Consider the following 70,887-nt stretch of genomic DNA (forward strand, 5'->3'; position numbering starts at 1 on the left):
AATTTCTATTTTTATGTTCATGGTATTATAACGAGATTTTGCTTTGTTACCAAATTAATGTTAAACGAAGCTCAACATCAAAGGAGATGAAAAACAGTGAAAATTCATGTAATATATAATCGATAGCTCAGGCATACAAAAGGTTGGGCAAACTAATTATTATACTATGGTGTTTTCCTTCTTTTACGTGACACAAGCAATTTTCCTACACAAACGTAAAAGTGAGCCCATCAATTCTTTTTTTTTTTTTTTTAAAAAATAATGGACCTCACAATTGATTGTCTCTATGACATAACCTAAGAATTTTCCTACAACATAATATATATTAGTTTTTTCCTTATACTATTAATGACGAGAACTCTCCCTTTTACCACACTAACATCAAATGAAGTTTAATATTAAAGAAAATTAGAGGTGTACACAGTTTAGTCTGATTTTCTTTGTGGAACTGAACTGGAAAAAACAATTCAAGTAGGAGAATTGAATTAGTTTATTTTTTTCAAATCAGTTCAGTTCATAACCAGTTCAATTCAGTTAAGAACTGATTATAAAATAGTTTTGAATTAGTTCAGATTGGTTTTTAAAATCAGTTCTGAACACAAATGAATAGTATGAAAAAACTGAACGAAAAAAGGATAAAAAAAATTAAAAATTATACTAGAAATTAAAAAAAAAAAGCAATTAATAATTAAAAAATAAAGATAAATAAGAGAAAAAAGTGAAAAGTGAAAATAAAAACTAAATGAATAAAGAAATAAAATCAAAGAAAAAAGAAGACAATTAATAAGAGAAGAGAAACAGAGAGAAAAAAGAAAAAATAATTAAAAAAAGAAAAAGAAAATAAAACTAATTCGTTCATGAACTGATTTTTAAAAACAAATTCTTTTAAGTACAGTGCAATTTAGTTCACAGTATAATTCAGTTCTTTTCGTGTTTTTTTCACACCGTGTTTTTTTCACACCCTTACACCCGTTGTTAGCATTATGTCTTGAACACGCAGACCAGCACAGGACCAACACATGTTGTTAGGGACGTGCACAGTTCTATTCGATTCAGTTTTCTTTGAATACAATCCAGTTCTTTCTTTCTTTTTTTCGAACCAATTCTGAACTAGTTTTTAAAACTAGAAAAAATCAATTATGAATCCAAACGAAAAGTATGAAAAGATTGATAAAACAAATGATAAAAGCAATAAAAAATATAAATATAAATGATACTATAAATTTATTTTCAAAAAAGCAATAAACAATTAAAAAGAAAAAGGAAATAAAATAAAGTAAATACAAAGATAAATAAGAGAAAAAATAAAAAGTAAAAAAAATCTAAAGAAATAAAGTAATAAAAAAAGACACTAAATAAATACATAAGAGAAAAAGAAAAAAATTAATTCGATTCATGAACAAGTTTTTAAAACCAGTTCGATTCATGAATTGCTTTTTGAAAAAACAATTCAATTCATGAACTAATTTTAAAAAAGTAATTATTTTTGTAACAAAAAAAAAAATAGTTCTTTTAAGTTTAGTTAAATTCTTTTGGTTCTTTTGCACACCCTAAAAAAAATAGAAAAACAATCGAAATTCAAGTAACATATATAATCCATTGCTCAAACTTGCTAAAGGCATTAATTAGTTTCAACGTTTAAAAAGCTGATTTTAGTTTAATATACTCATTTACATATTTCAACATGTACTATTTGTGTAACAACCCTAAATTTCTAACAATTTTTTTTTAAAAAAAAACAATATTCTTATAATAGAGAAATTGCCAAAAAAAAATTACATTTAATTATTTATTAGGATCTCATAAATATTGCGGAAGCTAAACTAAAGTCAATTTGGAAAAAAGTTACCTCTGCACCTGTATCAAGGACAAGTGTAAGGCTAACTTTATCATACTAAAATATATTCAATGTAAATATTTAAAACTTCAAAGTGTGAAACCAGAGTATAAGGTTTAACTTAAATGTTTTTTATATAATTATCAAATCTTTTAAGCCTATATTGAAATGTACGATACTTACCATCATTACCCACTGCTAGCCCCAACCTTCGAAACCTGATTTAATGGGGGTCTCTGCTCCCCCGAAGGATCACCACAACACACAAACACAAACATAAATAGTCAGCAAAAAGCTAGTAATCCCATTCCAAAACATAATAAGGATAATCATAACTAAATCAATCATAATAAACAACTCAAGCATCAATCAAGATATTCCATTAAGAATAGTCATAACTCAATTAATCATTATAATCAACTCAAGTGTCAATCAAGATATTTCATGAAGGATAGTCATAACTCAATTAATCATCATAATCAACTCAATCACCAATCAAGGTATTTCATTTTCATTAATTAATTTTATTTAGTTTCATTTAGTGGGAAGAGAACCATGATAGACCCAGAAAACTTTATTGGTGTAACATCTCGAGCGCTGACGAGGGCGGGGAGTGATCACCAGTGCGAAAGGGCATGGACAAGGAGCGGCTTCTGGCAGGCTTCCAGCGACGGGGGTACATGAATGAATCGAATCAACACCCAAAAGAGAGAGATTCCAGAGACTGTGCTGGTATAGGATGGTGCAGTTGGGATAGCTTATAAGAATTAATTGGTACTACCTATACTAACAAGATACATCTACTTTTCGGTAGCCCGGAACGGATGAACTCCATAGTTAAGCGTGCTTGACTTGGGACAATTCTGGGATGGGTGACCTCCTGGAAAGTTTTCCCGGGAAGTGTGCGAGTGAGGACAAAGCACGCTGAAAAGTCTCGAGTTAGTGTGTGGGGACAGTCGATGATCCTTGCAAGTTGCCAGGCGTTACAAGTGGTATCGGAGCAGGGCCTCTCTTCCAGTACGGTGTGGTTCGAGGATGAACCAGGCGGAAGCTGGTGGGCATGTAACATCCCGGACGCTGACGAGGGCGGGGAGTGATCGCCGGTGTGAAAGGGCATGGACAAGGAGCGGCTCCTGGCAGGCTTCCAGCGACAGGGGTACATGAATGAATCGAATCAACACCCAAAAGAGAGAAATTCCAGAGACTGTGCTGGTATGGGACGGTACAGTTGGGAATAACTTATAAGAATTAATTGGTACTACCTATACTAACAAGATGCATTTACTTTTTGGTAACCCGGAACAGAAGAACTCCATAGTTAAGCGTGCTTAACTTGGGGCAATTCTGGGATGGGTGACCTCCTGGGAAGTTTTCCCGGGAAGTGTGCGAGTGAGGATAAAGCACGCTGAAAAGTCTCGTGTTAGTGTGTGGGGACAATCGTTGATCCTTGCAAGTTGTCAGGCGTTACAATTGGCAACCTACCCACGTGACTCGAAAAACCGTGTTCCTAGCCACGTATAATCAAATTTGGCCATAATCAAAACATCAAATCCTAGTGCGCACACATCTCCACCAAAGTTGTTATTATTACCCCGAAAAATCCTGTTTCAAGGTACCACTTTTGGGAAGAACAGATAACATCATTTTCACGTCATATAACATCAAAGACATAAAGCTCAAAGGTTGTGTTCATCACATTTAGGAGTTACCATCCTAAAAGCTATTTTTTCACTATTATTTTATCACAAACAAATTAGGAAAATCTAATCTTTTCACTATTAGAATAAAAGCTTGCTGGAAACTGAATATTCATATTGTATTGATTCAAGTGAAAATGAAATACAAGAGGCCATCTATATATCAGCCATAGCAAGAAGAAAACGTAACAGAAAAAGGGTGTGACCACGTGCTCACCCGAGGTGCAAAACAGAAGCAGCTCAAATAAAGCGTACACCTCAGCAGCATGTTAGTTACAACCAAAAATAGCAAATAATAAAGAAAATAATATCTAATAGGCCCGCTCAAGGTGGAGAGTATATATTTCAGACTCCCAGCTTGGACAACAAAGCAGAAAACTGAGAAGGCAGTAATGCTATGGTAAGAAGATCAGCCAGTTGCTTAGAAGAGGGAATTGGAAAAGTCTTTAGATGCCCTTTGAGAATATGCTCATGTACAATATGACAGTCAATCTCAATGTGTTTAGTGCGTTCATGGAACACAAGATGGGATGCTAAGTGTAATGCAGACTGATTATCACAGAAAAGATGAGCAGGTCCATGATGAAAAAAACATAGGTCTTTAAACAGAGAAAAGAGCCACAACAGTTCACATGTAACATAAGCCATAGCACGGTATTCAGCTTCAGTGGATGATCTTGATACTGTTTGTTGCTTCTTAGATTTCCATGAAATTAGAGAATCACCAATGAAAACACAAAATCCAGAAATGGAACGACGACTATCCGGACATGCAGCCCAGTCAGCATCACAGAATGCATTCAATTGAAGAGAAGTAATGGAGGAATAAAACAACCTTTGTCCAATTGTGCTTTTGACATAACCAAGGAGACGGTGGACAGCTTGAAGATGGGGTTCACGAGGAGCAGCCATAAATTGACTAAGAAGATTAACAGTGTAAGAGAGATTGGGCCGAGTAATAGTGAGGTAGATGAGACGACTAATAAGACGTCTGTACACAGAGGGGTCAGGAAGAAAATCACCAGAATCAGATGAGAGTTTGAGACCAACCTCAAGAGAAGTAGAACGAGATTTACATCCCATATGACCAAAATAGTTGAGTATTTGTAAAGCATACTGTCGTTGGCAAATAAAAATACATCTTCTGCTACGCGCAACCTCGAGGCCCAAAAAATACTTTAAATCAGCAAGATTTTTCAACTTAAATTTGTTGTGTAAAAGATCAGTAAGGTGCTGCACTTCCGAAGAATTATTAGAAGCAATGATGATATCATCCACATAAACTAAAATTGCAATGAAGGCATTAGATGAGGAACAAACAAATAAAGAATAATCAGAGTAAGATTGAGAAAAACCCAGATTCAATAGTAGTAGAAAATTTAGCAAACCACTGCCTTGAAGCTTGACGAAGGCCATATAAAGATTTGTGTAGCTTGCAAACATCATTCGGAGGCAAAACAGAATGTGGAGGAGAATATCCAATAGGCAAAGTCATATAAACCTCCTCAAATAAGTCCCCATGGAGGAATGCATTATTGACATCTAATCGGGTAAGAGACCAATTATTGACAGTAGCCAAAGCAAGAAGAACACGAACAATTGTAATTTTAGCCACCGGTGAAAAAGTTTCCAGAAAATCAATCCCTTCCTGTTGACTGAAACCCTTAGCAACTAAACGGGCCTTTTAGCGCTCAAGGGAGCCATACGAATTGTATTTGACCTTGTAAATCCACCGACAACCAACTGCCTTCTTCCCTGGAGGAAGAGAAACAACAGACCATGTAGATTTGGTTTCAAGTACTGAAATCTCAGCAGACATAGCAGCCTGCCATTCCGGTAATTGGGATGCTTGAGAAAAGGTAGTAGGCTCAAAATGGAAAGATATCGAAATTATAAAGGCAGCATGAGAGGAGGATAAACGATCATAACAAAGAAAATTAGATAAGGGATGATGGGTGGAAGATGAACAAACAAAGTCAGAGAGATGAGCTGGAGGTTGCCTAACTCGTGAGGATCTGGAAACTGAAGGAGATGGGGAATCGGGTAAAGGAGTGGGATTTGTAAAAGTGGATGGTAGGTGAGAAAATTTAGTGGGAAATGAGGAAGGTGTGTGAGTCTAAAATAAATGGGAGGCACTTTTATTTCGCCAAAGGACAAATAGAACAATGGTGATCATCATGCAAGCAATCAGTAAAACCCAAAATAGTTTTCATTGAATTTAAAACGAAATGGGAAAGGTGACCCAATCTGGAATGCCAGAGAACATTATTTTTAACAGAAATCGAAAAACATAAGGGATGGGGAACACAATCAGTGGGAAAAAGATTGTTGGTGTCCAAAATATAAAGGTCACCAAGGCGTTTAGCAATCCCAATCATCCTTCCCGAAGCATGGTCCCGAATAAAACAAAGAGAAGAAGAAAAGTTAGCTAGGATAGGAGAATCACGAGTCAAAGCACTGATGGAGAGAAGGTTGAAAAAGAAAGAGGGAACGTATAAAACGTTAGAAAGAATAAGGGAGTCAGAAATCAAAATGGGTCCTACAGAAGAAACAACAGCTGAGGAACCATTAGGAAAGGAGACGGAAGAAGCAGAAGAGGAAGAAGAAAGAAATAGATCAAGTTTGACACAAACATGGTGCGTAGCACCAGTGTCTAAAACCCAGTAAGAAGGTGGAAAAGAGAGGGGATGTTTACCATTGAGACTAGCCACCGAAGGAGATGAATCGGTGACAGAATAGGTGGTAGACGGAAGAGACAATGACGGAGTAGACGATGCAGAACTCTGGTGGAGGAGCAAAATCAGTTGGTTGTATTGGGATGGGGTGAAGGCAAGGGGAAAATCTGAGGTAGGAAGATTAGGGTTCAGATTAGTGATAGATTTGGGGAAAGGGGGAAGATGGTGAAGGGAGGGGAGGCTGATACAATAGAATGGGCTTGGGCCGTGGGTTGGACTGGCTTAGTAAATGGGTTGGACTTCTGGACTCTAGGTGTGTAGCCTGGTGGATACCCATTAAGTTTGAAACACTTTTCACGAGTGTGGCTTGAAAGATGGCAATAGGTGCAAATTGGACGGCGGCGTTGGGTGGCAGCCACCGTAGGCGGTGAAGATGAAACAACCGGAGAGGAGATGTGTACAAAACCAAGGAGAGGTGAGTCCGGAATAGCAGGTGACGGCAAGGAAAGTGACAATTGGCGCTGACGTTTCTCTTGAAGAATCATTGAGAAGACCTTAGCAAGCGGCGATATGGGATCTATCATCAAGGTCTCAGCACGCGAAGCAGAGAAAGAGTCATGAGGCCAATTAGAAATTGGAGAACATGATCCTGCTCACGATGAGAATGAATGTGACGAAGAGCTCCACATGTACAGGAAGGCAGGGGAGGATAATCGAGTAATTCATCCCAAAGTGATTTTAGTTTAGTGTAATAACCATTGACGTCCAGAGAACCTTGACACAGAGATGAAATCTGCTGCTTAAGTTGGAAGATGTGAGGACCATTTGCTTGAGAGAATCATGTTTTCATATCTGCCCAAGCTTCATAGCGTTTGTGAAATAGTGGAGGCTATCAGCAATCTCCTTGGTGACAGAATTCAGAAGCCAGGAAAAAACCATGGAATTACAACGATTCCAAGCAGAGAATAAAAGTTCAGTGGAAGGAGGACGGAGGAGAGTACCATCGATAAACACTAACTTGTTTTTGGCTGTCAAGGCAAGCAACATTGCACGATTCCATGAATTGAAGTTAGAATCGAAAAGGGGTGTGGAAACCAAAACAAGATCATGATGGTCACTGTTATGCAAGTAATATGGACTAGAGGAATCATCCATGGAGATGGATGAACCTGAATGCGCAGAGGTTGCATCAACTTGAGGCGGGTGATTATTGCCGCGAGCTATTAAATCAAGAACAAGGACACTTCTGATACCATATTAGAATAAAAGCTTGTTGGAAACTTAATATTCATAATGTATTGATTCAAGTGAAAATGAAATACAAGAGGCCATCTATATATCAGCCATAGCAAGAAGAAAACGTAACAAAAAAAAGGTGTGACCACGTGCTCACCCAAGGTGCAAAACAGAAGCAGCTCAAATAAAGTGTACACCTCAGCAGCAAGTTAGTTACAACCAAAAATAGCAAATAATAAAGAAAATAATATCTAAAAGTGTTCATCACATTTAGGAGTTACCATCCTAAAAGCTATTTTTTCACTATTATTTTATCACAAACAAATTAGGAAAATCCAATCTTTTCACAAATCAAATACTTGAAAATTTTGTTAAAGAATATTATAATTTGCACATCAGTTATCCAACATATATCAAAGGTAAGATTTATATCACACATCATCAATTACCCAACACCTATCATAGGTAAGATTCATACCGCACATAATCAATTGTCCAAAGGTAAGATTTATATCATACATAATCAATTAACACCTCAACTAATGATCATTAAGGAATTAGGATTATACTTAAGAAAATAATTATACCTGAACTTGTGATTTCCCAGAGATTAAGATTAAACCCAAAAAAATTTCCAACAATATTCCTATATAATTAACCTATGATTAACTAAGGGTTAGGCTTACGTATAACAAATTCCTATAAAAGTAACATATAATACCCTAAGGATCAAGATTACATATAACAAATTTAATATAAAATTATCCTATGATGCCCTAAGGATCAGGATTCCATATAACAAATTTCAAATAAAACTAACCTATAATTCCCTAAGGATCGGGATCACATATAACAAATTTATATATAGCTAACCTACAATTACCTAAAGATTGAGATTACATATAACAAATTTCAAAAAATACTAACCTATGACATGCTAAGGATTAGGATTGTGCTATCAAAATTAATATAAAACTAACCTATGACTCTCTAAGGATTAGGATTATCTGAATTCCGTGTTTAAAGGCTTCATTAGGAGAACAATGATTCATAAGAAAAAGCATAATTGGTAGCTAAGGGAAAAAATAGTTGCAACAAAATTTGAAAGGGTTGGGAGGATAGTTGTAAAACTCGGCCCGACCCGGTCGGGTCAACCCGGAACCTGGCGAACCGGTCATTGGACCGATTCGGGTCAAACATTGGACCGATCATGCATCGACCCGGTCAAACCTAGTCAAAACCGGTGACCCGGTTGGGTCATGTATTTTTTTTAAAATAAAACAAAAACAAAAAACCAAAATTGTTTCATCTTGTCAAAAAAAATGTAGAACTCATTTTAATTTTTTTTTGTAATTTTATTTGCTAGTATACTCTTCTACAATGACCTCAAATTTCAGCTTCCAATACTGAAGCAATAATAAATTAAGAGAATGTGATATATGTCATTTTTTATGTAGTTGAATTTAAAAAATATGAATTCAATATCATTGAGTGGTATATTTATGGAGATTCTAAGTTGCAACTTAAATTAACATAATAATAGCATGCAATTTTATTTATTTATGCTTCTTGTTTTTGAGCTTATTTAATGAACCTTGTTTAATTTATTTTAGATATGAAGAATATACCTGAATTTATACGTTCATATTTATATATATTTATATATATCCGGGTCAACCGATCCGACCAGTGATCCAGTACTCCGACCGGGTCGATGCTCAGGTCGGGTTTAATAACACTGGTTGGGAGAAGGGAAGAAAAGGAGAAGAAGATAAGGGAAATGGAGAGATGCAAGGGAATCAGAAAGAATATAAAACGATTTTATTTGTTAGATTAAATTCCTATTTATAATTGAGGTTTTGTAGCAGACAATAAATGTTGAACGTTAAAACTAAAGTCACCACCTATTAATGTTACAATTTTATAATCAAACACTCAAACATTAGTAACAATTAATGGTAACCAATCTCAGCATATAAATATATCAATATCTATTCCAACAACACCACATACATATTACAATATACACCATCATTATTATTATTATTATTATTATTATTAAAAAAAATCCGGGTTATTACAATTTGACTCATAATAGTTGTTGCTTCTCAATTAAGATTTAACATTTCAACTAGTGTATGGTGTATGAAAGGAAAAGTGGTTTTATACCTGCTGCTGCTACTTATTAGCAGTGATCAAACAGAAATTTTCATCTGCGAATTTCAGTATTCGTTCTAAATCACTGTAGATAATCAAAATTAACTAGCACATAAATAATATATTCTTTGAGAACAAGCTTATTTTCCAAGTAGTTCATTAAACTTTCAATTGAACTACAATATAGTATCTAAATAAATTTTATTAATGCAAAGCACATTTATTAAATCAGTGCTGCCAAGTGCCAACGTTAGGTATTTGTAACAAAATGGTACGTTAGTCCTCTAAATCAAACATCCATAGTTAGCCATTACTTTTACTCTATTATATTGGTTTAAGTTTGTTCAAACAAAGCATCTCAAGGTGACAAGCCCTAAAATTGCTTTGCAGCTAGGCTGGGCATTCACATTAACGATGTGAGGCAAACGTTTTTCAGAAACGATGTTATTTGAATATTACAAAAATTAAGTACCTTTTACCCCCTTACAGGCTACAGCAGTTGATAACTAGTGTTTCGCCCACTATTGTTTATTGATAACTAACACACATAAAAAAGAACACCAAAAAAAAAAAACAAAATTCGGAAGTTACCAACACAAGTAACACTACTTGTATTGTAAACAAAACATTAGTCACTGCCAAACATGTACGTTCCAAAACAACATTTATTTATTTTTGTTTTGCAATTTTTTGCGGAAGTCACACTGCATATTAGCAGTAATCCAACATAACCAAGACAATGGTTAAGAAACCCAATTTAACAAAACAATCAGTGCACCATTGAGATTAAGTATCAAAGGAGAAACAATACATTGGTTCACACAAAAACAAAGAAAAAAAAGGGTCTCAAACAGAAAAAATAGAGTCCGCTGGAAAAGCAGCCCCAGTACAAATTGCAATAAAAATTTAGAGACAAGATAGTCACTATAACTTCGATTGCTCCAGGTAACATACGAAGTAGTTCATAATTACATTATAAATGCTTACACCCATGAACTTGGATGATCTATAGAAAATAGTTATTTACATTTTATTCTTGGATTCTCACCTGAATTACACAATACAACATTTGACCACCAGCCCCTTTTGATCAATCCTGGCTTCTTCGCTTCCTAGAGTCATATATGATCATCATTCAGTATCCTCAAACCATAAAAGATTCATTAGAAAAATATAAACATTATATCATGAACCAACTATTCCAAAAATTTAAGCTATTTGGTAGAAGTACATGAATCATTTTATATTTAACACACCCCCTCGTCCAGGAACCTTTTGAATTTAAAGCATGAATAAAGCAACCCTACCTTGCGGTTAAATTTATCTTATATTCAGAAGAATGAGAGCAATAAGAATTGAATTCTAGAATATATGATCATAGAGGCTCTAATACTATATCATGAACCAACTATTGCAAAAGCTTAAGCTATTAGGTGAAAGCACACGAATACTTTTATATACACCTTCAAACAACCAATCTACAAAGATAAGCTAGTTCTGACATGTTTATCAAAGTTGCTTACAATCTAGAAAGACTAGGCTAAAAGAAAAAGAAAAATAAAGGAAGAAAAAAAAGGGCAAACCCCGATGCACAAGGCTCCCCGACTTGTGAGGGTAGAGGCGAGGGTCGATTGTATATAATCTTACCTTTGCATTTTTGCAAAGAGGCTATTTCCCATATTCGAACTCGTGAATCGTGACCTTCTACCTATAAGAAGCAATCTTACCGCTGCTCGAAGACTCGCCCTCAAACGGAAGGAAAGAGAAATTTAAGGGGAAAATGGTGAAAAAATAGATCCAAGGGAGAGTAAGTTGCTCCATTTCAAGGTTAGGGCATGCTTCAAGCATCAACAAGGGCTTATAGTGGTACTTACAAAAGCACTACCAGTGTAACGAAATTAAAAAAAAATTAGCCCCCAACGTTGACACTCTTTTCAATTAAACCCTCAGCTTTGAAATTAGTAAATTTGATCCAAGGTTTTGAATTCTATTTAATTTGACTACAATTGCAGAAGAAAATGTTATAATTCTTCGTCACTTTTTCTGTTAATACACTTAAGATTGAATAATTGTATATTACAACTGTACAAGAGTTCTCTATTTAAAAAAACTAAATAACCTAATGGGCTAAACCCACAAGATGTGGGACTATTCTATATATATACACTGAACTATTCTAACATTCTCTCTCAAGTTGGTGCGTATATATTGTAAGCATTAGCTTGTTACAAATGTATTCAACCTGAGGACCTCTAAGAGCTTTAGTGAAGACATCCGCGAGTTGATCATTGGAGTTAACAAATGTTGTTTTGATTTCTCCTGACTGAATATTTTCTTGAATGAAGTGACAATCGATCTCTATATGTTTGGTTCTCTCATGAAATATAGGATTAGATGATATATACAGCGTAGCTTGATTGTCACTAATGAGTGTCGTGGGCTGTTTTTGTTCACAAAGATGGAGCTCCTAAATCAACTGCTTTAACCAGATTAGCTCACAGGTAGCAACTCCCATTGCATGGTACTCGGCCTCTGCACTAGACCGGGCAACAACAATTTCTTTCTTACTTTTCCAAGAAATCAGGTTTCCTCCAAAAAAGACACAATAGCCTGAAGTAGAGCGCCTATCTGAAGGTGATCATGCCCAATCGGCGTCTAAATAACTGCAAATTTCTATATTTCCCTTATCTGAATATAATAAGCCTTTCCTTAGTGCTCCTTTGATGTACCGGAGGATCCTCACAGCAGCATCCCAATGAGAATCACAAGGAGAGTCAAGGAACTGACTAGCCATACTAACAGCAAAAGAAATGTCTGGCCTAGTCACAGTGGGATAATTGAACTTCCCAATCAACCTCCAATAACGTCCAGGATCAGATAATGGCTCTTCCTGTCCGGACAATAATTTGATAGTCAGATCCATAGGTGTATCAACTAGCTTACACCCCAATATACCAGTCTCCTCTAGGATATATAAGGCATATTTCCTTTGATAGATAGAAATACCCTATCTAAACTGTGGTACCTCAATCCCTAGGAAGTAACGAAGCTTACCAAGATCCTTTGTTTGAAATTGACTGAATAAATATTGTTTTAACTGGCAAATCCCAGCTTGATCACTCCCAATTATAATAATGTCATCGATATAGACTAACAGATAAATGCACTTATCAAGAGATGTGAACCTATAAAACACAGAATGGTCGACCTTACTGTGGATTAAGCCAAAAGTCTGAATAGCAGAATTGAAATGGCTGAACCATGCCCGAGGAGATTGCTTGAGGACATATAAGGACTTACGAAGTCTACACCCCATCCCAGACTCCCCTTGAGCAACAAACCCATGTGGTTGCTCCATGTAAACCTCTTCTTGTAAATCACCAGGAAGAAAAGAATTTTTAATGTCTAGTTGAAGGAGTGGCCAGTGACGAACAACAGCGAGGGCAAGAAACATGCGGAAAGACGTCATCTTAGCGACAAGAGAGAATGTGTCACTATAGTCTATGCCGAAGATCTGAGTAAAACCCTTAGCGACTAAGCGCGCCTTGAGACGGCCAACATGGCCATCAGGTCTAACCTTGACAGTAAAGACCCATCGATAACCAACAATAGACTTATCCGGAGGAGCAGGAACAAGATCCCAAGTGCCATTGGAATAAAGAGCAGTCATCTCATCAAGTATCGCTTGGTGTCACCCTGGATGAGAAAGTGCTTCACCTGTGGTCTTAGGAATGGAAACAGAAGAAAGACTAGAAACAAAGGTGTAAAGAGAAATAAAAAGACGGACATAGCTTAAAAAAGTATAAAAAGGATAAGGGTTACGAGTAGTATGTATATCTTTTCTTTGGGAAATGGGAAGAGCCTCTAGTGCAAGATTCGGAGGGGAAGAGATAACAGGAGAAGGCAATGAGTCACCCAGGATCAAGTCTGCAGGAGGCACTTCCTGACGACGTTGATAGGTGAGAAAGGGACGGTTCACAGGGATGGAGACAAGGGGTCTTTCCATTGAAAGAAAGTCACCTGCAGCTGCTAAAGACAAGTCAAGAAAAGGAACAGAAAGAACTTTATCAATCTGTGGCAAATGAGATGGGATAGAATAAAAGGGTTGTTGATCAAGGAAACTGACATCAGTGGAAACAATATAACGCTTAAGATCAGGAGAATAACAACGATAACCCTTTTGAATACGAGAATAACCAAGAAAGATACACTTAAAGGCTTTGGATGTTAATTTGTCCTTACTAGGAGTGAAATCATGAACAAAACAAGTACAACCAAAGACATGCGAAGATAGAGGATAAAGAGGAGCATCTGGAAACAATAGATTATGGGGAATGTCATTGTTGAGCACAGATGAAGGCATGCGATTGATGAGAAAACAAAAGGCAAGTAGGGCATCTGCCCAGAAGTGAAGAGGAACCTGCATATGAATAAGAAGGGTAAAGCAGTTTCAATGAGATGTCTGTTTTCGCGTTCAGCCACCCCATTTTGTTGAGTGTGAGGACAAGTGATTTGATGTAAAGTACCTTGTATAGCCAAGAAATTAGAAAAGTCAAAAGAAACATATTCCTTAGCATTATCACTACGTAGAATACGAATAGAAACACCAAATTGAGTATGAATCTCAGCAGAAAACTTTTTATAAATGGAAAATAACAGAACGATTTTTCATTAAATAAATCCAGGTACAACGGGAATAATCAACAATAAAAGTAACAAAATACCAAAAATCTAAAATAGACACAGTACGACTTGAACCCCAAATATTTGAATGAATAAGAGAGAAAGGAGCATTAGCTCATTTATTAACTTGACTGGTAAAGGAGGAGTGTGTGTGCTTCCCTTACGGACACAACAAACAATCTAAAGACTGAAGACTAGATAAAAGAGGAACCATCTTCTGCAATTTTGAAAGACTTGGATGACCGAGGCGACTGTGGATAAGTTGTGGAGATTGTGTGAGAGAGCATGCCACTGAAGGACGAGGCACAACCAGATAGTGAAGCCCCCGTAACTCACGGTCCACTCCAATCGTCTTCTCTGTACCCGGATCCTGCATAGAAACAGAATGGTTAGAGAAAGTAATGGTGCAAGAGATGGAGTGGACCAATTTACTAACAGAAAATAAGGTATAAGGGATGCCAGGAATGTAATAGACAGATGTCAAGGTCAAGGTAGAGGTCGGACGAGCTTGCCCAATCCCACGAACTGGGGCTTTAGTTCTATCAGGAAGGGTAAAGGAAGGTAACTGATCAGAATAAATAAGAGATGTAAAGAGTTCCTTATTATCACAGAGATGATCGGTAGCACCTGAGTCAAATATCCAAGGACCAAGCGATATAGAATGAGAGACACAAGGAATGAGATTACCAGTATCTGGAGCGGAGGGCTGAGACTGAGGAGAAGCCTTCCTGAGAAGAGTCTGGAGTGCAGCATAGTCCGCAGGTGAGAGAGAGACTGAACCAGATGATGCAGTGTCTGACTGAGCTATATTCGCAACAAGAGAAGGTCGCAGGTGAGGATACTTAATATAACAACGATCTTCAAAATGACCAAGTCGCTGACAATAATTACAACGAGGTCTTTGACCACGTCCACCGGGGCCCCAGCCACGACCACGTCCACTGTTCGTGCGAGTGTTAGTACGGGAAACAAGAGCAGTGGAATCAACAACAGAAGATGAATCAGGAGCAGGAATTGGTTTCTCATTGAGATTCAAGAGGCGTTGGTAGGTCAGTGATAGACTAGGATCCCAACTAGTCAAGATAGTGTCACGGACAACATCATACTCCTTAGGAAGACCAGAAAGAGTGGTAACCATAAAGAGACGTTCCACCTGTTTTCGATATGCAGAAGCATCAGAAGGGTAAGGCAACATGTCAAAGTACGCCTGCATCAAAGATCGACTTTTGCCAACATATGTTTCCATTTGAATATCAGATGATTTGCGCAAATTCATGAGTTGAGACATGATAGAATATAGTTGTTGGATATCATTATTGTAGAGGTGTTTGGCTTCCTCCCATACGTCATAGCATGTCTGAAAAGAATAAAAAATATCCAAAACAATTGGATCAATAGACTGCCAAAGAATACTCAGAAGTTGATTATCAATCCTTTCCCAATCAGATTTCTCAGCCTTAGGGACAGCATAAGGTTGAACAGTGAGATGACGCTCATGCCCCTGTCCAAAGAACCAGACACGAACAGAGGTGGCCCAATTCTTGTGGTTATCAGAACCCTTTAGTTTGGAAGAGGTAATGGGCCCAACATTAGTGGAGATGATACCTGAGGAAGTTTTAGCAGGAGCAGGAGGAGGAGAATTAACCTCCGAGTGATCAGAGGATGATGCTGCCATTAAAACAAATTATAAATGCAATAGAAAAATTTGCAGAACCAAGTAAATGGAGGCAAACTATAGCCAATCAACCCAAAAGCTTAAGCTGATAGATGAGGGCTTTTTAATGGTGTATAAAATTTCTCTAACACACCCCCTCATACGAGAAACTATTGGGCTTAAAAGGTGGATGATACATTAGGTTCAGCCTACCTGTGTTAATAAATTCCGTAAGAGAAAGTTTGGGGGGGAGGGGGGCAATGAGGATCGAACTCATGTTCACTGAAGTTCTGATACCAACATAAGATTGAATAATTGTGTATTACAACTGTACAAGAGTTCTCTATTTAAAGAGACTAAATGACCAAATGGGCTAAGCCTACAAAATGTGGGACTATTCTATATATACACTGAACTATTTTAACAAATACAACGACAATAACTATAATTATTAGCAAATTACATACCCCCCCCCCCCTTTTTTTTTTCTCTCTCCCTTCAACCAAAATGTCTGATTGCAAAAAAGTCATAGTTTGAAATTGGCAGACAGCATGGGAGAAGGAAGTTGAGTTAAAAGATAATAAATAAATCATATACACAATGATAGGCATAGAACTTGAAGTCCAATCAAATTTTATCAAATTGAATAAAAATATAAGTTTCAAGAACTAAATTTACAAAGGGGTCATAGTTTAGGAATAAATTTATAAATTTTAGCTGAAATTAATTAAGATGCGATCATCACAAATTCAAGAATTTTTTTAAAATATAGCAATCTTGGGATTAGTGCATTATCTCATGTTCAAAGTTTTAACAAAGAAGGAGCCAACAATCGAGTGCATCCAAAGACTACTTGACAAAAGAACAAGACATCAAGTCGTAACCATTTTAACAATTATAAATTCTGAATAGCTCACAAGTGATTTGAGAAATTCATATTTTCAGTGAATTTACTTCCAAAGTATTACTAGCCCAACAAAGTTAACATTGTCAGTAATCTCTAACAATTAACTTTCAATCACTTAACTGACAGATGCAGCAAATTCACATACAATAATCTATATAACAAAACATCAGACCAGCCTTGCCTACAGTTTTAGACAATGACAAGAAACAGACATCATGATATCGCAATTGATAAGTTAACCATACTATGGAAACTACTAAAATTTATGAAAGACATTCATTCCTATGGCAATTGATAAAATAGAGATAAAACAATAGCAACAATAAAAAAAATTAGATACACACACCTTCAGGAGACTGAGTTAGCTTCCGATTTTGTGGAGACGTCATCTCTTTCTTCAATTGCATCAAAATGTCTTCCATTGTGCACTCTCGTTGCCAATTAACAAGCATTGGAAACAAATGTGGCTCAACCTGGTAATTTATTAATTTATAAGTTCAATGCCAATCACACCAGAGTAAGGAAGCCTCCACGAAAAATGTACCTACCACTCCAGTTTCTTGATTGACACAAGTCATGTTAATCCTTGTTTGAAATCTAACAGATGGAGGATTGTCTGGATAATCCTTGCCACAAAGCAATTTCAACTGGTAGATACGTCCTTCATGAACAGTCTGGTAAAATAACAATACGGACAGGAGAAAGAAGCCAAATCAATATACTGTTCAGGTAGACACTAATTTTAGTTTCGCTTAGCAAACATCACGTGTGGAATTAAGAAAAATTAGTGGAGATAAAAGGAAAAACGATTAATATAATGGTAGAGTAAAATAAGGGAAGTGGAGCGAGCAAATGGAATTCAATTATTTGAAAATATTAATTTCTTTTAATTCAATATCAATTATTATAACTATTATTTTTATTATTTCGTTAAAGAAACATTTGCACAGGGTAACTACTGCTGTGAAGCAACAATCAAAGCTTTTTCCCACTAGGTGTACTCAGCTAGATGAATCAAATGACAGCATTGTGTTCTGTCAAAAACAATCCTTCATAGAGGCCATTTTGATCAAAATCCTTTTTAATGGTATCACTTACTGATTTCCTGGTCTTCCTCTAACTCTAATTATTGGGCTATCCTCCATTGGTCTTCTTCTCCCATGGTCAGATAACCCTTATCTAAACCTTTTTGCCAGTATCCCCATCTACTATCACTTGTGTTTTGATATCCCGATGGGAATGGCATGAAAAATAGAGAAAACCACAAGGGATTTCTGCGGTCTAGTGTGGGAAAACAGAGAAAAGATCATTGATAAACTTGTAGTTTATTATGTTTTAAAGGGCTAAAATCACTCTTAAATCTAATCAAAGAGCATGAAAACTTAAGAGTAATTTGATTAAAGTGCCATAACGTGACTTTTTTGAAAAATACTGCAAAATCTGAGTATTTCTTGCTTTTTTGTAGATAAATTGAGCTAATTGGAGCAAGGATGTACTTGGATGAGACAAGGACAATGGGGAGTCAAGGAAGCATGAAAATCATGATGATTCAGAGAGTTTCGAACAAAACAAGCATTTTCATGGAAGTCATGTTTCCAAACATAAGAAAACCTCCCTAAAGCTGTCTTCTGGCCAATTTTTCATACCAAAGATGATGAATTTGGATCTTACGATTTTCATAGAAATTGTAGATCTCTCTTTTATCTTTTGAACGAGACCAAGATCGCGTCAATCGGATGAGTACAACCCAAGTTATGCCCGAAATACGAAAGCGAGTAGTTGCTGCCAGAGCGTGCTATTACTCATTTTTGCTTCTGCCTGAGCGCGCTAGTTACGTACCATGACGTGGCTTGCGAGCTATAGCGCCCGTTTATGACCCAATTAAGGCCCATTACGTAGTTTTTACCCTAAACAAGAATTCTTTCACCTATTTAAGCCATTCTTCAGAGATCTTGACACTAGAGGCACCTAGAAAATCGAGGAAGTGTGTTTGCTTGGATTTTCATGCTTTTGAGAGCCATAAATGAGTCGGAGACAGGATTACACTAGAGATTGTGAAGATTCACCACGCCATCACATCAATGGAGTTTGGGGAAGTTTCCACATCTTCTTGTGTTCTTGTTTTTACCATGACTGGCTAGTCTTTATGCAATCTTTCCTTTTTACCATGTTTCCAATCGAATCTTTATGTTTCTGAACTAGTCTTTATGCAATCTTTCCTTTTTATATTGAATAAAATTTACCTTTTCTTTATGCCTTCTATGAGTTCTTGATCTTATAGATGGAATTAGAAATCGTGTATGACAATAGGAATATTGATATATGAATCGGGATTAGTAATTCATCATTAATTAGTACGAATTTAGGGATAGACATACGAATTGTGCGATCATTATGATTCTTGATTTTAATGCTTAAATCCTTTTAAGAACACAGGGGAACTAGAATTCTTTTAGGGGAGAAAAGGGTTAGAATACCAAGGGATTGGGTTTTAACTAAATTAGATGAATTGATTGACAATATAAAAAGGGCTATCACGTAAGGTTTTTAATTCAGAACATCAAGGGAAGATTGGGAGAAATCGAATCCTTATTTGTGCTTTTCTTGATTGTTAAGAATCCTTATTACTGCATTCTTTATTTTTTTAATTTCACTTTTATTTAATTCTCTTGACCGAATTGTCCAACTTAAGCGAAATAGCAAATTAGTGCTTGAAATCTAATCCTCGTAAGAACAATACTCTTTCTCATCACTTTATTAATAGTGCACCGATGCACTCACCGAAGTAGCAACAATCATCTTGTTATTATAGGGAATATAGGCTTAAGAATGAAGCATATTTAGGGTTTGAGAATTAGATGTCTAAAAACAATGCTTTAGCGGTTAAATGGCTTCGACACTTCCATTATAGACTAATACTGTGGCACCAAGGAATTCAGAGTAGATATGACCTTTGATTAGAATGAATAGGATGCAAACCAAGCATAACAGCTATCCTTGATGGTTCTTGGAAGTTTAATTCCCCAGGGTGCACTTCCTTTATACCACTGATTGCTTTTAGTTTGAATAATGGTAGTTGTATCAAGTTCAGGGCAGACATTTAGGTAGGAAAGTTCCTTTTTCAGAGGCATTTCCTTGCCTGTTTCATCTGTCTACTTAGCACAATCTGCCCATTAGCCACTAATATTCTAGTCAAGAATTCAAGATCATTCCTTAAATCAGGATTTTTGTTTCTGTTACAAGAGGTTTATGAATGGCTTGAGAAAATTGCCATAGCAGCCCCATTCTTTAAAAATAGGATTAACAATAACTAATAAATGGAAACAAGGAAACTACAAATCAAATAAAATAAATATTTGAGCTAATAAAATACACTAGTGTATAATATTTGAACCTTTACTCTGTTTGAGTGGAGAATGCCAGAGCCAGACCATATTAATTTTAATTATTACCATCCTAATGTTCCAATCCATATAATTCACTTGTCTGAAGAACTCAAAAACTACTTTACTATCTGATTATTATTTTGAAAATATTACTAAAAGAAATAAGGAACAGCTCTCACTGAAATTCAGAACAATTTATTTTGTTCTGGAAGCAGTTAGGGGACATTAGCTGGGGATCCTGAAGTGCAAAAAAGAAATAATAAAAGAAAAAGAAATAGTTGTTCTAGAAAATAAAAGAACAGCTTACACCAGGGGGACCGATGATAGTCCCAGTCCAAGACTGCATGTATATATCGTCAACATCATCCATTCCATAGCTAACAGTTCCATCTCCAATTCCCTTCTCACCTCTCTCAAGCTCTTCCAATAACCTGAAATTCCTGGGAACTGCAAGGAACCAAAAATTTAACAAGTGTAAATTTCAAATCAAATTATCAGAGTTCTTTTACAGCCTTTAAAAACTTTTTTAAATAAAATAGTGACAATGACTGATGAAGTAGTCATTCTCCCGCTGCAGCATAATTTAGACTTGTCCAATAAATTGGAGAAATATGGTTTCAGTACATTTATAATTTCACAAAATAAAGAATGCATAAACAGATGATAACACAAGGACTTATACAATGCTGTTACCGGTAGCCAACTTATGAGGATTACAAACAGTGGGAAAAAAAAATCCCTTAGAATTATATTTTATTAACACACTACAATACAGCAACTCAATTATCACGTGTAGCTAGCGAGCACAAGAAAAAAGCATAGCAAGCAAACAGTTACCATTCAAGTTAAAACCCCTTTTTTTCCCTTTTTCATTCCTTTCATCATTAGTTACTGAATTTGGTAATTGTTTTAGGGGAGAGAGAAATTCAACAAAGTAACCATCTCCTCTCCCTATCTCCATCCTTAACAACAATAAATTAAAATTTAATGGTCCAATAGTAAAATATAATCCAAATTTCATATAACCATAGTTCCAATATCAAAAGTTCTTTTAACTCAGCATAAACCCTATCAACCAATTCAAAATTGAAAATAAAAATAAAAACAACCAAAACAAAAAGAATGCAATCAGAAACAGTAGATTATGGCCAGAACAAACAGAAGCCCACGAAAGCTCCACAATTAGGGGACCACAAGATCACAACATGATAGGAAAACAAAAAACTCCACATCCATTTCAGGATGAAAAAAATTGAACAATTGGAAAAGGAAAAAGGAAAAACCAACATACTCACCGACGACGCTTGATCCTTCGGAACCCATTCTGATGGTGATTTCCAAGACTCAAAAGGGTAGGGTTTGGTTTAAGAATCGTTAGAGAGAGAAAACACGAAGTTTCTTTGGGTGATGTTTGTTGTTGCTGTTGGCGTTGGACACCAACTACTGTTTGCAAAGAGGGTTATGTCGTATAAACCATAATTCTAATCATTCTTATAATTATTAAATATTAAATAGTTTTATAAAAAGGTTATAGTTACTATTTTTTTCTTACTATTTGTTACTATCAAATCTTAACCGTTGATTTCCGTCAATCTAACGGTTATAATTTATAACCGTAAATTGACAGAAATAATTATAACCGTTAGATTGACGGAAATCAACGGTTAAGATTTGATAATAACAAGTAGTAAGAAAAAAAGGCAAGTAAGTACTTTTATGCCTTCAAGGTATTCAATATTTTATTTCTCAATCAATTCTTCATTATTCACTACTAAAAAATTAAAAGGATAATATTTTACAATAATACAAAAAAATTAAATATGTTTTGATATGTCGTTAAAGAAATTAATTTTCTTAAATAATAAGTGCGATAATCAATTTTTTTAATCACCTCGATTATTATTATTATATAATAGTGTACAAGAATATCTCACTATCAGTATATTATTTGATGTCCAAGAAATAAAAAGCAACATTTTCTGTCATTGTAAAACTATTATTATCATCGACTTTATGTCCACTTGTAATAATAATAATAAGCTTTTTAAGTTTAAGAATGCATTAAGTATCACAAACGTTAATTTTTGTTTTGTGGACAAAGCATTTAACTCTTCATTTAATGCATTTAATCACGTTAAAAGAAAGTAATAAATTATTTCAAGTTTTTCAATATATTACCGATTTTATATTTTAATTTAAATAATTTATATTTGTTCAGGGTGAAGGTGAACATCAAATACAAGATAATGTAGGTGAACATCGGGATACACCACCCCAAAAGCTAGCTCAAAGGGTGGGAGTGCCCAAAGCCTTATAAACTCCACATTGGTTGCACATACAACCAATGTGGGACTATATATCTCAACACGCCCCCTCTCACGATAGCCTATTGGGCTTGAAGAGTGGACAATGCAACAGGCCCAGCCTACCTGTGCTAAGAAACGCCACAAGAGATAGTGGGGGGCGGCGAGGCTCTGATACCATGTAAAGAACCTTGGGATACACCACCCCAAAAGCTAGCTCAAAGGGTGGGAGTGCCCAAAGCCTTATAAACTCCACATTAGTTGCACATACAACCAATGTGGGACTATATATCTCAACACATGGAGATCCTTGATTTGCCTCCTATTGAGTGCAACCAGTTACTTTTGAGACACCAGATGGGGGTTACTACCCCTGGTCTCACCTTGGCTTTTAGCTTGTCTTTTCTTTTGTTGTAATCTTCCTTTTACTCCAAAAAAAAATAAAAATAGGGAAAGGTTGAATATGGATTGGTCGGTAGTATAAAGCTCTAGGGAGGGGCGTTTGGTACAGGAGAAATTTTTTTTATTCGCGAATCACGATTTTCAGAAATATGATGAGAAGATGAATTTTCTGAGAATGTTACCAAAAAGTTATTTGGTAGACTAAAATATTCCCAAGAATATTGGATTAATTTTCTTGATGCTATGTTTAGTTGTATTAAATTTTCTCTTGTCATAGAAGTTCTAGAATACCACTCCCTAGATGGTATTTTCAAAAAGATTTACACATAATAAAATCTCAGGAAAATCAAATTCTAGGAAAATTTTTAAAAACTTTGTACCAAACGTGGATAAATACTATAACCACTTTCAATTTTTCAAAAATCCTAAAAAAAACCTTATACCAAATCTTGTATTAAAGTGTATGGAATGATGAATGCATAGACTGGGTATGTGTAGAAGAATGACATGTAACTGAGATAACGGAAGAAACTCCTTAATCATATATACGTACTGGGTAGTTTTGCAGGTAATTTGATGGTGTCATACAACGTTAAATGGGAGAAGTACCTACACCCTACTTAAATAAAGAAAGTTTTTGAGACAGAGAAAAAAAAAAAAAAAAAAAGGTTAAAATGGAAAAAAAATATACATTTTAATAAATGGGTGTACCAAGTTCGATATACTCGTAGTATTGAAAAATTTTCTGCTTAATGGTTATGTGATTAAGAGAAGTTGAGAGAGAGAGTGATGAAGTACTGCTTAGTGCATGTCATGTTGTGAGGGTAAGAAATGGGAACCATTTAACTGGTTCGTAACAATATTTGTAATTCTTTTTCTAATATACCTATTAATTGACCAGAATAATTCAATTGAGCATTATGAGACATATTATAAGAGCAAAATGACATCAACTCCTGTCACTTTTAGTGTTAAGATGGTTTTGCCACTAATGTGAGGCCCATTTTCATGATATGTATATTAATTCGATGACCATTTTGGTTGGTGTGTATATGGACAAATTCAACCATATTTATTTTAGCGGCAAATTATCTGAAAAATACTCAACCGAAAATTAATCAACTCTGCAAATAGTATGAATATAATCCCAATATATCATAAATGTAATTTGAATATTATTGGTGGGGGAAAAATGAATATCATTTTCTAATGATATGTTGTGAGATCATTTAATAAAGCTGCCATCTCATGTGAAATTTAAATACTCTCAAGTTCCCTCACATGTATTGATAAACTCGTTAAATTAAATAGTATGACAACACGATCATTGCGTTATAAAATTCTTTTACAAAAACTTGGATGCAATTCCTAAAACCATAATTCAATGCTAATGCAATTCCTTTCTATTACCAGTTCTGAATCATAAATAGGATTTCACTTATCGTATGGTTATCCATCACCAAAAACTTGGATGTTCATTGCCAGAATACCATCCTGCTAGTTCTACATGCGCATTAACGTATTAGTAAAAATTAAGATATTTTATACTTATAGGATATATCAGTAAATTATCATAAAGAATAAGAAACTACAATGCCCAATAGATGGGATCCAAGGAGACTCCAAAAACTTAATTTTAGTTGAGATTCCCCCGCACCCAAACATGAAAACCATACTCTATTCTTCCAATAAACGTTAGGTTCGTTTCCTTTCTTTTGGCTACAATTACACCAAAAAGGTTTGAATCTATGAACACAAACTTCTTCCCCCTATAAGTACATACCAGCACCTGCAACAGCACCACTATCTTCAAAACGACTATTTTGAATTTGAAGCACCGTATCCTCAAGTTTTTAAGCAACTACAATGAAGTGAATATAGCACAAAAGGAACAAGCAAGGCACACAGTTTTCAGACAACAAAATCCAGTATACATGACTCGGGAACCATCGGTAACACAAAATGGGTGAACAAAATAAAACAAAAAACTTTAGCAATCCAGAGCAAACTGTTAATACTATGGAACTAAGTCCTAATAAATCAAGAGTCAAAACAAAGATAACTGATTGGGCAATAAAATGTATAACAAAATCTGATTAACATGGGGTTTTCTTCTGAATCACTGCATACCACAAATGTGGACTCCCAAGAACAAACTCACTTAAGAGGAATAAACCTGGACGAGTGGGTAGCACCAATACCAGGTCTACCATGCTTGACTGGCTTGTATGAAATTGAGAACTCCGCCAGGTAATGGCCAATCATCTCAGGTTTGATTTCAACCTGGTTAAAAGTCTTGCCATTGTATACTCCAATAATGCTGCCAATCATCTCAGGTACAATAATCATATTACGGAGGTGGGTGCGGACTGGTTCTGGCTTCTCACCTGGGGGAGCTTCCCTTTTCTAGAATCAAATAGAGGCTTATTAGACATAAATGAATTCTTATACATTACCTTAAAAGTTGCAGATAATGATAATGCATTCCAAACAGACCAAACTTCACCAGAACATACTTGACATCACAAAAGTGCACAAATTTACAGAAAAGAAAAAAAGAACGAATCATTTTAATAGAAGGATGCCACTAGTAGTTGAATTAAACAATTTTTTAACATTAGAATTCTCGATCTGAGCTTTTATCCAAAGCAGTTAATCTCAATATTTGAGACAGTAAAAATTTTCATATCTAGAGGGCAGTAAACTAGTATGAAAACAAACCATATTTACAGTAGTAAATTTTATCAAAATATATAAGCTCAATAGAAACTGAAACATCCATCATAAATCCACAGAAGTCCAAACACAGAATAACCTTAAGACAAGACCAATATGGAATCTTAGCTAGCTCATACCCAAACAATTGGCATCCTTCCTCTTTCACAACACTACGCTCATCCACAAAATAACAACTAAAATAAACAATTATTCAACTAAACCAATTACATATGAACCAAACTCGTTTTTCCTTAGAACTAGTAATCATCTTTCCAGCCACATCCTGAAGTTTAAGATGTCCCCTAACATAATTGCATTCAATCAGACACCAACAATTCAAAACCGAATTTGATAATTAATATATATAACAACAAGTATATGTTTCATGCAACTCTCACTAACCGATGTTCCAAAATAAAAAACACATTGAAATGAGACTAAACAAGCCTGTACCCATAAGAAACTCTATTAAGAATTACCCTCCCAAATATATTCAGAGCCATTTCAAGACAATTGACTATGTTTAACCACCTTAATTAACATAAAAACCAAAAACCTCTCGAAAAAGTAAAATTGAAGAAAGGCAAAAAAACTTTTAACCCCCCAAAAGATTCGAGTCCTAAATGAATTATCCAGGATTTAACAAGTTCAGTTCTAAATTTCACCCATAAAAACCATAAAAGAGAACAAAAGCTGAGAACAATTACCGCCTTGCGCAGCTTCTTAATGAGGGCCATTGGCTTCCTTGTCAAACCCCTCTGAAACCTGTTACAATACACAACAATCCAACATAAACCAAAAAAAAAACGAAAAAAACCCAATTCAAATTTTACAAAAACACAACACATTACAAAACACTAAGATCAAAAGAAAAAGAAAAAGAAATTCATTACCTTCTACGAGCACGAGCAGAGAAGAGCTTGACAAGCTCATCAGTGGACATGTCAAGAAGTGCATCCAAATCAACGCCCTTGAAACTGAACTTCTTGAACGTTCTCTTCTTCGGCAGTCCAGCAGCAGCAACATCAACATCAACATCTGCCTGCAATGCAAGTTCCTCACAGTCACAAACACAAACACATAGAAGCCAAACCCATAGCCATAGCCATTACCATTGTCATAGGTGGAACTTACCATGGTTGAAGAATCGATCGACAAGAAAACCAAACCCTTTTACGGAAATGAGATGCAGATTCCTGAGCCGCTAGGGTTTTGGTCAAATAGCAACACTTTTGTTAGCTGAATGAATATATAGGGTATTATACTGTAACCCTAGAGTGTTAAATTTACGTTCCGGCCTTGGAGTTTTTCAATATTACCTTACAAATTTAATTTTACATCGACTTGAGAAAAAAAAAAGTTGTTAGTTAATTAAATTCATTTTATATAATATATCTGATTCAAAATAACTGCCCAATGAGGTGTACATAAAATACGCATTTTATATAATATAAAATATAATGATGAAACATAATTATTCAAAAAAAAAAAAGGGAGGACACCCAATAATTTTTTAAGTGGCAAATCCAAATATTCCCCCTCTCACTTTTATAACTCAATTTCCTTATTCTGTATTTTTTGGATGATTGACCGTACTGTCAATTTTAATAGTATAAAATATTTAAATGCCACGCATTCAAAAAAATTTATAAACTGTCACGGCTAGGGGTGATAAATGGGTGCTCGTGAAGACCTGAGCTTACATGCTTAATATTGGTTATTGGAATCAGGCTTAGACTTGTATAAAAGCTCGTTTACTAAAAAGGCATCATGCTCAAATTCAAAAGCTCGGCATTGGAGCCTCCCAGGCTGGCCTAGTATATTAATTTTTATTTATATTTATATTTTTTATACTATTTGTAATAGTCCTCTCTCTCCTCTTAATCCATTTCATCCCTATTTTATTAGTTAAACAGACTTTTTGAATGATTTTGTTCTATATTATGCTGCTTGGATATACATTGAATTTATGAATATTTATGGAATTACTAGTGTTGTTGATTGTATATTCTGTCTGGATAAATTTTTGTTGTCTTATTTTTTCTAACAGGCTAAATCAGGCTTTTATTTTTTGTAAACAAGGCAGGCCATAGGCCGATAATTATATTCGTAACAGGTAACAAGCTTGGTAAGGCCGACACATTTAAACACAGGCTTAACCTTTTAAGACCAAAGCTCGACTCAGCCCGTTAACACCCCTAGTCACGACATCAAAGTCACTAAGTAATGTAGTGGTTCAGCGATCACCAAAGTCGCTACATGATGTAACAGTTCGGCGATCACCAAAATCATTACATGATGCAGAGACTTTGAGTTGATTTTTGACGCATGACATTTTGTTTTTTCAAAGTCATTACATTAGGTAGCGATATTTTTTAGTAAAATATTAAAATATCATTTATCCTAATAATAAAATATTTTTATTAGTGTAGGAATTAAACCATAGGTTAGTTGACATATATTATTTTTCTTATATGAATTAGTTTAGGGAAATTACAGGATAATTAATATTTTAATTTTATATTTAAAATAAAAATGTAAATGAAATTTTAACATTAGTTTGAATATTATTTTTGCATATATTTTATTTACATCTATTTTATTTTGAGACTTGAAATCGTAGAATAAATAATATTTTATTATTTCAATTAGTGTAGGGATTAAACCATACGTTAGTTGACATATATTATTTTTCTTATATGAATTAGTTTTGGTAAATTATAGAATAATTAATATTTTAAAATTGGTTGACATGTATTATTTAAAATTAAAATTATAAAAAAAACCAAAGTAGATACTTTGATGAGAAGAAAAAAAAACAAAGTATTTTATTATTAGGATAAATGATATTTTAATATTTTATTATAAATACTAAAAAACCAAAGTAGCCACATAGTGTAGCTACTTTGGTTAAAAAAAAAAAATGAAGCTGCTACCTGATGTAACGTCTGTGATAGAAAAAAAACTTACCAAAGTCGCTACATCATGTAGGGACTTTGGCTAAACAAAATGCTACATGTCCAAAATCAACCCAAAGTGGTTACACCGTGTAGCGATTTTAGTTGGACAAGCTTATCAAACTTTGCTAACTATTGAAAATGTGCCACGTATTCAGTTTATAGTCGTTGCATTACTTAGCAACTTTGATGTTGTGTCAGTTTGAAAAAAAAATTGGGTGTGTGGCATTCATATATTTTATTTTGATAAAAATGCCAGTACGGTCAATCTCCATTCACGTCAGTTCTTTCATTTTAATTTTTTTAAGTATGGGATAGGATATTGTGACAACCAAATAATGTTACTATTAATGTTACTACCACATCTTAACCGTTGATTTCCGTCAATCAACGGTTATCATTTATTGCGAATTAATAATTAATTAATGAGTTTGATTTGAAAAATGATAACCGTTGATTGACGGAAATCAACGGTTAAGATGTGGTAGTAACATTGGTAATAACATTATTTGGTTGTCACAATATCCTATCCCTATATATATAGAGAAAAATAGTTTTTTCATTTTACATGAGAAAATTTTCTGATGCTACACTCACAATACATGAATGGGTCTTATCTTGATTTTTTTGTCTTCTCACATTTTTGTGGACCCCACCCATGTACTGTGAATGTAGCATAAGAAAATTTTCTCTTGTAAAATGAGAAAATTAATTCCTATATATATATATATATATATATATATATATATATATATATATATATATATATATATGAAAATAATAGCCTCGTATTACCTAAGAAAGCTATCTTTTGTCATACATTCATAGGATTTCATGCCAATTTTTTTTCTTTTTAAATTGTGAACCCCACATATTTGTGTACCCACATGAGATACTATCTTATGTAACATGAGATTAGTAAACCCTATATATATATGGCTCATCTCCGGATGAATCAATTAATATAAAACAATAAATAAACAAAATTACGTAATTTTGGGATAGCCGAAAATAAACTTATCAAATAGTCGGAGAAATAGTTTTTTTCATATATATATATATATATATATATATATATATATATGGGAATTAAACTTTTATGTTACGTAAGATTCCTCGTGTTACACTCACATAAAAAGATGTGCCTCGCTTTTTTTTCTTTTTATAAAAATTGATGAACCTCACTTAATTTATCTCACAACATAAGATAACTTCTCTCCTGCAACATAAGATATATGGGTTCGTTTTTTCTGCAGTTACTGCATATAAGTTATCTGCAGTAAGCCCAATACGACGTCGTTTTGAGGTGGAAATGGTGTTTTTGTAATTTTAATTTATTTCAGGGTTATAATAGTCTTTATATTTATAATTTTTTAAGATTTCAATACAGAAACGACGTCGTTTTGGGAATAAATGCAGATAACTTATCTGCAGTAATTGCAGAAACATTTTTCCCAATATATATATATATATATAGATCGCTTTTCTGTAGTTACTGCAGATACGTTATCTGCAGTAAGCCCATACGACGTCGTTTTTGGCCGGAAATCATGGTGTTTTTGTAATTTTAGTTTATTTCAGAGTTATAATAGTCTTTATATTTATAATTTTTTAAGATTTTAATATCAAAACGATGTCGTTTTGAGAGTAAATACAGATAACTTATCTGCATTAACTGTAGAAACATTTTTTCCATATATATATAAGGATATATTTTTCTTATGTTGTAGAAAAAAATATCTCATGTTGTAGAAATAAAAATATAAGTGGGACCCACAGATAAGTACAGAGAGAAAAAAAAATGGTGGGACCCAACTTCTTTTTGTGTGTGTAGGATAGTTGTTTATCTCATGTAAAATGAGATAAACATATATATATATATATATATATATATATATATATATATAGAGACAGGATCCTTTGACACCGGTGTCAAAAAAAAAGTTTGACACCTCATCTGAGAGCTGTTAGATTAAAAAAAATCAACGATTCTGATTTGTAAGCATGTGACACCATTGATTTTTTTTAATCTAACGGCTCTCAGATGAGGTGTCAAACTTTTCCTTTGACACCGGTGTCAAAGGATCTTGCCTGTATATATATATATATATATATATATATATATATATATATATATATATATATATATATATATATATATTTTCTCATTCTCTTGAAGTTTCTAGTATATAGCTGACTTTGCTAGCTTCCTCAATGTCTGAAACGGGGAAGGTGAAGAGCTCTCTGGATTCAGCCACTTGAGTGTTCGACTACAATCTCCATTGTGATCTGTTTGCATTTCCAGGTACAGTTGAATTCATCTTTCCTCTCGTTCTCGTGTTGCTTAATGGGAATGGTGATTGAAGCTAAGGTTTGGGTTTAGGGGTTATTTTCTTTGCCCACAATCTGTTTGTCGAAATGTTAACTCGAGCCCAAAGTATTGGTTCATTGAAAGATGTTTTAGTTGAGTTGAACAAGTGTTTGGAGTTTTGTCGCACTAATAGGGCCACGAGCCTGAATAAGGGTATAATTATTGAGTAAAACATGAAGTAATTGTAGGAACAGAACGAGCCTGAATAAGGGTATAGTTGCATCACCCTCTGTATGCTGTGTGATGATTAACTTCAGTTTGATTTTGGTAGTGGCATTTTGGACAACAGAACGAGCATTTTGGTCTATAAGTATTTCGTAAATGTTTTTATGTTTATGGTGATGTTATTATGTTACTTTATTGCTTGCAGCTGCGACTACTAAAAAGGGGTTTACAGATGGTCTTCGACAAGTGTGTGTTTTGTGGAAATCATAGTTGTTGTACATGTTGTGAAACTGAGCGACAATTTAACCAAGTAATTTGTGAATTTTTTTTCAGGAAATAAATAAAAAGAATAACGAAAGGCCCTACTCTAGCAGAAGTCCAAATTATACATAATTGGTTGAATCACTGACTTTGTGAAAATCACAAACCAATGAAAAGCTTCAGGCTTCTGGGAGCAGATAGACAACATGAGCTAGTTGAATGCTGATCGTGTTATGATTTTTCTTGGAGAATGATTGCCGATTGCAGACACTGATCCGAACTGAATGAAGACCTGTGCGTAAAAGGGTGCCGAGTCGATTGAATTGGGTCAGAATTATCTGAATCTACTGAACAACCAAATGCCTGAATTTGCCATCTAAACCCAACCTTTTGGAACTTAAAACTGATTTCTCAAAGAGAAAATTGCTGCTGGTAATCGAAGAAAAGTAACCTGTTGGTCCCGGTGTTTGGATTATGGCTGATACTATAGTTACATCTGACAAATCTTCTTCTTCCTCGCTGAACCCTGCTGGAATAATATGCCACGTGTATGTTCATCTTGAAGTTATGATAGTTTCTTTTTACATATAAGATTTTTATTATACTGAGATTAGGATTAAAAATTGTTTCCTTATTTTTGTTTTGTATTCATTTATATATTTTATAATTCTCATCTTTTGGAAGAGGAAAAAAAAATATGTTTTCTTTTAGCTATTCTTATGGGTGAAAGTTACGAGGACTGATGAGCTGATATTTACTCATGTTGTTCGTTAAGTTTTTCAGAGTTTAGCCTTGATAATGAGTCGTGCTGCATGTTATGTCATGTATGCTGGTTCTTTACAACCAAAGTTTTGGGTTTGGGCTGTTAATGAAAAACTGTACTAGTGTTTACTTAGTGTAGTGGTTGAATATAAAACTTTACTCTCACTACTTATTTAAAGAAAATCAGATTACTGTCGAGATAAGTTGTGAGGTTTACCAGGAGATGGATAGTTAACTTCCAGGCAATCTTTTTAGATGTACAAACACTCGTAGCTCTGTCAATGAATATGTTTATGCAGACGAATTTTGATTTTCAATCCCCAATTTTACCATGTATGTTAACTAAGACTAGATATCCTTAAGTTTTGGATCATTGGCTTTGCTTTGAGTTCTATGTCTAGTTGCATTTGCAATTGAAATTAATGGATCTGTTTGATTGTGTTCTGATTTTTTTGTTCTTAAAACTATTTTCTGGAATAGTTATGGAAATAGGTGTTTTCTGTGTTTTTTTTTTTTTTGAAAGTTTAAGGTTCAAACACAAAACAAAAATAACTTAGACATGTTCTCTAAATTTGATTCTAAAACCTAAAAGCAAAAAAAAGTTACAATTTTTAAAAAAAAATTTATACAAAATAGGCCTTATCAAATGAATATTTTTGTTTTGAAAACCAAAAAACTGTTTTTAGAAACAGTATTCAAACAGGGCCAATATTTTTCTTTTGAGATTTTTTTTCTAAAGATTCATTTTTTAGTAATACTGCTGATCAAACTGCTCCCTTTATTCCTTTTCATACGAAGACAGATGTCAGAAGCAATTTTCCCAGTACACATGTCCACGGTGCAATTCGCGATACTGTTCCCTCCAATGTTACAAAGTAAGTAAAGTTACCTATAAGTTGATTTGAGCTGGTTACATAAGATTTTGATAAATATTGTGTTACAAAGCTCTGAGTGTGATCCTACCCCATTTAGTAACTTTTGGATTTTCCATTATGTTATGTGGCACTGGCATGTCAATACTCAATAGTATATATGCTACAAATGTTTTGGTGCAAAACATTTACTGAATGAGGGAGTATGCTTACACTAGTTTAAGTATTTGGGAATTTCCCTTAATGCTTTTGAGGTTTAGCATCATTATGGCTATTTAGAGGATAAATTATTTTTACTTTGGTTTCCGTTGCATTTTGTTTTTCTCTTCTTACACCTGTTGTGTTTAACAAAGTTTGAAGAATGTATTATAATTATTTCAATTTTGACATTGTTTGCCATTTTTAGAAGCTATACTTTGATGAGGCCATCAAGCTAGGGTACTGTTCTAGTAGTGTCACTACCTTGTTTCTGTGCATGTATCTATGTATCTCCATCTGCATTTACTTTGACTACTTTACTTTGTTGAGTGGTACAGATATTCTGACATGGATTTTATTTTAGCAATTGGTTATGTTTTTATTGGATGTGTTTGATTTTGCAATTTTGCTTTTGCTCGCATGCTTTTTCTGTAGATACTCTGAATCTTGTGTTAGCAAAAGGCACTGATTAGGAAAGTACATTTTAGAAGACAAAAGGATTGGCCCAAGGAGCCAATTGGGTCAGCCATTGTTAGTTAAAATGGTAGTTAAAAACTCGTTTTAAAACTGCGTTTTTACGCTTTTTTTTTCATCAAAACGTTTTTATCAAAATTCCAAGCGCTTTTACTTTTTTACGATTTTTTTATTATGATTTTACATTTTACAATTTTTTATCCCCCTTCCGTTTTTAGGTAAAAACTCGATTTTAACTACCTAGGTTAAAATAACTAGAGTTTGTTAGTTAGACCTCTGACTGCAGTAGGAGAGGTAAGATATAAAGAGAGGTAGAGAATGTTAAGGGTGATTTGGTTATTTTGCCAGTTTTTGGAGGGAGAGACCAGGTTCTCGAATTCCTGAGGAAGGTACCACTGAATACCATTCTTACTCTTCTTAACCCTGGATATCATCAAACCATAGTTGGAGGAGTATACTCAATAAAATTGCTACATTTTCTTTCTGCTATTCCCTAATTTTTGATACAGTTCTTAGTTCTATCATCTTGATCCTTGTTTCTTATAAACTACTGTGAATTTTTATTTTTTTTATTTGTTGTATTTTTACAGTCTCATAGTCTTCGCTGTATTGAATCCTTTATGCAAGAAAATGTAGTTCAGGAGCTTCAGCAAATGCAGCCTGATGAACAAACCAAACATAAAATGTTGGACATACTGAAAAGATTTCATTCAGAAGAGGAAATGGATAGCATGGATGAGGATTGTAAGTCATCCATATTTTTACTTTGCATTCAGATCTTCCTGAGTTTTTTCTTTGCAGACTTCTCTGTTTGATATTCATCTATGCTTGAAAACTTACCAGCTTTTGTATCTTTTCCGAAGTAAATTTTTATTTCTTGTAATAATGACATATACAACGACAAACAAGCTTTATCCCAATAGGTGGGGTTGGCTACACTGATCAATCAATGCCATTGGGCTCTATCAAAAACCAAGTTTTTAATGAAACATTTGACTAAACCTTCAAATTGGTCCTTGAAAGATTGCACATGTCATATTAGTCCCTAAGAAAATATCCCAGAGGTCCTTGATAGGTTAACGTCATAGTCCAGGCTTTAAGATTGCTCCATCTGACTTAATGGACATGCCTATGTGGCATGTTAACTTCGCATGCGGCAATAATCGTGCGTGACATGGCTAGTGGAGAATTAAAACATGGCAGGCCAGTCACTCAACGAGTATGCAATACTCAACCGAAATCCCTGAATCCCCAAGCATCCCCTTCTCATTTCTTCTCCATTGCAGTTGCAGAGCTTGTTGATAACAAAGCTTTGGAATGAGTAGTCAACATCATCAATCATACACATACAGGTTTGTCTTGCTTTGTGGCGAGCTTGGCTTCTGGTTTAAGAACTGTGAGACTTCCAATGCCAAATGGTGGGTTGTGTATGGAAGGAGGAGTCTGCACCAGTATCTTCTCCCTCTTTTTTGGAATCATCAGCATTTGGTGGATCCTTCTTCTGACATACCGTAGCATATCATTGATTACAACGCTGTCCAGCAGAAATAAAAAATGCCACATTTTAAGAAATAAAAAATACCGTAGGATATCATTCCACTTTTTAAGAAAAGGAAGGAAGACAGAAGATCCTACTGAATTTCAGAACCTGAATTTAAAAGGATGACAGAGCAGGGTAGCAACAGCACGATGCCGGCTGGGTTGGTTATGGGACAGAAGCACGGGTAGGTTATTTAAAATAAAAATTAGAATTAAGGGTGGGTTGGCAGGTCATTGGGGTGGGTGGGTTACAAACTAAAATGAGAGTGAACATAGAAAGGAGTGAAATGAAAAAGTGTATAGGGTGAGACAAAAGCAGAGCACATAAAGGAGAAGAAAAGTGGTTGGAGATGGTTTGCCGAGCGGGAGAAGAATAGAGATGCCAGGGGTTTTTGCCGCCATACCTAGGCGAGATGCCTACAGAGAGAGGCAAAGAGGGCTAACCGACCAAGATGCAGAGAGAATCTGGAGAGAGGAGATCGAATTAGGGTTTTTCAGAGAGAGGTTTCTTTCACAGGGAGAGGAGATCTAGATTCTAGAGCCTGTTTATTTGTGCTTATTTTTTTATCCTATGAAAAAACACTTCTTTTAATTAAAAAATGTCTGAAAAACTTTAAGATAATTAGGTAAGTTGTTTGAAAAAAAAAGCTATAACCCAGAAAAAATAGTTTTAGTGCTTTTCTCATAAATGAGTATGCTACGATCTAGTTGTAAGGTACGATACTTGGAGTCTCATATCGAAAACATAAGGTTCTAATGTGGGATTTATATAGATTTTGGGCTCTCCTACCTTACAAACTAGCTTTTGGGATGAAACTCTTCCAAAGTTCGTATCAATTGGTATCAGAGCTACCACTATGCCTCCCAATTGCAATCGAGCGGCACGAGTACGACTGGTGACACTGGCATTGCAGTGTTCGCCTAGGGCTAGCTAAAAAACTAGCGCCAAGTTAGGCCAAGTGGGCGCCTGGGCTGCGGAACGTGGTGGGATGTTACGATCTAGTTGTAAGGTGTGGGACTTAGAGTCCCACATCGGAAACATAATATTTTGGTGTGGGGTTTATATAGACTTTGGACTCTTCTATCTTACAAGCTAGCTTTCGGAGTGAGGCTCTCCCAAGATTCGTATCAATTTAACTTCTGAAAAAAGTTATAAAAAAGTGTTTATTTTAAAAGCTTATCCAGATGCAAGCCTAACAAGGTTCCTTTCACAGAATGTTCCTTCCTTATTTCAAGATTTAGTTGCTGAAAAATCCAAAATAACTTCTGCTATTTCAGCCATGGCAGTGTCCCTGGACCATTACATCATGCACATTGTGGCCACCATGTGAAAGCCTCCACGCTATTCTTTGGTTGGTGGTTTATTGAAAATTCGCCGTAGTGCCACCATGGTTGCAGTTAACAATACTGCATATAAAATTTTCTAATTTTCAGGACAATTCCATGATTCCCCATAAGGACCAAAGAGGCTATGTAGAAGCATGATAGATGGAATACAAACTTAGAAAAACACAGCACATACATTGGGAGAGAGTACTATATTTTACATTGGAATAGTGTTAGAAAGATGTTGCCATCTGTTTGCTTTTGCTATTTGATGTAGGACTACTTAAATGCTAGTGTGAATGAGTTTTAATTTTTTGAAGGTGGCAACTCATAGTTGCTGTTTGATGTACAATCAATGGAGCATTGAGTTAATGGGGGCTGTAGAATTACTAAAGCCCAGCATGACTGGTTATTTAATGAATGTGAATAAATTAGCACGTCCCAAGTGCATTTTTTTTTCATTTTGTGTTGATTATTTTAGAAGAGTTGTTGAAGTTGTAATTATTAATTCATGAGCTATCCAAAGTACTACTAAAGAATGGTACTGAAATTCTATCTGATTATTTTCTTAGCTTCTGCAGATTCAACTTTATCCGAGGAGATAATGGAAAAAGTTTTGTCTGGTATGTTCCTATTTAATGCTTATTCTGTATTGCTTATGTCTTGTGAGTACTCTGGCTCTGCACTACCAGTAAAAAAGGTTTATTTCCATCTCACAGCTGGTTAGGGCTGTGTGGAAAACCGTGATTCTGCTATTTATATTAGGAAATATTTTGTATTCTGTAACAGATTGTATCCTAGCTATTTTAGGAAATATTTTGTAATAGATTGCATATCTATAATTCAGCGCACTTTATTGTATTTTTTAGGCAGTCAGGAAATCCCAAAAGTCCTAGATCTGACCTTCGTTTTTCTTCTTTTCTGTTAAGGCTAACTTTGTAAATATATAACCTGTTGGTGTATCATATGAAGTAGAAAATAATATCCGATATTCCTCAGTTTCTAAGAGGCTGATTTGATTTATCTCCCCACAGGAGAAGAAATCAGTTTTGATGATTTATCTCTTGAAGAAAAGAAACAATTTCATAGAGCTATTGCTTGTGGGGAACTGAGCAAGATGATCAAACCATGGGATCCATGGTGGTCGAAGCCTTCTGCCAGAAATATCCGTCTTAGTAAGGAAGGAACTCAACTTGTTCAACCTCTTTCAGAGCAGGAACTGCTAGATGAGGATATTGGAAGTAATGAATCCAGCAACATTCCTCTTGGCCCTGAAACCGCGCTTCCTCCTCTAAGCAGGCTTAGTTCCAAGGAGCCATCACCCCTTCTAATTGTTCATCTAGTTGATATTTTATGCAGCTACTGCTTCACTCTTCGCCTCTACAATGGAGATTGGAGGTCAGATTCCCTAGGGTCAGTAATGGTTGTGTTGAGTGTGTCCTCAGTGTTGGGTCAAGGTGGGCAACCAGAGACTGTATTGGAAGCCCTCTCTCATTGCTTGGAACAGATATGCTCTCCAGCTTACAGACACATGGGGGGGCTGCAATTTGGTTTGGGTGTTATTGATGATGTGATCAGCTTGCTTGCATTGGGAACTCCTGCTTTGGTGTGTGTCCTTTGTGATATGCGTCGGTTGATTCAAGAAGGAGAAAAAGAGGCCAAATCAGAAAAGCCAAGAAAGTCGAGGAGGGATGAGATTAGAAGTACTATTAAGCTGGCAGAAAGGAAGATATATTTCATCATGTGTTGGGTTCATGAGCAGCCAGAGGAAGCTTGGTCTTCATTGGCAGCCATTGTAAGAGCAGAAAAGATATCAGCCATGGAATTTCAAAGGAGTAATAAGGCTGAAAAGTTGAACAATAGAGCAGAAACCAAAGGCAAATGTTTAATTGAGGAGATTTAATGATTTACGTGAACTACTTTCCGCTTACCTGTTAACCCTATTTATTTATCTTAAGAGGGTATATTGACACTTAAGATTGTTATTCTCAAAGTAGTTGTAAATATACTTATATGGAGAAATCTTATTTTCGGCATGTTCTATATGGGTAGCGGAGTAAAGAAAAAGATTTTTAACTCTTGAGGGGTCTTGGAATTCTTGTAGTGCCCTCGGCAAATTTCTTCATAATGTATTTGCTGCGTTATTATTTTGTCCAGGTCCTATACTCTCTGCCTCTGGTATAATTAAAACCCAGCAACTTACTCAAGTACTTGTTTGAGTAGTCCAAATTATGAACTCTTTCAGAATTCTATGGACCTGTGAATCTGTGATGGTGGTAAACCGTGTTTCCAACAAACACTGTCTCCGTTTATATTCAACTTATTTTCGGTTAGAATCATATCTATATCTTAATAGTTGATTTTAGTTAATTAATAAGGGAAAAAAAAGTATTTAACGTTATTTTAGATAATTTTGCTTAATGTTCATTAAAATGTGGTTGTTTTGGAGTTGAAAAATAAAAAAATTAGAATAATAAAAATTATTATAATCTTGAAATAAATTAAAATTATAAAAACATCGTGATTTTTGTCTCAAAACGACATTGTTTTGGTGAACATTAGATAAAGTTATCTAAAATAATTTTAGAAAAAACAAACTCATTAATAATTATTATTTATTGTGAATCATTTATGAAAAAATATTTTCTCTTATTAATGATTCATAGCATAAGTGAATTTCATCTTGAATTTTTTTTTTGAGAAAAAAAATTTCTTTTAAAAAGAAAAAATGTTTCCCATGATTTATTGTGGGAATCAATTATTAAAATATAATTATAAACGATAATAGATGAGAATTGCGTATCTTTCTTGTGTTATACTCTGTTACGAATTACGATACTCTTTTCTTTGTTCTTACAATTCAATCCATGTTCAGTGTCGCTATTCATCCACTTTCTCCTATCAACTCCAACTTCTCCTCTTCCTTCCCAATGTCATCAACAATCACCACTCCCTTGCCGGCAACCGCCGCCGCAGCCACCCCCTACGACCGCGCAAAAGCCGTCAAGGAATTCGATGAATCCAAGGTCGGAGTTAAAGGCCTCATCGACTCCGGCATCCAAACAATCCCCTCTTTCTTCGTTCACCCACCCGAAACCCTATCCGACCTCAAACCCCGACCCGGATCCGAATCCGAACCCCGAACGGAAATACCCACCGTCGACCTCTCCGCCGTGCACAACTCCCGCGCCACCGTGGTGGAACAGATCCGCCGCGCCGCCAGCACGCTGGGGTTCTTCCAGGTGACCAACCACGGCATCCCGCCGGAGCTTCTCCGACGGACGATCGCCGCCGTGAAGGCGTTCCACGAGCAGCCGGAGGAGGCGAGGGCGCGGGTGTACCGTAGGGAAATGGGGACGGGCGTATCGTACATATCCAACGTGGACCTGTTCCAATCAAAGGCTGCCAGCTGGCGGGACACACTGCAGATTAGGCTAGGACCGACCGCAGCGGATCAGAACCAGATCCCCGAGGTGTGCAGGTGCGAGGTGATGGAGTGGGACAAGGAGGTGGTGCGAGTGGGAGAGGTTCTGTTTGGTTTGTTGAGTGAAGGGTTGGGATTGGATGCGGGAAGGTTCACGGAGATGGGTTTTGTGGAAGGGAGGGTGATGGTTGGACACTATTACCCGTTTTGCCCTCAGCCTGATCTAACGGTGGGGCTGAATTCTCATGCGGATCCAGGGGCATTGACGGTATTGCTGCAGGACCATATCGGTGGGTTGCAGGTTAGGACCAAACAGGGTTGGCTCGATGTGAAGCCCCAACCTGAAGCTTTGGTTATTAACATTGGAGATTTACTTCAGGTCACTTATTTTCTCTTTTCTTTTTCTTTTTTTCCTTTTTTAATTTATGATACAATAAAAATAGCGGAAGAATATTGTAACAACCAAGTTGTGTGATTACCATGTTACTACCAATCAATCTCACCGTTAGATCGATTATGTTGATCTAACGGTTATATTTATTTCTATCTTTGTATGATTATGATTCCCATATTTAAAGTGAAAATGAAAAATCATAACCATACAAAAGTGGAAATAAATATAAGATACTAAATTTGGAAAATCATGACCATACAAAAGATGGAAATAAATATAACCGTTGGATCAATGTAATCGATCTAACGGTGAGATTGATTGGTAGTAACTTGATGTGGAAATAAATATAAAGTATTAAATTTGGGAAATCATGACCATACAAAGGATGGAAATAAATATAACGGTTGGATCAATATAATCGATCTAACAATGAGATTGATTTGTAGTAACTTGGTAGTAATACAACTTGGTTGTTACAATATCTTTCTCCATTAAAATATACTTTTCTTTTTTGATTTTCTCTTATAAAAAGATGCATACGAAGGAATTATGGTTAAGAGTAAAGTAGTTTTGGTACTCAAAAAAATTGTAGTGCCTATTTTAATTTCTTAAAAAAAATAAATTAATTTGTGCTCCCTTTAAAATTTAAAATAAATTGAATTAGTCAAAATCATGATTCTCTAAAATTCAAAGAAAATTTATGTTAGTCCTTTAGAAGGATTAACATAAGTCTATTTTGAATTTCAAAATGATCACGAGTCGACTTTTTTTTTCTTCTAAAGAAGTAAGCACCGCAATATTTGTTGGGGACCCAAGTATTTTATGTTAAATTTGTAATTTTACAAGATTGAGGAAATATTATTCAATCCTTCTTTTTGATTTTCAGGTAATTTCTAATGAGGAATATAAGAGTGCTGATCATAGGGTGTTAGCCAATGCTAGTAATGAGCCACGTGTCTCAGTTGCTATATTCCTAAACCCAAGTAACAGGGAGAAAATGTTTGGACCTTTGCCAGAGCTAACATCAGCAGAGAAACCAGCTCTTTATAGGAATTTCACCCTCAATGAATTTATGACCAGGTTCTTCAAGAAAGAGTTGGACGGTAAATCATTGACAAATTTCTTCAGGCTGTGATGATGTACATGGCATCTGTTGCTCGCTGATATCAATGTAAAAGTACATGTGTAAAGACTAAAGAGGTTTGTGTATTGTTGGTATACGGTAATACATTTGTGAAGGAATGTGTTATATATTCAGAGATTAATATTTTTCATATTATAGAATATAATTTTATTTTCTATACACACATAAAAATATGTGAATCTCATGCGTAAAAAATAAAATTATTTCTTACAACATAAGAAACACTAATCTTGTATATTTAATAAAGGCTTGCCTGTTTCTTCCTTCAGTTTATGTAAAATTACTTTACGAAGCCTTGCATTGCTTGCTAATATTGTCTTGTTCCATAATAAAACTTCATCTCACTTCAACTGGATAAAAGAAAAGCCTGGTATATTCATTTTATTTGGTCATAAAAGCCTAAATATAAAATGCAAATTTGTAAAATGGATATGCAGAAAGCCAAATCCTTCAGGCATTCACTATAAATAAAAAGCCTGACATTCTGACTTTTGAGCAGCCTGTCCAACACGACAAAATATAAAGAGCCTCACAAGTATTTAATATATTTTGACATGCGTATGGTCTATAGAGTTCCAAGTTTGATATAAATATCAAAACATATGATCGAAGTCATCTTTTCTGGAATCCTACCTTTCCGTTCTACCATTTCCAAACCATTCGGCCATCTCTTCATCATCGGTACTCTGATTATCCGCAGAACATAACTCATCATCACTTTCACTTTGCCATAACTCATTATCAGTTTCACTTTGCCCTAATTCATTCTTAAATGCTTCTCTCCTTTGTGCTTCAGACAAGTTAGTCTTACCTCCAGCTATAGGAAAATCTATAACTTGAGAAGGATCATTTGATTTATTTAAGCACTTGTGGTTTTCAACTCCATCCTCTACAAATCTCCACATATGTGAATCTCTGTCCCAGTTCTTTCTTTCAGACACCATTGGTGATTTGTCACTACTATCACCCTGATGTCCCACAAATGTAAATCTATTCTTCTGGCGGTCTTCATCTTGTCGCTGAGGTTGAAGAGAAGAGTTTGAAGCATTTGACACCCTAGGTCGTCTATGATCACATTTCAGGCAAACCATGTTTCTTCTGAAATTGATGTAGTTGCACCTACACAAACAGGATTTCAATCATTTCAATACCTAGTAATAGAAAAAAGGCTGCGGTCATTTCTTGCAGAAACTGAACACAATAACAATATATTTAACAAGAACCTACGAGTCACATTCCCACTCTCCTGGATTAAGGTGACGCTTGGGAGGCTTCTCTTTGCATTGTAAACATCTTGTATTCTTTGCAAAATTTAGGAAGTTGCATCTGCAGAAATCAAATTAATGGTCTTAACTAGGAATTAAATACTAGTCATATAAAGCTATATGATATGAACAGCCATTACATATTGCATATCCAATCTCCCTTCTTCAAAGGTAGGAGATTGTTATCCTCCTGCAATTGCTTGATTCTTTCCTCAAATAAGCTGTCACAGCGCAAGCACTTGATATTTCTGGCAAAGTTCATGAAATTGCATCTAGCCAATGAAAGTTAAAAGTGAAAATGTAAACAAGTGCAGGAGAAAATAGTACAAGATTTATTACAAAAAATAATTATTGGATGGAAATTAAGTTACTTGGGGCAAAGCCAGTCGCCTTGCTTCATTGGAACATCTATTTTGCCCTTGTCTTGCAGATTGGGATGGTCTTGTCCGATGACAACCTTTGTGGTGTCTGGAAAATTAGAATTTTCCTTTTCAGTACTGTGCTCTACTATTTCTTTCAGCAGTCTTCTTACAGATTCTTTAACCTTTTTAGTTTGACATGGTTTGTTCTCCGCTGAACCAATAAGGGGGTCAAGCCCATAAGTCAAAATAATACGCATAACATCTACTGTTCTTCCACCTTCATCTTCACGTGCCTTCACAAATGCCCTTTCACAGTCCCCCCTCAAATCGCAGGAGCTGCACACCTGGTTGAAGCACCAGTCCATATAGTTTCTAGTTATTGATTGACGTTAAGGAAAAAATTGTTGGATCTAGAAAAGGAATTTTCGAAGTATATAATAAACAAAAGTAAATGACAACAAAAACTTGGTCATCACTTACATTTCCCTCATCAATGCCTGCATGTGCTCTCAGACGCTTTCCTGAGTTGATCACTTTCCTATCTAAGCTTGGGCATCCAAATGCTACAGTAACTCCTATATCTTTTTGAGACAAGAATCTGAAAGCAAAAGTCATTTGGCAAATAAATTTTGTGCAGATTATGTTCCCTCACAACAAGAAGGAACTTAAAAAAAAATAAAAAATCTTGAGCATAAATTACCATTGCGACTAAAAATATCACTAAATTAAACAAAAAAAGGACCGGGAGGGTTGGGGTGGGGGGGAACTTCATCAACTTAAGTCCATCAGCAAGAAACTCACATTATTCCTTAAATCCACACTAGACATGGTATTTTTAATTTTAATCACCAAGTCTTCTTTTTCCTTATAATTTACAAACTCATGATTGGAAGTGTGATCTCCATCTACAGATATGTAATCTAAAATATTATGCCATTCTCAATGACAGCTAGTAAGGTTAAAATAAATCACCATCTTATTTTTTCTCATAATTGGAACTAACTTTTTAAGACACGGCATAATGCTCTGACTCCTTTATACAGTTTTCTGTATTTGATAGGATGTTTTTAAAAAATATCCATAGCATCAAATATGGAATATAAAGAGATCTGAATCATGCTATGTTCATGTCCACTTGGATGTAGTACTTGAAGTGTTCCTGTCATCGATCAGTCCACATATGTTTGTCACTTTCTTCTGAAACTAACTCAAAAGCATCAAGTATGCCATGCACTTTTCTGCAAGTAAGAACTAATACCCACATCTATTCTAATCCTTACTTACTGCTACAGGCTTTCTTTTTTTCAACTTTTGGTTCTTCAAAGATGAAAGAAACCTAGCATTCCCAAAGAAATTACATCCTCATAGCCTTAAAAATTAGTGATTTTATCCACACAGCATCCTAAACACATATGTTCTTCCCTCCTTGAACCCATACACATATATAGGAGTGAATTCTGAACTAAAAGTCGCATGCCTTCTAACATTGAATCAACTAAAAAATATTAACACGAGGCCTACAAACTTAAAGCTCAAATTGGCACCAGCCAAAATTTTTAAGAATTAGGTGTAATGTAATGATGATGTCGGAGGTTCAATTCACCATTAGACCATCTACTCCCTTTCTGTACCCGGGTTCTTGCACTTCCAATGTATTAATAAAAACAACAACACAAATAATAAAATCAACTGGCTCCATTATTCAGCTGTCAAAGTAAAATCTTCCTTGCTAACTGTATGTTATGCATACTAATGGACCAGATAATTAAGTTATAGCTGGGGTGATCAGCATTGGTGAATCAGATCAGTTTGTCACAACTGACAGCACCAGAATGAAGGCTTGTGATTAAGGGGATTTAAAGCGTGAACAGAAGGGGAAAAAGACGCTAGGCATATACTAAGAATAAGTCCTTTTCCTTCTACACGCCTTCCTCTACTCTCTGTACTTACTTCTTCTACTCTGCTTTCCCTCTCTAGAATTCCTAATTCTATCTCTTCCCTGTAGTTGGATTCACCCTACGAACTTCAGTAATAATACATTTCCTTCCCCATTACAGTTCTTTCAGTTGGTTACCCCATCCATTGTGATTTGTTACTTGAAACTAACATTTCACTGTCACAGAGTTCTAAACTCAAACACCTTGTCTGCATAATAATTCAGAAATTAAACTTCAAAAATAATAATAGTAATAATAGATTTATATTATATAATGCAACCGAATCAAAGAACCCATTTTTCTTTTTACCTTAAAAGATCAAACTGGTCTCTACCGAAGTTGAGGCATGCAGTTCTAATAACATTGGATTCTTTTGCACCCAAATGACCATTCAGAAATGGGTTTCCCTCTGCAAAATCAAAGTATCCTCTGTTGAACAAGCACTTCATGAAGTCGACCCATTCAGGCCAAGGATGCGAAATCTGAATGGCAGGTTGTTGTTGTTGTTGTTCTTCCTTATCCACGAAACTGCAGTGAGATGAATCTTCACTCCTCCATCTCCATCCAGGTTCTTGCACCTCGTTCGAGACCAAAAAGTTTACCTTCCAAGCTGGAGCGAGGGTCCTGCTGAGACTGTGAAACAGTGAAGTGGGTGCATCCAAACTTAAATGACAACGTTTCAAAACGTTTCGGATCATACTATGTTTCATTCACACTTGGAGACTTCAGAGTAAGTCCCCAAATACGATTAAGAGAAATTTGGCGGTGGATTTGGATATATTTGTTCTTGAAAAATTATAACCCTGCTTGCGCCTTCAAGGAACAAAAAATATTAAAGATATTTTTTTGAAGATGGCTCACAAAATGAGGTAAGTTAAAAAATTAAAAAATTATAATAAAAAAAAACTATTATCATCCTGAAATAAATATTATTATAAAAATACATTGATTTTTGTCTCACATTGCTTTGGGCTCAATGTAAATAAGTTATCTATATTTCTGTAAAAAAAGCGAACATTTTTTAAAAATATTATTAGACAAATTGTATCATGCAACAAAAAAAAAATAGATATGTTTCACCTACTTTTTTGTTTGTGCATAGCATATGTAATATGAGAAATAATATTCTCAAATATTAAAAACATTTTTTATTTATTTTTAGGCTACGCAAAATAATTGAGCCAAACCAAATTTTATTTTTTCTGAATCAGTTTTGACAATTTAATTGATTTTATAGTTTAGTTTAAGAATTGAAACGAATTAAAAGAAAATGTTTGAAAGTGGTTCAGATTAAGTTTACATATCTGAACTGATTCTAAACTGACGATAAATCATAAATTGGTTTTGAAATATAATTTGGTTCATAATCAAATAGAAAAAAGTAAAATTGATTCATGTTAAATAAAATAGTTCGGTTCTTTAAACTGAACCGATTTAAACCATTCGAATCGAGAAAAAATTGATTCGGATCCAATCATATCTACCCCTACTTCTTAAGGACTAATGTTTCCATCGGTTCCGAGAACTAATTATGAGCAATATTTACTATTATTTAAAATTAGAGATAAGATCCGTTTACAATTTTTTTTTGCAAATTGCACTAAGTACGACCGGTCGTACACTACATGATTAAAGTATGACTGGTCGTACTTAGTGTAGTTTGTAAGAGTTTGTAAACAAAAAAGTTTGTAAATATAACCTACCCCTTAAAACTATAGTTGTGATTTATTTCTTTTTTGTAATTACCAATCGGTATCTGAAATCCTAATGGCTCATTAATCCGATTTTGGGTTCGAGCCTCTCCGCCCTGTCCCTCATAAATTACAATTCTCAATAATCAAATTCATTATCCTTTTAGGCGGGGGCGGAGCCAGGATTGAAGGGGAGGGGGGCGAAAATTAATTTTTTGTCTTACATAATATCATTATTTTTTGTATCTCTTGACCTCGTAGAAACTCATTTAGATAATTTCTTACCAAAATATTAACATTTAACAACATTTGAAAAACTGAAAAAATATACTATTGATCGGGTCCAACAGACATAAAAAATAGTTTAAAGAAATAATAAAAAAAAAGAATGTCTTAACTAAAACAATGTTTTTAACTACATTTTTAAAAAAAATAAAATAAAAGACTGCAATATAGTTGTCCCAAAAAATTAATCTTTTAAGTTAGAGCAAACTCATTTTTTCTATGAAACCACTACACAAAGAGAAATGCAAATGAAAAGAGAGCAAAAAAGTGGCAAAACAGCCAAAGCTTTCATTAACCAAAACATAGCATATGAAAATAAAAAAGAAAATGCAGAAAAAGTTACACATAACTCATACACATTACATGAACTAGAGGTAGATTTCAACTTGGATATCAAACCAGAACTTTCTAAAGAAACACATTTAACAGTAACAACAGTACTATGTTTGACCTTCAACTGCAATAATTTTTTTTTTAATTTTTTTTGGGTGGGGGAGAGGGGCGGCCGCCCACCCTAGCCTCCCCTGTCTCCGCCCCTGCTTTTAGGCATGTCAAATCCTAAAATCTAACTAGGACGTAACTAAAGCAACAACTCTTGAGTTATGATCATAGTTTTGATTTTAATTTATTAGAGACTAACATTTCGGCATCTAATTTATTTGAGGTTCTTGGGAGATTACTTTTTTTAATAATTATACAAAGGTGGTGTTAAAATTAACTGGATGTCAAAATTAATAGGAGCATGTAGTTAATTTTGTTATCAATATTGTTGAGTACATTATTATTAAGCACTGCTATTAAGTGGATATTATATTAAGTCTTGTGTATAGGCTTACTATAATGAGTAATTTTAGTTCATAATGTTATATATACATTCGGAAAGGACCTTTCCCCTTTTAAACAATAAATAAGAGTGTAGTCGCACTCTTGCGAAATTGACACAGCAACTACTATCGCCCTCATCAAAATCTTGCAGACTTGTGAGTTACCTAAAGATTGGGAATATATCAAATAAGAATTCACATTAATATATTACTCCCTAAAGTCAATATTACATTTATATCGAACAAAATTCATATATAATTAAATCTATCTATTACTTCTAAAGGATTATGATACACCTAACAAATTTCATATAAAATTAACCTAAGAGCACTTAGGGATTAGGATTACATAAATTTTAATTAAATTAATTGATTATTCCATGAAGATTAGAATCATTTCTAATAAATTTAATATAAAACAAGACTATAGTGCCCTAAGCATCGAGTTTACATCAAACAAAAATTCATATAACAAGACTATAGTGCCCTAAGCATCGAGATGCAGTCATAAAAATAAAAATTTGAAATGAGAAGAAAAATAAGAAGGGGAGAAGAGAAATGGAAAAATGTTGAGAATGAGAAGTGGTTTGTTTTGGTTAAGTTAAGCTCCTATTTATAGCTTTAGTTTTGAAATCGAGACACTAACTACAGGTAATATCAATGGTCATCACATTTATTTTAGTTATAAAAATTGAAGGTAAAATCAATGGTCATCACATTTATTTTAGTTATAAAAACTGAAGGTAAAATCAATGGTCATCATAATTATTTTAATTATTATTAATATCTTAATAGTTGCAAAATTAAACAAAAATAATTGTTGGCATTTACTAATTACATGATAACCAACCATAACTGCTGAACGTTACAACTAAGGGTGTACATGACAACCTTCCCGGAATCAATTCTTTTGTAATTTCTGTTCCCGGGAACAGAAATGGATAAGAAACTTGTTTGGTAAAATCAGTTTATTTTTTTGTTCCCGGGCACAAAATGATAAACATTTATCTCTCTCAATCACTCTCCACCTCTACCATCATCACCACCACTATCATCATCCCGACACGATTGTCGCCACCATCGTCGCCGCCACCATCGTACCACTAGTGCCGTCGTCACCACCCCTCACCACCACGATGCCACCGCCCCGCCACCATTACCACCACCTCCACCCATCACTACCACCATGCCACCGTCACCACCACCACAACTACCGCCGCCGCCACCCCCACCACTATCACCACTACCGTCATCAACCATCACCACCATCATCGCAACCACTTCCGTCACCGCCACCATCGCCATCACACGCCACTGCCACCACCCCCATTGCCAACACTACCACCACCACGACGCCACCACTACCATCACCACCACTGTCACCAACCACCACTACCATTGCCGCAACCACTACCGTCACCACCATCGTCACAGCCGTTACCGTCACCACCACCACCATCGCCACCATTAGACCAACGCCACCACTACCATCACCACCCCACCGCCATCGCCACTACCACCACCATGATGCCTTCACAACCACCTCCACCATGCCACTGCTACCATTGTTGTCGCCACTAACCACCATACCCACCACCATTGTCGCAGCCACTGCCGTCACCTCCACCACCACCATCCCCACCACTACCGCCGCTGCCACCATTACCACCACCATAACTGCCGTCACAACCACTACCACCATCTTCACCACGTCACTACCACCACCACTACCGTACCGCCGCCGCCGCCACCACCACAACCACACCATATAGAAAGGAAAGTGGTGATCCGAATTTTTTTTATATTTAATAGGAATTGTTTTTTATTATATTATTTGTTGTGTTATCAAACACAATTTTCATTCTCGGAATAAAATAAAAATATAACATGTTATTAAACACATTTTTTTTCGCAGAAACCGTTCCAAGGCACAGAAATAGAAAATAATTGTTTCTTTTCAGAAACAGTGCTCGGGAATAGAATAGTTGTCATGCACACCCTAAATCTACCATTTGATCCAACTTGCTATACTAAGAAGTCTCTAAGAATACTCCGTAATAGATTCATCATTCTTCATTTTCTGCATCTCGAATTCACGAACTAAATTCAGCACCTACATCCCTCGAATGCTTTCATCTCTTTATATTCAACCTTGAGATAATCCAATATCTCTTTTGTTGACTTCAAAGTCATGATAGGGGTGAAAATGGTGGGAGAAACTGCAGCGAACAAATAATCTTTTGCCTTTGATTTCTTCGCTTTCTTCTCCTTGTGCGCTTTGATTTGTGCCATGGTGGGATTATCTGGAAGTGACAAATTTCATAGTCATCTTCCACTGCTTCCCAAAGATCCAACACCTCCAATTATGTCTCCATGTGTACCTTCCAAATTGGGTAGTTTTCTCCATCAAACACTGGAGGAGCAATTGACGTGAGATTTGCTTTAGTTTCCATGACGCCTCAAAGGAACACATAGATCCCTTAGGAAGAAAGCTATGATACCAGTTTGAAGGTTTAGAGATGAAAAAACTTGAGAAATGAAGTACTAATACGATCAGAGGCGGATCTACGTTGAAGAGAAGGGGGGCAAGTGCTCACCCTTAAAATATGATGCAAAAATACAAAAATATCCTTCTGTTAAAATTCAAGTTTTTTCGATTTAATTTCGTAGTAGGATATTGTAACAACCAATTAGGGTTACTACAAATATTACTACCAATCAATTTCACCGTTAGATCGATTATGTTGATCCAACTGTTATATTTATTTTCATCTTTGTATGATTATGATTCCCCATATTTAATACTTTATATTTATTTTCACCTTTATATGGTTATGATTTTCCATATTTAATACTTTTACATTAAATATGGATATGGGGATCATAACCATACAAATATAGAAATAAAATGTTGGATCAACATAATCGATCTAACGTGAAATTGATTGGTAGTAACCCTAGTTGGTTGTTACGATATCTTACCCCTTTAATTTCCCTCATTCTATTTTATTTTCCAGTGAGTTTTTTTTTCTCCTCCACCTTCATTATCCAAACCTAACAGCAGAGAGTTTGCATCTACATACTGATTCATCTCCTCTCAAATCTCAATCTCCGTTATTGGAAGTTGCAACATTTGCTTCTTCCTCCATCATTAGTCTAGTTGAGTCGCAATCCGTGCAGATCTAGATCTCCATCATTATTCCTCCAACATTTGCTTCTTATAGAGTGCTCACCCTTCATTAATTTTCTGGATCTACCACTGAATACGATAATGATATGTGAAAAATAAAAACGTTACAAAAAAGTGAAAGTATGATAGAAAATGTGAAATTACATACACAAATTGATTCATAACTGCCTCTACTACATAACTACACATTAAAACAGAAAAGAAAACTGCACATTATACTATAATCCTAAACATATAAATAACTAACTCCTAAATAATTAAAAATAATAGTAAACACTAAAATCAGACTGCAGTTCTAAAAACACGAAGTCTAACAAGATGCAATTGTCCCAAAATATAATATTTGTTGGCACATTAAATTTATAGCATACAATTAACTCTATAGTAATAAAACTTAACTCATTGTATTCATTAACCCAAAAAATAGATAAGAATGTATCAGATCTTCATGGGATTGTAAAATACAAAAACCATGCACGATTAAATTTTGGGTGCTACCGTCATAGACTCGTAGTTACACCCGTTCCCCTTCAAAAAAAAAAATTCCAAAAAAAAAATCATAATAGACATATTTGAATATTTTTTGTTTATTGACTTACATAGGTTATGTACCTACAAAACTAATATTATCTCAAATATGCACTATACAAAATTTTTGATTTAATTTATAATTAGAGATATCTGAACCTGAAGTCCCGTATCACAATCATTATATTTTTGTTTAATTTTTTATTGGATAATAATGTGTGATTTATTATTTTTTATATTAAAATATTTGAAATATTTATCATTTTTTAAATATTTGTGTATGTTTATAATTTTCTTAATATAAATTAAAAAATTGCATATAATTATCGAATCATTGCAATTCAATCAGTGATTTTAATGATTGAACTAGTAACCTAATGACTCAGTACTTTGATGTGATCAATTATCGGGCCGATTTTATAAGATTGCATGTGGTATAAAAAATTCCTTATTTTGGAAAGGGTATTCAAAAAGTTCCCACCATGCACATTGTAAGCCACGACTTCTAAAAAGTCAACTAGCTAATTATGACTCAATCATACTAACTTTGAATCAGTAACCAAAAAAGATACTGTTCTTTTTTGCCAGCTCATTGACTCAGCATTGAGCATTAACAAGTAGACTAAGCAATGTAACCCAACACCAAATAATTAATAATTAGTTGGCGAAACCAGACAGAAGCCTCGATCTTATTCTATCTTCATTATTATTTATATCGGGAGTTACTAATTTTATGTTATTTGAGATAGTTCTTTTACGTGTGTGAGATAAATATGTGGAGTCCACACTTTAAAATAAAAAAAAAAAAATGAAAAAAGCTAGTACAAAATTCAATGAGTATATAATATGAGATAACTATCTCTGACGAAATGAGAAAATTCTCATTTATATTCTATTCTATATATTTCTTCGCTTTCAAACATATCCGTCTAGCAACGCGACAACAACGCGTTTCGTATTTTAATATAAAGTTGCTTAGTCTATAGTACCGACACACACGTCCTTTTCCAACGGTTTCACAAGGCACCTTTTGCCCTCTCTTGCTCTACAGTACACCCTTTGTTCTATTGCTTCTCCAACCAATTATTGATCATAATTTCTTATACCTGACCTATTATAATAGATATCCTCTCTTTTTTTCTTGCTTTCTTTGTGGGTTAATTGTTTGTGTTTTTCTTCAAATTTCGTCTCTTCTGAAAGTGAAAAATCAAGTGTTCAAGAGATGGTTTGCTTGGTATCTCGTACGGGAAGGGAGTTGCAGAGATATAACAGTAATGGTGGCCGTCAAGTTGTGGGGTGAGTTTCATTTCAAGGTCCTCCAGCATATTTTTCTGATTGGTTTCATGTTGTGTTTTTCATTTTATATGTGCCAATATTTTACTTGTGTGTTTATATTGATCATTATTGAATTATTTGGTGTCTGGTCACCTTGGAATAAAATTTTAGTTCTCTTATAATACAGAAAAACTATTTGTACTACTAAAGGATATATGCTTATATCTTTTCACCCACTCTATAATTATGTATTTTGAAAAATATGTATTTATAATATTAAAGTTATTTTTTTCTCTCACTCCCTTGAAAAACTTGTCGACTAATGTGGAGAAAAAAAAAAAAAAAACTTTCAAATTTTAATTATGTACTCTCAGAAATACATAATTATAAGGTAGGTGAAAAGACATAAGTTTATATCTTTTAAAAAAATACACACTAAACTCATACATATATTACACCCACTTAAATTATAATACATGAACTTATGTAGCGTAGCTAGAAATGAAGTTGCTAAGACAATGAGTGTAAATACAGTTAGATGAGTCCCATATGTTGGAATTAATATAAGTGGGTATAGTATACACTAGATGAGATGACTAAAATTTTATCCGTGTAGATTGCACTCAAGCTTTTTCAATAATTACACTAAGGTTATATGGGAGAAGATTATATTTATAAACTTTTTGTTTACAAACTCATACAAACTATACTATGTTCTCCCGGAAAAACATTAGGTTAATTACACTGTGTCATCCCGAGAGTATATAATATAATTTGCAAAAATTTGTAAAAAAAAATTTGTAAACAGATCCTTCCCCGATTATATTTGCTTAATTTGTTGATCTTAGTCTTTCTTATATCCAGATCAGATCTTTCATTATTGTACTCATTGCTTGTTGCTTTCGTCAACTCACATTTATTCCAATGTCTGATTTTGCAGATGCATACCATACAGATATAAAGAAGATATTGATGGTAATGTGAGCAATGAATTGGAGGTACTTGTGGTTAGTTCACAAAAAGGTCAAGCATTTATGTTCCCCAAGGTACTTTTGTCACTTCTTGCATAAAAGTTATGGGATATATTTTTCTTATGTTGTAGGAAAAGAATTATCTTATGTTGTAGAAACAAAAGTATAAGTGGGACCCACATGTAAGAGGAGAGAGAGAAAAAAAATGGTGGGACCCAATCCCTTTTTGTGTGTGTAGGAGAGATGTTTATCTCATGTAAAATGAGATAAACATAACCCAAAAGTTATATATCAATTACCATGAAGAAGACTTCTTTTCCCATAATGGTGTCAATTATTTATACAACATTAACATATCCTATTTGTCTGATTCAGGGAGGATGGGAAATTGATGAATCTGTAGAGGAAGCAGCTTGCAGGGAATCCCTTGAAGAAGCAGGAGTAATAGGAATCGTTGAGGTATTGGATATTTTGGAATATTGAGTTGCGTTAGGCACTTTTGACTTCAATATTTAATATAATCTCTCTAGTTATTTCTTCTATAAATGTCAAAAGATTTTAAGCAAAACTGAAAATTTGGTTCTGTTTCATATGGCAGCGTGAATTGGGCCAATGGAGCTTCATTAGCAAAAGACATGGCACATATTATGAAGGGCACATGTTTCCTTTGCTTGTCAAGGAACAACTTGACTTGTGGCCAGAGAAAAATTTAAGGAGAAGAATATGGGTATGTTTAAGAGCTATTATTAATGTGTGTTTTGAATTAGTTTATTTTACTTTCGAAAAAGCTGTTGTATGATCAAAATATTCAAGAAAAAGCTTATGGCTGAAAACCTTGTTTTGGCTGTTGAATAAATTAATTGAAATATGCAGAGTCAATAAATTTAAATTACAGTCGCTTGTTTCACTAATTCTCTATGTAATCACTTTGTGTAGATGAATGTTGATGAAGCACGAGAAGTTTGTCAGCATTGGTGGATGAAGGAAGCATTAGATATATTAGTTAAACGACTCACTCCACATAAAAATGGGAACATATAGCATTGATTTTTGGCTGCAAGTTCATTCTGTTGATAGGAAATTGTCATTATTTCACATCTCTAAAGTTTTATTTTTTGTAGATAACCCATAAGTATTCTTTACGAGAATTAATCTTGTTCGGGCGTTCGGTTTTAAACCCTCCAAAAAATGATACTGAACATGTATCTAAAGTTTAGATAATCAAAAGATTTATAGAGAATTAATTAGGGAAGGAGTTGCAATTTTAATGTAATTGAAGCTCTCTCATTGAAGTTAAAAACAGAGATTTACAAGTTTCCTGTATTTAACTTTTGCAAGCTGAAAATAATTTTTGTATTTATAAATACGTTTTAAGTCATTTATTATGTTTTGCTTATGGTTTACAAGATAGTCAATTAAATTTGTAAACGCTAAATGTGACAGGTGCCAACCAACTCTTATGCAATGATCATGAAGCACGAAACCGTCAATTTATTATAACCCGCACAACTTATATCAATTGTTTTTTCATTATATTGTGTGTAGCAATAGCTATATTTATTTTGAATAAATTGATTCCTTAAAAGATTGTGTTTAGCTTTATTAAGGTTCATTAACATAAGCTTTTTTGGATGTATCATCTACAATAAGTACTCACGAAATATTTTTGTACTATTCGGACGAGCATGTTAAAGTCACTTTTGAACCCCAAATAAGTTGTTTAGGGTCCTTTTTTATGACTTAGAAAATGAAGTTTATGAAAATAGAACATTTTGAAGGTTAGAAATAGAGTGTTCATCAACCGATCCAAACTGATTTAAACCGCGAAAATCGAACCGAAAAACCGATAACCGAATAAACCGAAAACCGAAAAATCGGAAATCGAAAGAAAACCGCAAATTTTAATTGGATTGGATCGGTTTTCGGATGGGTTGATGAAAACCGATCCAATATATTAATTATCCTCTACCTACTTGTCCTTTCTCCAATCATAGCCTAAAAATTTCTAAACTCAAGACCCATTGACTCATCAACTAAACCCAAAAAAAAACTTAATCACGTCTCATCAACTATAGTATTGTTTACTGATATTTTTGTATTTCAATTTTTTTTTTACAAAGCCAATATATAAAAAAGATGTTATTTGCACAATAATCATGAAACTAATTTTAGGATATTCAAAAAACCGAAAACCGATCCAATCCAAACCGAAAAAAATTGAATTGGATTGGATCAGATTTGAAAAAAAATCTAAACCGAATGAATGATTACATGATCAAACCGAAGGGATTGGATCAGATGAGTTTTGCTTTCAAAACCGATCCAATCCAGACTGCGAACACCCCTAGTTAGAAATAACTTTAAGGATAGTTATTTTTATTATAAATTATGACTAAATCATTAGTTCATTACTTAAAAATTAGTCCACTTTATACAGCATAAATGCTTTTCTAAGTGTCTATTTAGAGTTTTTAACTATTGGACCCAAGTAGGGTTCAATTCCAATAGATTCAGTAACCTCACTTACAGAGGGGAACATGGTTTATGGGGTATGTTTTCCTGATTGGGATTTGAATGTTTTGCATGTCCTGTTGGGGAGGGATTGGTTGGGGTGTGTCTAGCCCAAGGCTTTGCAGTGTTCTGTAGTTTTTTATTCCCTGTTGTCTTCCAAAAAAAAGAAAAAAAAAATAACTTCACTTACACAACCATTATAGAAGAGTTTGCCACACTACGAATCAAAACAAACCTCAATTTGTTTCAAATGGCAATCCAATGAACTAGATTGCCGACATTTCAAACGGTTGTCATATATTCATGTCAATCATTCAAACTACTTTTGGACCTCGAACTGAGAATTTTGGGTGAGAAACCCATATTTATTTAACCAAAATATTTTCGGTACTCTCAGACTACCGAATACTTGTACATTATTTATTAAATATAATACACTTTTATAATTATTTTCACTCATGAAATCCATTTCAACAGTTGAAAAACACTCATAATCAATTGTTACCCTCACACGTGATCCAAAGTGGTTCCTGAAACGCACCGTTCAACTTATCCCTATCGTTATCTCCATCAACATTATTAGTAGTAGACGACAACAACAAATCCCCATCGTGCCACGTCGGCGTTCCGTTTTCATAAGCGTTACACGTCAGCCTCCTCAACCCACTCCCATCCAACCTCATCACAAACAAATCCCCAAACGGCTGAAACTGGTTGGGCCACGACACCGGCTCCGCCGTAACGCCGCCGAAGTTGGCCGTGAACAACAACCACTCTCCGTCGCTGCTGAAGCACACATGGTTCAACCTCTCCCTCTCAGCCTCCACACCCTTCGCCACCTCAACCCTCCTCAAACCACTTCCATCAGGCTTCACCACATAAATGCCAAACACCTCAGCATTCCCAGGGTTATGCATGTTCGAAGAAAACGCTATCAGATCACCCTTCGGTGACCAACACGGCATCGTATCGATCCACGCTCCCTCCGTCAACCTCCGTAAACCGCCGTTAAACTCGCCGTTCACGGCGTCAACTATGTATAAATTCTTGTGCCCTGACCTGCCAGACCGAAACACGATGGATTTTCCATCCGGCGAGCACGACGGGAACGCGTTGTTTCCGGTATCGTCTCTGGTGAGGATTTTTAAGCTAAACGGAATCTCTTCCCGGTCGTCGGTGAGATGAACCGGATCGAATTCGATTCGTGCGATTTGAACCGTTTTCGAAACCGACTCGAAAATTGGACCGATGGAGGTGTATATCACGTTCTTCTCCGTGGGGCTCCATGCGTTGTGGAAGCATGTTCGTCCCTTCAGCAATGTCCAGCGCTTAGAGCCGTTGGATCTGATGATCTTGACGCCGCCGTTGGCGTCGAAATCGTGATTGAACGCGATGAAATCTCCGTCGGGAGAGAAGATCGGGAACGAACCGTTCAGTCTCAGTAACCGTAAGTCCCCAACCGGAGACAGCACAGGGTCGAGATGCGGGTACGTGGACTCGCCCTGAGCTGACTCGCCTCTGAATCGGTGGTACCCGAGGTTTTTAGAATCGGGCGAGACGAACGGGTTGTAATGGTGAAAACTCGGGTTTATTAAATCGGTAATTGGTTGGAACGTTTGAGATTCCAGATCAAAAATCTCGATGTGCCGGAAATCTTTCCCTCTTCGGCGAGTGGCCACGGCGATGCGCTTGCCGTCGTGCATGGCTGCGGGGGTGAAGCAGTGCAAACCCGGCGGTGTGACCCGAATAGGTGGGTTTGGAGATCCAGATAGATTCGAATCGGGCAAATCGACCCGAAATATGCTCCACCACCCATCCTCGGCGATTCTGTGAAAGAAGATCGTGGAATCTTGTGACCAAGTTGGCCATCCACCGCGCTCGCTCACCACGATACGATCCTCCTGATTCGAGTCGGCAAACACGACAATTTCCGTTTGGAGATCACGAAAATCGCCACCCCACCGGCGAGACCCGTGGGAAGCGACGGCGATGAACTTCCCGGAATAAGAAATTGCGGGGCTGTAATCCACAACGCCGTGCGGGGTGAGCCTTGTGACGGTTCCGCTGCCGTCGACGGCTGTGGAATAAACCGCACTCCAGCTTTTGAAAATCGGGTCGGGTTGCTCGTGCGTGGAAACAAAGTAGAGCTTCCCGTTCTTGATGGTTGGGCGATCTTGGAAGAGACTATTTGGGACAGAAAACAAAGGTTGGGGTTTATTTCCGGGTCGGGTTATATAGAAATGGGGCGACCCGGTTCGTTCAGAGACAAAGACAACAGTGTGTTCATCGTCAATGAACTGAGCATTGAAGTTAATTGAGATACCGTCGGTGAGGCGGTTGTCTGCGGCGGCGTGAGGCGAAGAGTGGTGGTGGTCGAGGTGTACGGAGAAAACATCGAAACCGTATTGGGGTCTTCCAACGGTGTTGAAGACTATGGTTCCAGATGGTGGCAACATTGGTATTGATCGAGAGTGAGAGTGAGAGTGAGCGTGAGAGTGAGTGTGAGTGAGTGAGAGTATATATAGTGAAATGGATAATGATTTGGTGGTGGGAATGCGGTGGCGCTTCAGCATATGAAACAGTGATACTCTTTTGCGTATGGCGTGACATAGAGTTGTCCACATTTTTCTTCAACTTGGAGGACACGCACTGTCACAATTCTCAGAAGACGTCTTTGATTTGAACTTTGAAGAAGATATTATTGAATAAAGAAACATGAACTCCATAATGTCCATATGTCAGATGGCGCACAAAAAGTTAAATACTTGAATACTTCAAGCCAGGTTATTCAAATTGCAAAGCTAAGATGAGAGGTATAAATTGATTTCTCTATTATTATTATTATTATTATTATATGATTATTGTGTACATACACTACTCTTTGGTTAAGGCTTTATAATTGCGTGATTATTTTTTTTAAAGAAACTAATTCATAAATATCTAGAGAGTATAAAATTTCACATTGATCTAGTAGCCCTTGACGAGATATCTCCATCACATAAACAGAACAAATACATTTTTTGACAGGCGATTTTTTTTTTATTTACTCAATTTTTTGTTATTAACTAAGTTATCATTGTTTGATCAAAATAAATTAATCTAAATAAGGGATGCTTATATTTACAATTTTTTTTTTTATAAACTCTTATAAATTACACTATTTCTGATCGATAATATACTTTTTTGAGAGTTATTAGATATAATATAGTATGTAAAAAAAAAATTTGTTATATAGCCCTACTCATCTAAATATGTACTTATATTTTTCAAAAATATAAATATGTACGTATATTAATAAATAAAAATTAAAGACATTATTTAATAAAGAAACATATAACACATTTTTGGGAAATCTAATCTATATCTATATCTATCTATCTTCTATATACATATAAATGAGAGTTCACTGCTGGAAAGTTTTGCCAAGTGTCACTCCCTGTTTGGAAAATTGAATTTTAATTTTTAAATCGAATAATAGTTGCAGACAAGGCATTGAATGTCCCCCTGCCACTCACATTGGTATCCAAAAAAAAGTCAGCTGTTTTAATTTCTTTTTATGTTGGAATTGGTTATCTCATCTGAAATTCAAAATTTTAAATGGTTTATCAATTAAATTTCGAAATTATGTATTTATTTTGCACAATCTGAAATTCGAAATTTTAAATTCAATAAAAAGAAAACTCTTTTCACGGACATGCATTCACGATCTCTATTCATGGAGATCAATAGAAACAAAAACAAATTTCACAATTGTTGAAGACCTGATCGTCATTCAATTCACAATTTCGTTATGGTTATTTTTTTAAAAATATATATACACAATAATGATATAACAAAGACATTATCTTTGTTATATAATGATTCAAATATCATAACAATCAAGAATCAAGAGAGCTGACATACAAAATAAATTAGATAATCAGGTGTTTTAATTGCTTTTTATGTTGGAGTTGGTCGTCTGATCTGAAATTTAAAATTTGAAATGGTTTAAAATTTTGAATTTAAATATGGATGGTGGGAAAAGAATTTCTTTTAAAAATCAAATTTTAATTTTGTAATTGAATAATTAAATGACCGTTTGTGGTGGCAGACATAAAAGAATAATTAATTAATAAATATGGTTTTGAAATTCGAAATTTTAATTGGATAATCAAGTGTTTTAATTGCTTTTTATGTTGGAATTGGTTGTCTGATCTGAAATTCGAAATTTGAAATGGTTTAGAATTTAGAATTTAAATATGGATGGTGGGAAAATAAATTCTTTTAAAAATCGAATTTTAATCTTTAAATCGAATAATTAAATGACCATTTGTGGTGGCAGACAAGACATTGAATGTCCCACTGCCCATCACATTGATATCCAAAAAGAAATCAACTGATTTAATTGCTTTTTATGTTGGAATGCGTATCTGATCTAAAATTCAAAATTTGAAATGGTTTAAAATTTTGAATTTGAATATGGATGGTGGGAAAAAAATTTCTTTTAAAAATCTAATTTTAATTTTTTAAATCGAATAATTAAATGACCATTTTAAAATTGAATAGTGCATATTCGTGTATAAATAGGTATTTGGAAGCGTCTCTATTTCGTTCTTTTCTTTGTCCTCAAAGGCTTTGAGCCAATATTACCTGATATACGTTTGGTTATGTATTCCAAGTATGATTTTATTAAGGATCTTAATCCTTCTAAGGAGGAGTGGAGGATTAAGGCTAGAGTTGTTAGAAGATGGAAGGTTCCTAATTTTGAGCAAAAAAATTTTGACGACAACGTGGAGATGATTCTGTTAGATGAAAAAGTATTTGTTTTTGTTTTGTTTTTGATATTACTGTTGGTTTGCGGTCCATGTTTTTAAAATGTACTAATCTATGCATGTGTTTTGTAGGGTGGAAGGGTCCACGCTGCTATCAAGGGTTCTTTAAATATGCGTAACAAAATTCATGAAGGAGAAGTTTATTTCATAAAAAAATTTGGAGTTGGTTTGAATAGTGGGAGTTTCAGGCCAACTAAGCATGATTATCGTTTGTCCTTCAACTTGAGGACTGATGTAAAATCCACTATTGATTCTGCTATTCCCACCAATGGATTTGATTTTGTAGACTTTGACATTATAGAGAAAGAGTCTTCTGATTCCCCTTATTTAGTAGGTTTGTAGATCTTGAATTGTCCACTAAGTCATGCTTTTGTTGTTTGTGTGACAATATCATCTGTCTAACCATCCTTAATGTGTAGATGTCATCGGTTTAGTTTCTGGAATAGGGGAAGTTCGTGAGCATATTATCTCCGATAGGAAGACAAAAATGGTTGTCGTGGAGTTTGATAACCTCAGGTATCTATTGGTTATTTGTTATGTGTTATGTTCATTTGATGTAAAATTCTATTTTGTGATTTGTGATAGTTTTGTCATGTGTCACTCCCTGGTGAATTCTGAGTTTTCCTTTCACATTACATGGCACCTGCAAACTTTCCTTTTTGGGTAAATTGAAAAAAGATTTTTCTTTCAAAAATCGAAAATCAATTTTAATTTCTAATAATTTAAAACAAATGTGGTGGCAGACAAAGCATTTAATGCGCCACTTACCTTCACATTGGAATTGGTCATCTCTTTTAATGAGTCAGCTGATTTAAAATTTTGAATTTTGAAATAGAATCACTCACCTGTTTTAATGACTCAGCTATTTTTACATTGGAATTATAATTATTTTAAATATTTAAAAATACGAAAAAAAATGGAAAATTAATTTTTTATTCAATTAAGTTGTGTAAAATTTTGAATTTTGAAATGGAATGACTCACCTGTTTTAATGACTCAGCTATTTTTACATTGGAATTATTAAATATTTTAAAATGCAAAAAAAAACGGAAAATTAAATTTTTATTCAATTAATTTTTTCTATTTTTCTTTTAAAAATCGAAAATCAATTTTAATTTCTAAAAATTTAAAACAAATGTGGTGGCAGACAAAGCATTTAATGTGCCACTAACCTTCACATTGGAATTGGTCATCTGATTTAATGAGTCAGCTGATTTAAAATTTTGAATTTTAAAATGGAATGACTCACCTGTTTTAATGACTCAGCTGTTTTTACATTGGAATTATTAAATATTTTAAATGTTTTTAAATATGAAAAAAAACGGAAAATTAATTTTTTATTCAATTAAGTTATGGTGGCAGACACTTCATTCAATGACCCACTGACCCACTTCTACATTGGAATTGATCAGCTCTTTTAAAATTCAAATCAGCTCTTTTAAAATTTAAATATGCTGATTTCTACATTGGAATACTTCTACATTGGAATTGATCAGCTCTTTTAAAATTCAAATCAGCTCTTTTAAAATTCAAATATGCTGATTTCTACATTGGAATGATTAGCTCTTTTAAAATTCAAATTATGTATTGATTTCAATTTTGAATTTGAAATTGTGATGGTGGGAAAAAAATTGAATTGAATAATAATTTGTGGCAGATAGCAGCTCATTTAATAGACGTAAGCAAAGAAAGGCAGTCAGAGATTAAATGAGCTGCTATCTGCCACAAATTATTATTCAATTCAATTTTTTTCCCACCATCACAATTTCAAATTCAAAATTGAAATCCAAATTTTGAAATCAAAACATAATTTGAATTTTAAAAGAGCTGATCATTCCAATGTAGAAATCAGCATATTTGAATTTTAAAAGAGCTGATTTGAATTTTAAAAGAGCTGATCATTTCCAATGTAGAAGTGGGTCAGTGGGTCATTGAATGAAGTGTCTGCCACCATAACTTAATTGAATAAAAAATTAATTTTCAGTTTTTTTTTCTTATTTTAAAACATTTAAAATATTTAATAATACCAATGTAAAAACAGTTGAGTCATTAAAACAGGTGAGTCATTCCATTTTAAAATTCAAAATTTTAAATCAGCTGACTCATTAAATCAGATGACCAATTCCAATGTGAAGGTTAGTGGCACATTAAATGTTTTGTCTGCCACCACATTTGTTTTAAATTATTAGAAATTAAAATTGATTTTCGATTTTTAAAAGAAAAATCCAAAAAATTAACTGAATAAAAAATTAATTTTCCATTTTTTTGGCATTTTAAAATATTTAAAATATTTAATAATTCCAATGTAAAAACAGCCGAGTCATTAAAACAGGTGAGTCATTCCATTTCAAAATTCAAAATTTTACACCACAACTTAATTGAATAAAAAATTAATTTTTCGTTTTTTTTTCGTATTTTAAAATATTTAAAATAATTAATAATTTCAATGTAAAAATAGCTGAGTCATTAAAACAAGTGAGTGATTCTATTTCAAAATTCAAAATTTTAAATCAGCTGACTCATTAAAGGAGATGACCAATTCCAATGTGAAGGTAAGTGGCGCATTAAATGCTTTGTCTGCCACCACATTTGTTTTAAATTATTAGAAATTAAAATTGATTTTCGATTTTTAAAAGAAAAATCTTTTTTCAATTTACCCCAAAAGGAAAGTTTGCAGGTGCCATGTAATGTGAAAGGAAAACTCAGAATTCACCAGGGAGTGACACATGACAAAACTTTCCAACAAATCACAAAATAGAATTTTACATCAAATGAACATAACACATAACAAATAACCAATAGATACCTGAGGTTATCAAGCTCCACGACAACCATTTTTGTCTTCCTACCGGAGATAATATGCTCACGAACTTCCCCTATTCCAGAAACTAAACCGATGACATCTACACATTAAGGATGGTTAGACAGATGATATTGTCACACAAACAACAAAAGCATGACTTAGTGGACAGTTCAAGATCTACAAACCTACTAAATAAGGGGAATCAGAAGACTCCTTCTCTATAATGTCAAAATCTACAAAATCTAATCCATTGGTGGGAATAGCAGAATCAATACTGGATTTTACATCAGTCCTCAAGTTGAAGGACAAACAATAACCATGCTTAGTTGGCCTAAAACTCCTACTATTCAAACCAACTCCAAATTTTTTTATGAAATAAAATTCTCCTTCGTGAATTTTGTTACGGATATTTAAAGAACCCTTGATAGCAGCATGGACCCTTCCACCCTACAAAACACATGCATAGATTAGTACATTTTAAAAACATGGACCGCAAACCAACAGTAATATAAAAAACAAAACAAAAACAAATACCTTTTCATCTAACAGAATCATCTCTACGTTGTCGTCAAAAATTTTTTGCTGAAAATTAGGAACCTTCCATGTTCTAACAACTCTAGCCTTAATCCTCCACTCCTCCTTAGAAGGATTAAGATCCTTAATAAAATCATACTTGGAATACATAACCAAACGTATATCAGGTAATATTGGCTCAAAGCCTTTGAGGACAAAGAAAAGAATGAAATAGAGACGCTTCCAAATACCTATTTATACACGAATATGCACTATTCGACTTAAAAATGGTCATTTAATTATTCGATTTAAAAAATTAAAATTAGATTTTTAAAAGAAATTTTTTCCCACCATCCATATTCAAATACAAAATTTTAAACCATTTCAAATTTCGAATTTTAGATCAGATGACGCATTCCAACATAAAAAGCAATTAAATCAACTGATTTCTTTTTGGATACCAATGTGATGGGCAGTGGGACATTCAATGTCTTGTCTGCCACCACAAATGGTCATTTAATTATTCGATTTAAAGATTAAAATTTGATTTTTAAAAGAATTTCTTTTCCCACCATCCATATTTAAATTCAAAATTTAAACCATTTCAAATTTCGAATTTCAGATCAGACGACCAATTCCAACATAAAAAAGCAATTAAAACACTTGATTATCCAATTAAAATTTCGAATTTCAAAACCATATTTATTAATTAATTATTCTTTTATGTCTGCCACCACAAACAGTCATTTAATTATTCAATTACAAATTTAAAATTCGATTTTTAAAAGAAATTCTTTTCCCACCATCCATATTTAAATTCAAATTTTTTAACCATTTCAAATTTCGAATTTCAGATCAGACGACCAATTCCAACATAAAAAGCAATTAAAACACCTGATTATCTAATTTATTTTGTCTGCCAGCTCTCTTGATTCTTGATTGGTATGATATTTGAATCATTATATAACAAAGATAATGTCTTTGTTATATCATTATTGTGTATATATTTTTTAAAAAATAACCATAACGAAATTGTGAATTGAATGACGGTCAGGTCTTCAACAATTGTGAAATTTGTTTTTGTTTCTATTGATCTCCATGAATAGAGATCGTGAATGCATGTCCGTGAAAAGAGTTTTCTCTTTATTGAATTTAAAATTTCGAATATCAGATTGTGCAAAATAAATACATAATTTCGAAATTTAATTGATAAACCATTTAAAATTTCAAAAATTCAATATTTAAAAGAATATTGGTATGATAGTTTATCTGATATGATAGTTTTGGTTTTGGGATTTAATTTATTTTGTCTGTCAGCTCTCTTGATTCTTGATTGTTATGATATTTGAATCAAATATATAACAAAGATAATGTCTATATAACAAAGATAATGTCTTTGTTATATCATTATTGTATATATATATATTTTTTAAATAACCATAACGAAATTGTGAATTGAATGACGATCAGGTCTTCAACAATTGTGAAATTTGTTTTTGTTTCTATTGATCTCCATGAATAGAGATCGTGAATGCATGTCAGTGAAAAGAGTTTTCTCTTTATTGAATTTAAAATTTCGAATTTCAGATTGTGCAAAATAAATACATAATTTCGAAATTTAATTGATAAACCATTTAAAATTTCGAATTTCAGATGAGATGACCAATTCCAACATAAAAAGCAATTAAAATAGCTGATTTTTTTTTGGATACCAATGTGATGGGCAGTGGGACATTCAATGCCTTGTCTGCATTCGATTTAAAAATTAAAATTCAATTTTAAAAGAGTCTTTTTTTTCCAATTTACCCAATAAAGAAAGTTTTTTATATAACCAAATTGTAGAATTAACCAGAGAGTGACACTTGGCAAAACTTTCCAGCAGTGAACTCTCCTTTATATATGTATAGATGTTGTTGTGGAACGAAGCTGCTGCGAATCTTCCAATAATTTAATGATTGTATATAATGAAATTTCTTTTTTTTATGATGTTATATCTGTCCATTTTTTGATGGGTAATTGTTAGCCCTATTAACGTTGCATAAAAAAAACAAAAACATTAAAAAATATTGTAAAATAACAAAATTATTTATATTGTAAATAAATTTTAAATTTGGAAATAAATTCAATGGAAAATTATGTGAATAACTTTTTGCGGCAGACAACTCATTCAATGTCCTACTGCATTCTACATTGGAATAACTCAACTCTTCTAAATTTCGAATTTATGTTTAAATTTGAATTTGAATTTTTAACTTTGTAATGATGGAAAACTTTTGGAAATTTTTTTGTGACAGACAGCTCATTTAATGTCCCACTACTTTTTGTTGTTGTATATTATGAGTAAAAAAGACCTCTACTTTTCTTTTGTTGTATATCCCACTATTTTTTTCATGGGTAATTGTTAGCCCTATTAATGTTGCATAAATTTTTTTAAAAAAAAAACATTGTAAAATAAAAAAATTATTTATATTGCAAAATAAATTCGAAATTAATAATAACTCAACTCTTCTAAATTTTGAATTTATGTTTAAATTTGAATTTTTAACTTTGTAATGGTTGGAAAACTTTTGAAATTTTTTTATTATTAGTATACTCATTTAATGTCCCACTACTTTTTTGTTGTTGTATATTATGAGTAAAAATACTTTTACTTTTCTTTTGTTGTATATCTCGCAATTTTTTTATGGGTAATTGTTAGCCCTATTAATATTGCATGAAAAAAAAAAACATTAAAAAAATATTGTAAAATAAAAAAATCATTTATGTTGTAAAAAAAATTCAAAATTTGGAAATAAATGAAATGAAAAATTATGTGAATAATTTTTTGTGGCAGACAACTCATTCAATATCCCACTGCATTCTACATTGGAATTTCCAAATTAATAATAACTCAACTCTTCTAAATTTTGAATTTATGTTTAAATTTGAATTTTGAATTTGAATTTTTAACTTTGTAATGGTGGGAAAACTATTGGAAATTTTTTTGTGGCAGACAACTAATTTGATGTCCCACAACTTTTCTTTTGTTGTATATTATGAGTAAAAAAGACCTCTACTTTTCTTTTGTTATATATGCCACTATTTTTTGCATGGATAATTATTAGCTCTATTAATGCTGCATAAAAAAAACAAAAACATTAAAAAAATATTGTATAATAACAAAATTATTTATATTGTAAAATAAATTCGAAATTTAAAAATAAATTAATTGGAAAATTATGTGAACTTGATATGTGAAAAAAGAGTTCAGTATTTAATATTTATGCAGAGGGAAAAGATATATATAATAAATTTGAATTTAATATAAAATTATAGATTAAACAATAAAATATTTAAAATGATAAAAATACATTTATAGTCGATAAAAATTATTGAAAATTTCAAATTGAAATGAAAAAAATAAAAAATGGCATAATTTATACTTTACAAAAAATAAATTAAAATTTTAACATAAATTTTTTAAATATACATGTATAACCAAATAAAAAAATATACATGTATTTTTTTTAAAAAGTATTTAACATTAATATTTTAAATATACATGTATAACCAATTAAAACAATATACAAAAATCTTAAATTAAAATAGAAAAAAATTATATAAAAATATGTATAATTAATATAAAAAAATTTATATTTTAAATTTAAATAGAAATGACGTCTGTCATTCTGTAAAAAAAAATTATTAAAATTTAAGAGCTATAAAAATGAAAATTTTAATTTAGTACATAAGAAGAAATTAAACATTCATTTTTTTTATTGCAAAAGTGTAATTAACACAAATACTTGCAAAAAATAATTATTTATATAAAATGTTGACAGTTAGAGGTAGAAAACTGGGCTCGGCTCGGAGGGCCGTCCCGCCAATATATTTTTATAATTCAAATGATAATTTATCCTTCTTCTTTTATAGTTAAATTACTAAATCTGATTTCAATTTTTGTAAATACAAATTTGTGAAATTCCAAAGACTAACGACATTAATCTTTGTGAAATTCTACTGTTGAGTTACTCTAGAACTTGCTTTGTTTCTTGATTGAAATAGTCTGTGATATATTTTGTAGAGATGATAGAAGCAGGTTCTTTCTCTAACTAGATGGCCAAATAGTTAATCTTTATTCATATTCCTTAGTTAAGCCCCTTTGAGCCTAGACTTTTTATCCATGAAAAACCCTTGAATGTTAAAAGCCATGTCCCCAATTAAATCCTCACCTTAATAGAAGATTAATTTCAGATTTGAAGAAAGGAGTGGATATAAGTTGTGACTATACAAGCATCCAACGGAAAGAAGTACAAGCAAAAAGGGCAAAGCCCAAGGAAGAAGAAGAAAAAAAATGGTTAGAACAAAGAAGAGCAAGCAAATTGTTCAAAGCTGTATTGTTGGTGTACATAGATGTGTCCCATGGAGGGTGAAGTATATTGATATAGGGGGTGTCCATAGTGACAATGGTAGAGACCAAGGTTCTAATGGAGCTTCCCATGGTGCATAAAGGGGGTGTGTGTGCTCTACCAAATGGCAGAGTGACAGCGTAGGTAGAAGATGGAGAAGCAGAAGCCTCTCTCTCCATGTGTGAGAGGGGTATTTAGAGAGGAGAGTCCTCTCTTGCATGGGGGCTTGAGCAGGTCAGCCCATGAGCTGTCTCATCAAGCTGCTCCCTGTCAGTGGGGCAGCAGTGCAGGATGGGGAATGCCCCAATGGTGAGCCTCTATGGCTTGCCATGGGTGCCCTCTAGAAGGTTCTAGATATGGGCTTTAAGCGATTGGGCCCATCTGGTGAGCCTAAGTGAGTAGTATCCAGAACAGGAGCCCCCCAGCTTGGTAGCTTAAAGGAGTCAAGGTGCCAAGATATATGACAGCTTAGGACGGATACCCATAGTGTGTAGTGTTCTAAGCAGGATATAATGTAACCGATCGATAATACGTCGGCCTTCATGAGTTGTTTATTTGTTGTCGTCGAGTATGAATTGTCTGATTGGCGATGCTTGAGTACTTCAAGAAAATCTTCTATTATGGCTTGCAATTGCGTTGAACTTGTTGTCTTCGAAGATGTGTCTTGTTATTGAGGAAGGTCTTCAAATGTTGTTGAAGTAGTAATAATTTAATTGTAAGAATAAGCTGGCGAGCCCATGTTGAATCAAGTATCCTGTAGATTTAAACAGCTGCAATAAAGATTCCTTGAGCGTCTGATAATAATCAAATAATGTTGTAGATGAAAGCTTGAAGATCCTGATGATAAATATATATGCTCCGTTCTTCAGCAATAAAACTCGGTGATATGAATGTATGATAAATAATGCCCAGTGACTTGGGTCTTTGATGTCTAGTTGCTCAGATATGTTGCTCCATGATCATGTTTAATAACTGAAATAAAGATGTCTTGACCGTCTGATAAAATAATGTTGTAGATGAGATCTTCTGGAGAGGATAATCGTTCCAAGAGAGAGAGAGTCCGTTCTTCGGAAATAAAACTTGCTGATGACAAATAATGTAGCGGATGAAAGTTTCTCGAGAAGAGAATGTGTTCCAAGAGAGAAAGAGACTGAGAGTCTTTATAGATGATAAATATATATGCTCCCTTCTTCAGAAATAAAACTCGCTGGTGACAAATAATGTAGTGGATGAAAGCTTTCTCGAGAAGAGAATGTGTTCCAAGAGACTGGGAGTCTTCATAGATGATAAATGTTTATATTCCTTTCTTTAACAACAAAGCTCGGCGATATGAATGTATAATAAATAATGCCCAGTGACTTGGGTCTTTGATGTCCAGTTGCTCCAATTTAAATCCTGCAGCAACTAGTATAGTTGTGTATAAATGAGGATAAAAATGTGCCTAGATGGGACGTTGGCCAGGCGCCGGCCATCTAGGACTTTTGCCGAGGGGTAGCACATCTCGAACTTTATTAACCGAGGGTGAGAACCATCTCGGCCTTCATAGTGTACCGGGGGTGAGAACCATCCCGACCTTCATAGTGTACCAGGGGTGAGAACCATCCCAGCCTTCTTAATTACCGGGGGTGAGAACCGTCCCGGCCTTCATAGTATACCGGGGGTGAGAACCGTCCAGGCCTTCGTAATTACCGGGGGTGAGAACCGTCCCGGCCTTCATAGTATATCGGGGTGAGAACCGTCCTGGCCTTCGTAGATTGTTTAAGCAATTCATATGGAATTTATAATCATATGAAATTTATAATCATATGAAATTTATAAAGATGCGGTAGAAAAGAAACATATATATGCTAGTGAGGAGATGTTGTTGGCTGGTGTTGAAAATAAAACCTGACCATGTGAATGTCATTGGGCACTTGGCATGCAAGTGTTGATTGGATAGCTTTTAGTTTGTTGATGAATGTTGGCCTTCCTGATGGCGGGATGGAATGCTG

General features: G+C 34.3%; 8 protein-coding genes across 11 annotated transcripts; 3 read left to right on the forward strand and 5 right to left on the reverse strand.

The window, feature by feature from the left end:
- Window positions 1-3,879: 3,879 nt before the first annotated feature.
- LOC133299338 (uncharacterized mitochondrial protein AtMg00810-like) lies at window positions 3,880-4,950 on the reverse strand. Its single transcript, XM_061498795.1, has one exon. It carries the CDS (start codon window positions 4,948-4,950, stop codon window positions 3,880-3,882), a length of 1,071 nt encoding a protein of 356 aa, XP_061354779.1.
- Window positions 4,951-10,375: 5,425 nt separating this feature from the next.
- Window positions 10,376-21,684, reverse strand: LOC133299333 (ubiquitin-conjugating enzyme E2 variant 1A-like). Its single transcript, XM_061498792.1, has 5 exons — window positions 21,528-21,684; window positions 20,540-20,679; window positions 17,395-17,520; window positions 17,193-17,319; window positions 10,376-10,714 (listed from the first exon to the last, which is right to left on the reverse strand). Exons 1-5 carry the CDS (start codon window positions 21,553-21,555, stop codon window positions 10,656-10,658), a joined length of 480 nt encoding a protein of 159 aa, XP_061354776.1. The 5' UTR covers window positions 21,556-21,684; the 3' UTR covers window positions 10,376-10,655.
- Window positions 21,685-24,651: 2,967 nt separating this feature from the next.
- On the reverse strand, window positions 24,652-26,924 carry LOC133299334 (small ribosomal subunit protein uS19x). 2 transcript variants are annotated; one of them, XM_061498794.1, is made up of 4 exons: window positions 26,790-26,924; window positions 26,549-26,697; window positions 26,366-26,420; window positions 24,652-25,343 (listed from the first exon to the last, which is right to left on the reverse strand). In XM_061498794.1, the coding sequence occupies exons 1-4, from the start codon at window positions 26,790-26,792 to the stop codon at window positions 25,095-25,097; spliced, it is 456 nt and encodes a 151-aa protein (XP_061354778.1). In that variant the 5' UTR covers window positions 26,793-26,924; the 3' UTR covers window positions 24,652-25,094. The 2 variants fall into 2 exon arrangements, with proteins under 2 accessions (XP_061354778.1, XP_061354777.1); XM_061498793.1 differs by having other exon boundaries at window positions 24,684-25,343; window positions 26,363-26,420; window positions 26,790-26,923.
- Window positions 26,925-30,790: 3,866 nt separating this feature from the next.
- LOC133299331 (uncharacterized) lies at window positions 30,791-38,716 on the forward strand. Of its 2 annotated transcripts, none has more exons than XM_061498789.1 (6): window positions 30,791-30,917; window positions 31,482-31,957; window positions 32,974-33,046; window positions 34,306-34,459; window positions 37,153-37,203; window positions 37,615-38,716. In XM_061498789.1, the coding sequence occupies exons 2-6, from the start codon at window positions 31,884-31,886 to the stop codon at window positions 38,481-38,483; spliced, it is 1,221 nt and encodes a 406-aa protein (XP_061354773.1). In that variant the 5' UTR covers window positions 30,791-30,917; window positions 31,482-31,883; the 3' UTR covers window positions 38,484-38,716. The 2 variants fall into 2 exon arrangements, with proteins under 2 accessions (XP_061354773.1, XP_061354774.1); XM_061498790.1 differs by having other exon boundaries at window positions 37,162-37,203.
- A 639-nt stretch (window positions 38,717-39,355) lies between these two features.
- LOC133299332 (1-aminocyclopropane-1-carboxylate oxidase homolog 4-like) lies at window positions 39,356-41,678 on the forward strand. The gene is made up of 2 exons (XM_061498791.1): window positions 39,356-40,383; window positions 41,285-41,678. Exons 1-2 carry the CDS (start codon window positions 39,448-39,450, stop codon window positions 41,531-41,533), a joined length of 1,185 nt encoding a protein of 394 aa, XP_061354775.1. The 5' UTR covers window positions 39,356-39,447; the 3' UTR covers window positions 41,534-41,678.
- Window positions 41,679-42,022: 344 nt separating this feature from the next.
- Window positions 42,023-45,822, reverse strand: LOC133299329 (uncharacterized). The gene is made up of 6 exons (XM_061498788.1): window positions 45,416-45,822; window positions 43,650-43,767; window positions 43,179-43,513; window positions 42,948-43,079; window positions 42,770-42,868; window positions 42,023-42,661 (listed from the first exon to the last, which is right to left on the reverse strand). The coding sequence occupies exons 1-6, from the start codon at window positions 45,814-45,816 to the stop codon at window positions 42,172-42,174; spliced, it is 1,575 nt and encodes a 524-aa protein (XP_061354772.1). The 5' UTR covers window positions 45,817-45,822; the 3' UTR covers window positions 42,023-42,171.
- Window positions 45,823-52,843: 7,021 nt separating this feature from the next.
- LOC133299325 (nudix hydrolase 18, mitochondrial-like) lies at window positions 52,844-58,016 on the forward strand. Of its 2 annotated transcripts, none has more exons than XM_061498782.1 (6): window positions 52,844-52,920; window positions 53,840-53,945; window positions 54,246-54,329; window positions 54,469-54,597; window positions 54,807-54,888; window positions 57,790-58,016. In XM_061498782.1, exons 1-6 carry the CDS (start codon window positions 52,847-52,849, stop codon window positions 57,885-57,887), a joined length of 573 nt encoding a protein of 190 aa, XP_061354766.1. In that variant the 5' UTR covers window positions 52,844-52,846; the 3' UTR covers window positions 57,888-58,016. The 2 variants fall into 2 exon arrangements, with proteins under 2 accessions (XP_061354766.1, XP_061354765.1); XM_061498781.1 differs by having other exon boundaries at window positions 52,847-52,920; window positions 54,807-54,885; window positions 57,787-58,016.
- A 6,156-nt stretch (window positions 58,017-64,172) lies between these two features.
- LOC133299339 (uncharacterized) lies at window positions 64,173-64,679 on the reverse strand. The gene is made up of 2 exons (XM_061498796.1): window positions 64,530-64,679; window positions 64,173-64,442 (listed from the first exon to the last, which is right to left on the reverse strand). Exons 1-2 carry the CDS (start codon window positions 64,677-64,679, stop codon window positions 64,173-64,175), a joined length of 420 nt encoding a protein of 139 aa, XP_061354780.1.
- Between the last annotated feature and the right edge of the window lie 6,208 nt (window positions 64,680-70,887).

The sequence above is a fragment of the Gastrolobium bilobum genome, unplaced genomic scaffold, assembly GCF_033153095.1.
Source record: "Gastrolobium bilobum isolate Gb01-03AN ecotype WA unplaced genomic scaffold, APGP_CSIRO_Gbil_v1 utg5007, whole genome shotgun sequence".
NCBI lineage: Eukaryota > Viridiplantae > Streptophyta > Magnoliopsida > Fabales > Fabaceae > Gastrolobium > Gastrolobium bilobum.

What these genes read in the sequence shown, in the direction of transcription:
- LOC133299338 (XM_061498795.1), bottom strand. Translation starts at nt 4,950, where the DNA reads ATGGCCTTCGTCAAGCTTCAAGGCAGTGGTTTGCTAAATTTTCTACTA.
- LOC133299333 (XM_061498792.1), bottom strand. Translation starts at nt 21,555, where the DNA reads ATGGGTTCCGAAGGATCAAGCGTCGTCG. An exon ending in CGAAGGATCAAGCGTCGTCG is followed by an intron (nt 20,680 to 21,527) that starts GTGAGTATGTTG and finishes GGTTCCTTGCAG; the next exon opens with TTCCCAGGAATTTCAGGTTA. An exon ending in TCAATCAAGAAACTGGAGTG is followed by an intron (nt 17,320 to 17,394) that starts GTAGGTACATTT and finishes ATAAATTACCAG; the next exon opens with GTTGAGCCACATTTGTTTCC.
- LOC133299334 (XM_061498793.1), bottom strand. An exon ending in TCTGCTCGTGCTCGTAGAAG is followed by an intron (nt 26,421 to 26,548) that starts GTAATGAATTTC and finishes GTATTGTAACAG; the next exon opens with GTTTCAGAGGGGTTTGACAA. An exon ending in TTAAGAAGCTGCGCAAGGCG is followed by an intron (nt 25,344 to 26,362) that starts GTAATTGTTCTC and finishes ATTTGATTCTAG; the next exon opens with AAAAGGGAAGCTCCCCCAGG.
- LOC133299331 (XM_061498789.1), top strand. Translation starts at nt 31,884, where the DNA reads ATGGCTGATACTATAGTTACATCTGACAAATCTTCTTCTTCCTCGCTG. An exon ending in GCTGGAATAATATGCCACGT is followed by an intron (nt 31,958 to 32,973) that starts GTATGTTCATCT and finishes ATACGAAGACAG; the next exon opens with ATGTCAGAAGCAATTTTCCC. An exon ending in GTTCCCTCCAATGTTACAAA is followed by an intron (nt 33,047 to 34,305) that starts GTAAGTAAAGTT and finishes GTATTTTTACAG; the next exon opens with TCTCATAGTCTTCGCTGTAT.
- LOC133299332 (XM_061498791.1), top strand. Translation starts at nt 39,448, where the DNA reads ATGTTCAGTGTCGCTATTCATCCACTTTCTCCTATCAACTCCAACTTC. An exon ending in ACATTGGAGATTTACTTCAG is followed by an intron (nt 40,384 to 41,284) that starts GTCACTTATTTT and finishes TTTGATTTTCAG; the next exon opens with GTAATTTCTAATGAGGAATA.
- LOC133299329 (XM_061498788.1), bottom strand. Translation starts at nt 45,816, where the DNA reads ATGAAACATAGTATGATCCGAAACGTTTTGAAACGTTGTCATTTAAGT. An exon ending in GGCGACTGGCTTTGCCCCAA is followed by an intron (nt 43,080 to 43,178) that starts GTAACTTAATTT and finishes TTCATTGGCTAG; the next exon opens with ATGCAATTTCATGAACTTTG. An exon ending in GGAGAGTGGGAATGTGACTC is followed by an intron (nt 42,662 to 42,769) that starts GTAGGTTCTTGT and finishes CTGTTTGTGTAG; the next exon opens with GTGCAACTACATCAATTTCA.
- LOC133299325 (XM_061498782.1), top strand. Translation starts at nt 52,847, where the DNA reads ATGGTTTGCTTGGTATCTCGTACGGGAAGGGAGTTGCAGAGATATAAC. An exon ending in GGTGGCCGTCAAGTTGTGGG is followed by an intron (nt 52,921 to 53,839) that starts GTGAGTTTCATT and finishes CTGATTTTGCAG; the next exon opens with ATGCATACCATACAGATATA. An exon ending in GAGTAATAGGAATCGTTGAG is followed by an intron (nt 54,330 to 54,468) that starts GTATTGGATATT and finishes TTCATATGGCAG; the next exon opens with CGTGAATTGGGCCAATGGAG.
- LOC133299339 (XM_061498796.1), bottom strand. Translation starts at nt 64,679, where the DNA reads ATGTATTCCAAGTATGATTTTATTAAGGATCTTAATCCTTCTAAGGAG. An exon ending in TGATTCTGTTAGATGAAAAG is followed by an intron (nt 64,443 to 64,529) that starts GTATTTGTTTTT and finishes TGTGTTTTGTAG; the next exon opens with GGTGGAAGGGTCCATGCTGC.